General features: G+C 47.2%; 2 protein-coding genes and 1 long non-coding RNA gene across 3 annotated transcripts; 1 reads left to right on the top strand and 2 right to left on the bottom strand.

Moving 5' to 3' along the window:
* Positions 1–22842: 22842 nt before the first annotated feature.
* On the bottom strand, positions 22843–23730 carry LOC128778046 (proline-rich protein HaeIII subfamily 1-like). Its single transcript, XM_053906176.1, has 2 exons — positions 23502–23730; positions 22843–23375 (listed from the first exon to the last, which is right to left on the bottom strand). Exons 1-2 carry the CDS (start codon positions 23728–23730, stop codon positions 22843–22845), a joined length of 762 nt encoding a protein of 253 aa, XP_053762151.1.
* Positions 22994–33704, top strand: CCNE1 (cyclin E1). The gene is made up of 12 exons (XM_053906061.1): positions 22994–23230; positions 23700–23751; positions 23864–23951; positions 24179–24247; positions 27990–28135; positions 28255–28390; positions 30900–31046; positions 31830–31925; positions 32140–32274; positions 32382–32493; positions 32574–32731; positions 33024–33704. Exons 2-12 carry the CDS (start codon positions 23729–23731, stop codon positions 33144–33146), a joined length of 1233 nt encoding a protein of 410 aa, XP_053762036.1. The 5' UTR covers positions 22994–23230; positions 23700–23728; the 3' UTR covers positions 33147–33704.
* Positions 32548–40401, bottom strand: LOC128778039 (uncharacterized). The gene is made up of 2 exons (XR_008423364.1): positions 40042–40401; positions 32548–32845 (listed from the first exon to the last, which is right to left on the bottom strand). It is a non-coding gene; the product is annotated as an uncharacterized LOC128778039 (long non-coding RNA).
* Positions 40402–71076: the final 30675 nt, after the last annotated feature.

The following is a 71076-nucleotide window of genomic DNA, read 5'->3' as shown; positions in this document are numbered from 1 at the left end:
GGGAGTCTTTTTTTTTTTTTTTTTTTTTGGAAGAGAGAGGTTTTTTTTAAAAATTTATTTTGAAAGAGAGAGGGGGGAGGGGATGATAGAGAGGGGGGAGTGGCAGAGAGTGAGGGAGAAAGAGAATCTCAAGCAGGCTCTGCATCGTCAGCACAGAACCTGACATGGGGCTCGAACTCAAGAACCGGAAGATCATGACCTGAGCTGAGATCAAGAGTCAGACGTCTGATAGACTGAGCCACCCGGGTCCCAGGAGTCTTAACCAAGAGATACAATAAGGAGGGAGGTGTCCCTTCAGGAGGTCAGATGTCTCCAGGGGTGCCTTTTTGTTTGAGTTGTCTGGAATCAGTTTGTATCAGCTGCAACCAAACCTCAGACCAACATGACCCAAGATCACGATCGAGGCTAATGTGTATGGAGCACCTGCTATGTGCCAGACGCCTCTGAGTTACTGCAGTTACTCTTCACTGATGAGGATACTGAGGCACAGAAAGGTCAAGGAGTCCATCCAAGGCCACACAGCTACCAACTCAGGCCATCTGTCTCCAGAGCCTGCATTCTTGACGGGTAGACTGGTCTGACGCAAAAGAGCACCGTGGCTTCTTGGCATCTTGAGGGCAGAAGTAGGACAGGGGCTAGGATAGGTGGATAAAGTGAACGGCCCCCTGTTAAACCTCCTCTACCGTAGGAGTACGAGGGCCCTGACAGAATCTTGGTGCCCAATGGGGCAGGAGCATGTCATGTTTCCAGGGCCAGTCCCCCAGTCAGGGCGTATGTGCAATGCCCAGAAGCCACTCTGGCCAGGCCTTCGCTGCAGGGTCATCAGCAGAGAGAGCCAGAGTAGACAGGTGGAGGGCTGGGGGAGGCAGGGAGTGCAGGTGTGGTCTCCAGAGCTCTGTCAGAGGCCACTGCCAAGTCTGAAGGGAAGAGGACAGTGAGCAGAGGGACATCCCCAATTCCAGCCAAAGCACACTCCTCTGGTTTATCTCTGGGACTCCCACAAGGAATCGCATTTGAGCAAAGGCCTTTCCTCAGCTGACAGGAGGTTAAGTCTGAAAGTGCCAATAGCATCTCTGCCACCACTTGGGGACCTTCTGCCTGAGAACGGGCAGAGGAAAGCAGAAAGAAAGCAAGAAAGATTCCTATCAATATGGTTTAAGTTCCTGGATCCAGCTATGCCTGAAGTCCCTGAAGTTTTTGACAGCGAGGGCCAGTAACTGGTTGATGTTATTTCAAGTTTCACTTGAGCCTGTTGACTCAGGCTTCTGTCATTTTCATTCGAATGAATCTTGACAAATATGGGTCCACACTAGAATAAGGCCTGGCTTTCCCCTGCCTTGAGGAGTGTCCAGTCATCACACTGGAGCAAGCAGCTTTAACCACCCGGAGGGACTGTCCTACCTTGTGTTCCATCAGGAGAAGAAGTGGCAGCTGGCACGGAGCCACGCACACCCCCCCCCCCCAAGGGTGCCTTGGGAGCCAAGGTTAAGGCCCAGAGGTCCAGTGAGGGGCCTGTGGTTCTCCCAGCCAGAAGGTCCCTCTCCTACTATGACACCTCTACTGGCAGTTCTCAACCTGGCAGCCTGAGGCGGCTTCTAACAAAAACCAAGCACGTCTCTCCCTCGCTCAAAACTATCCGGTCCCCATGCGCTTAGATTGTCCTTAACCCCTGCCCAGCCTCTCCACTCTCCCCTCCTCCCTGGCCTCCAGTCTTGCTGGCCTGTTCTCTCCTCTGGAACAAGCCTGGTTTGCTCTAACTCCAGGCCTCACGCTCACAATGGCTTTCTCCCCACTGGAACAGAACATCTTAGTGATGCTGTGACCACAGGGCATGGAAGAGGGCCCTCTATACTGGGCACTCAGTACACCTTTGTTGAATGAATGAATGAATGAATGAATGGTGAACACAGCCTCCAATGCCTTGCCAACAACCTCCCCTTCTCCTGGTTACCCACACCCTGTCTTCACCGCACGCATCCAGAGCAGCCGGCCCTCATTCTCCACCCTCCTTCCAGAGAAGTCCCAGCGTCCATGAGCAGGGATCTTTCTTCTTTCCCCAAAGCCATTTCAGCAACCCATGGCAGCTCTGATAACCCCAGGAGTGAAATGCCTCCTGCAGTGCCTCTGGCCGCGGCCACTCTGGGAGACAGCTTCAGCCCATCCTGGGGGTCCCCAAGGGAGGTGAGGGCTGCAGCAGACCCTATTCCAAAGAGCAATGGCCCAGGATAGTGGTGGGTTTTTTTTTTTTTTTTCCATATGAGGAAAAAATTAGCTTTCCTTACCAGACAAGAATGACAATTTACAGAAAATTATGCCCTGAATTCATAATCTGGAATGAGCGGAAATGGTATTCTATAGTAATCCATCCCAACTGACTCGCTATTGTATACGCACCTGCTAACATTTTTTAAGCCGGGACTTTATGGAAAGGACATTTTGATCGCTTCTGAAGTTTGCTGAGCAATTCCCCTCGCTCTCAGGCATACGGTCTTTGTGCTGGAAATTTCCCTCGTGGCTTCCCGCAGGCACCAGCAGCCGGGCACGTGGGCTCGCACACGGGCACGCACACACACAGCCGCAGCCCCCTCTTGTTGGCATGACTCTGGTGGGGGGCTTTGCAGGTGCTGAGCTGCGGAAATGGAAGCTGGGAGAGTGAACTAACCGTTGGCACCTGTGCTGAGTTTGCCCGAGGAGCTGCAAACAGTGGTGCCCACCGGAATTAGAGATGCTTTCCAGCGCTGGATGAGAGGAGGGGCAGGGGACAGCGGAGGCGTGAAGGGCCAACCCGGGCTGCCTCTGGGCCCTGCAGGGGTGAGGTCATGAGAGCTGGCCATCAGGCTGCAGAGATGCTGTGCAGGAGGGGGCCAGGCGGTCATCGACACCCTCATGTCTCTGGTCTCTGTGCTCCTATAGAAGCCACTCATTTCAGCACCCTGTTGGCAGTCATGCCACCAAGTCCTTGCCTCAGGCCTCCAGCCCAGGACTGACACAAACACATGGTGGGCTGAGAGCCCCATGGGGCAGGAATGAGGCCACCAACATGCTCTGTTCCCCGCCCCGGGCACGGTGCATAGTGGGTACTGGGGAAGTACCTCCAGTCTAACTTAAGACCTGGTCATAGGACTCCTCCTCTGGGGAGTGGGCCTTCCTACTGACACTCAGCCCGCATAGCCTCCAGGACCTCTGGTGCCTGTTCTTTCGGGGCCTCAGTGACAGCGAGGCTCAGACAACAGGCAAGTTGTAGGCAGGGAGGGGGCCTTCTTTCCATTGGGATCCTCAGGAAAGTAGTCATGCCAATCTATGACCTGGCAATGACACAGAGACATGAGAGGCTGGATCTAAAAACATTCACTGAAACTCTCTGTGTGGGAACAAATATTTCAGAACATCCTAAACTGACAGCAGAAAGGGAGTAGTTAAATGAGCTGTGGAACCTCTGGCTACAACAACAAGAAAAAAGAATGAGATGTGCTCCTGTATAGAGGAAGCTCCAGGAAATGTTATTCTGGGAAAAGAAAGTAAGTTTAAAATAAAGTAAGATGGGAACAACATGAGCAATGTAATTCTGCTTTTTTTTTTAATGTTACAAAACAATGCCATATACTGCGATTGGGCACACCCACAAACACGCACACATGTGCACATATAAACACGTGAAATGTGCAGAAAGGGCTGTGGAAGGGAACACTCACACCATGAACCACATCCACCTCTGGGATGAGAGGGCGAGCTGGTGAGCAAGGGAGAGGTTAGCATTATCTTCAATGTTTGTATTACTCATTATGATGAGGATGTATTTATGCATGCTTCTATAATTAAAAGTTAATAATTATTTTAAAAGGAACGAAATGCAAAATAAGCTGATTTCTGCCCTCACTTTCCCGATCATGGTCTGAGCTGGGACAATCCATCCAACCTGGACCACTTTGAAACCCTGCTTATCTATTCCACCCATCCATCCCTCCATCCATCCATCCATCCATCCATCCATCCATCCATCCATCCATCCAATATGTACCATTCTCCTTTCATTTGTTCATCCAACAAGTGTTTACTGAGCACCTAGTCTAGGTTCTGGGCTGCAGCAGTGAACAAAAGAGATAAGATCCCTGTCCCAGGAGTTCACATCCATGTGCACACACATGTGCAAGTGTGTGTCTCCTTCATAGTCCCATGGGGCACCTGGAGGGAGGGGAGAGGAACGACAGGCAGTTGCTATCCCTCACCCCTGATTTGAAGGATGGGGGAAGAATAAGGGGACAGTTAACAGGCTGCTCCTGAGCACGTGAAAACCACACATTGGCCAGGAAATGGGATGACAGCAGGCCACTTCCTCTCCTTGCAAGGCCCCTTCCACAATTCCTGGGTTTATGGACTCTACTTAGCCTTCAGGCCAAGTTCAAATGTCCCCTCTTCTTGGAAGCCCTGCTTAGTGTTCTTATGCCTGCCCCCAACCACATGGGATCTCCCCCTCAGCTAACATTCCTGTTAGTAGCTCCAGATCAGATTCATAGACTGGAATCCAGCAGACCATTAGCAGGCAGAGGGGGATATATTTTGTGGTATCAGCCCAGTGGGTTGAGAGGTTCCATACCACTGCATGTACCTGACTGGTGTCTCTTCCTGCCAGCACCTGAGTTTGTAATCCCCACTTTACACTACATCTGTGGGTGCATTTATCTTATACCTCCACCCACCACCTAGCCTGTTGTGTCACACTCATCCAGGGCCAGTCCATGCCTAGTGGATGGATGGATGGATGGATGGATTTATGGATGGATGGATTGGTGGTGGACAGATGGATGAGAAGACAGATGGATGGACATATGGATGGATGGACAGATGGATGGATGGACAGATGGACAGATGGATGGACAGATGGATGGATGGATGGATGGACAGATGGATGGGTGGATGGATGGATAAATGAATGTGTGGGTAGACAGATGGATAGATGGATGGATGGATGGATCAGTGGATGGATTGATTAATGGATGGATAGATGAACCAAATGAAGTAGAAGGGGCACTTAGACACCTAGGTATCAAGCTACTCTGCATCAGAAATCTTGGGGGCTAGAAGAAAATGATGGGGAAGGGTTTGGGGGTACATATCCTTCTCTTTCCCAATAAAAGGAAAATTTTATAAGTGGAATCAGTCAGCAGATAGCTTGCTGTGCACGTTTCACATGCCACCTGCTATGCAGTGGATGGGGAAGATGATAGGAGAAAGGGGAGAAGATAAAGAAAGAGAGCAGAGCAGGGAGAGGGGATATAAAAGAGAAGATAAGGCCCCAGTCTGCACAGAGAGGATGGTGAGGTTGGGGTGCCTGTGAACTACCTAGAAGTTCAGCAAAAAGGATGGAAGGGACTGAGAAAGCTCACCCTCCCCATAGCCACCTGCAGATTCTTCTGCTTTGTCATTACTGGTGGTTTTGCTGAGAATTAGGTCTTGAGATGCCCAACCTGGAATGAGTCATTTCTTGTTTCTCTGGAACAGCCTCTTCCACCCAAAGGCTTGGAGTAGACAGGAGTCCCTAGGAAGAGAGGTTCACCAATCATATTGGAACTTCCCCAAGTCTGGTATCAGCCCCTTGAACCTGGGAACTATGGCAATTCTTCCCAAAGGGAGGTCAAATGCTCCACTCAGGGTGACCTAGAGTTCTTTCACTTAATGCATATTTATTGGGCCCCTTTGGTGTGGGGTGCTGTGCCCAGTACTAGGATATGGCCAGTACTGAAATTTGCTCTGGTAGAGCTGACAGGTCATAGGCATGGGGGTTGGGAGACAGATAATAAGTGAACACATAGGAGAATAACAACCAAGCTAAATGCTAGGAAGAAAATAAAAGCAGTACTATGATAAGGTGGCTGGAGGGCAGCACATCAGGAGGCTGGGGGCTGGGAGCATGTGGAGCAGGGGCATATAAGTCCAGGGCTGAACATGCCCAGGAAGGAAGCTTGCAAGTCTGTTTTGCCCAGGCAGGCAGGGCCCACCCAGGTTCCTCACTTCCTTGGGTCCTCAGATCGGTCAACAGTGACTGCCCAGAATGCATCACTGGACCTGGCACCAGACTAGGCACTGGGGAGGTAGATGGGAAGAGGCACCTGTAGGGCAAGCAGGGACCAGGAAGTGTGATCCCCAGACTCAGCCTAGCTCAGAGCGGTGAATACATATGGGCACCAAGAAGAAGGTGCTCTTAACTGTTCAGGGAAGTCCTGGAGGCCTTCCTGCAGAAGGAGATGCCTGAACTGGGTATTGAAAAGGAAGAGTCTGCCAGTCAGACAAGCAGGGAAAAGGCATCCCAGGCAGAAGCATAGGGCAACTTGAGGTGGTTTGAGGAGTCTGGAGCATAAATCCCAGAGGGAAGAAGAAACAGGGAGATAGGGCTGGAGGGCCAGATCACCACGGGCTGGACATGCTTTGCTAAGAAGAATGGACTTCATCCAAGGGGCAATGGGACACCACCAAGGACTTTAGGGCACAATGGAGGCACATTAGGATGTGATGTGCTTATGTTTTAGGAAGACCCCTCTTGGCTGCTGTAGGGAGAATGAACAATGGTGGGCCAGGGGAAGGGGTGGAACAGGGGTCAAGTTCCTGATGAGAACAAGGAACAAGTGTGAGAAATACCCAGAAGGGAGATAAATAAGTCGTACAGAACCCTGAATGGGGCACTGAGCAGGAGGAAGGATCATCTCCAGGGAGTTCCTGCTGTTTTTTTGCCTGCCCAGTGGCAACGATTTCCCTTGGGAAGTACCCCTCCCACAACAACTGGTCTATGACAACACCCCTAATCCTAAGGTGAGAATATAACACAAGCCTGACCAATCACAGCAAGCTTCTTCTTGGGCAACCACTGATGCAGGAGTGAGCACGTGACCTGAGCCAGACCAACGGACCTCAAGTCTGGGGCTTCTGCCAGGATAGCTGAGACTTCTGAGAGCAGGACCAAGAGATGGGCACAGCTGCAACAAATGAGACCCTGGACCCAGCTGTACCTGAAGCCCCCAGACTTTCGGTAACATGCACCCATGGATCCTTTTCCTTAGGCTGGTTTGAGCTAAGATTCTGTTACTGGCACCCAAAATAATTCTGACCAAATCAATAAAGAAGGCAGAGGTGAGCAGGACTCAGGTCCTTCTCTCGAGAAGAACCCTTGGTATCTGTGAGGACCGGAAGTCACAGCCCTGATCACCTAGAACACAGAGCACTAGGTCAGTGTCTAAGGGAGGTGCAAATGTACTGCTACACAGACATTCAGAGGAAGGCAGAGAAAGATGGCTCCCTGGAGGAGGTGGCATTTGACCAGGCCTTGAATCTGATGTTGACAGTTGAAGACAGACAGACATACAGGGCAGGAAAGAAAGCAGCAGGAGAAAAGAAGAAAAGGTTAGAATCCCAGAGGCCCCTGGCCTCCAAGAAACATAGGGTTGGTGCAGGGTGGGCTGGGAGACCTGGGCCTTAGGAGAAGCCATCCCTGCCTGGGTAAACATTTGCCTGCCCTCACCTCACCTGGTCAAGGGGAGCAACCGCCCAAACCCCGCAGCCCAAGAGAAGCAGTCACCCCAGGAAGGCAGCTTAACTCTGCCTGGGGCACTATCAGCAGAAGAGGGGCTGCCTACAGTTTAGACAAGTTAGCAGAGGCTGCCATGCTGGGCCCAACCTCCTCAAATCAGCCTTCCAGGCTGGGGCCGTGGGCTATTGCACCCTGGTGCCACTGCATCAGCACCTCCTTGGTAAACGGCAGTGGGGAACAAAAGCATCCATGGGAGGGGAGTCTAGGATGTAGTTTAGAACGGAAGCTTGCTTCTACGGGTCACTTGCTCTCTGGAAACCCCTCCTTCCTGCCACCTTCCCTAATGCCACACATTACAGCCTGCAGGATGGGAGCCCCTGCACTCAGTGGGCAGGCCCAGGAGCCCTGGCCCAGTGTCCAGCACTGGCTCACATGAGCAACCCTCACATCTCTGTCGCCTGAGTGTCTCCAACTTAACAACTCTGCCCTGGCTGCTTCCCGGGGGATCTTTTTAGGGCCCTGAGTGAAACTGTGGCAGGAAAGTGCAGAATCTGATTACCTACAAAATAAGAAAACAATGCCATCCAATCCTATGTGCTGTTTGCATCCTTCACGATCTGGGTCTGAGAGGCCTCGTCTGCTGGGGTGAGGCTGCAGGAGTGGGGGGCCAGCAGGACTTAGAGAGAAGCCTCCGCTGTGGAACCCTAGAAAGAACTGCATCAAAAAGTCAGATAATGACAAGCACTGGTCAGGCTGTAGAGAAGTCAGACGCCTCACATGCTGCAGATAGGAATAGAAAGTGAATCAGTTGCAGGGTGCCTGGGTGGCTTAGTCGGTTAAGCGTCCAATTTCAGCTCAGGTCGTGATTTCATGGTTCGTAAATTCAAGCCCTGAATTGGGCTCTGTGCTGACAGCTTGAAGCCCGGAGCCTGCTTTGAATTCTGTGTCTCCTTCTCTGCCCTTCCCTCGCTCATGAACGTGCTCTCTCTCTCTCAAAAGTAAACATTAAAAAAAATATTTTTTTAATAAAAGAAATGATTCAGCAGCTTTGAGAAGCAGTCTGGCCGTCTCTTAAATAATTAAACATAAAATTACCCAGCAATTCAATTCTCTTGGGTATATACCCAAGAGAAACCAAAATATATATCCCCACAAAAACTTGTGCTCGGATGTTTACACTGGCTTATTTGTACTAACCAAGAGGTGGAAAGAGCTCAAATTCCATCAATGGACAAATGGATAGACAAAAGGTGGTATATCCATATAGGGGAATACTATTCAGTCATAAAAAGAGACGTGACCACCTGAACACATGGAAAACATTATGTTAAGTGAGAGAAGCCAGTTACCAAAGATAGCACACTACATGATTCCATTCTATGAAAATGGAGAGATTAGGAAAATAGATTCGTGGTTGCTTAGGGCTGGGGAGAGAGGCTTAAGAGGGTGATAGCGAATGGGTTTCTTTTTGAAGTGATGAAATGTTACAGAAGCAACAATGATAATGGCCACACTCTCTGTGAACATATTAAAAGCCACTGAATGGTTCACTTTAAATGGGCAAACTGTGTTGTGTGCGTTATATCTCAATAAAGATTAAAGAAGAAGAAGCAAAAGAATTGCAACCATCAGGCAAATCTAGAGTGGACAACGTCCTACAAGACAACTGGCCTGGACTTGTCAAAGAGGCAAAGTCATGGGAAGAAGGGGTGGGGGTGGCGGCTGTCCTATACCGAAGGAGACCAAAGAGCAGACCCAACAACCGCAAGCAAGGCAGGGACTTTGACTGGATCCTGACCGAAAGCAAAAATCTGGGACAATGAGGAAATTTGACAAGGATTAGATATCAAATGGCATTATGGGATAATTGTTAATATTCTTGGATATGAAAATGCTATCTCGTTTATTGAGGAGAGTGTCTTTATCCTTAAGGGATACAAATAAAAGTGTTTAGGGGAGAAGTGTCATGATGTCTGTAATTGTACAGCAAAAAATGTGTGTTCACGCATGCGTGTGTCTGTGTGTGTCTGTGTGTGCATGTCCATATGTGTATGTCTGTATATGTGTGTGCATGTGTGTGTGTGCGTGTGCATGTGTGGAAAGGATAAGGAAAAGCAAGTATAGCAAAGAATTAACAACTGGTTATTCTAGATGGAAGTTAGCAGGTATTCATTATACTACTATTCCTTCAACGTTTGACATTGGACATACAAAAAAATGTTTAAATGTCACTTTTGCCTTTGTGTTACTGCCCAAGACCTCCACTCTAGTGAGGGGTCTCATTACTGCCCAGTTCTGCAGGCCAGAAAGTCTGGGTCTCTGGACTTTGGCTGGACCCTTGCTCCCCATCGCAAATCCACCCAAGCCAAGTTGATCTTATTCCAAACAGCACTGAATCCAGCCGCTTCCTGCCGGGCCCTGCCACACACCTCTCCCTGATGACCATGGCAGCCTCCAGCACCTGGCTCCCCAGAAGCCCATTCTTCACATGGCAGCTTGAGGAGTCTCTGTGATGCAGCTCTGATGGCCTCCGTGGCTCTCAGAATGAAGAAGGAAGTGCTCAGTGCAGACTGCACCCCCAGCCTGGGCATCCCTGTACCCTGCGACCTCCCAGTTCCTCAAATGAGCCCTGGTCTCAGCATTCCTGGGGCCTCTTCCATGCCCTTCTTTCCACTTGAATGTCTCATTTCTCTGTCACTCCTTCTCATCTCTTACCCATCAGCTCAAGCATCTACTCCTTAAGGGGAGCCATTCCTGACCTCCTCCCTCCTTCCTCCTCCCCAGTCCAGATCAGTTTCCAAAGATGTTCCTGCTTTCAGAGCACATATGTGCACTCCACTGTGTCCTTGCTGGTGACCTTGAGGGCTACTGTAACCTCTCTATGGCTGCATCCTGGTCTGAAGTGAGGCGAACACTAAACCAGCATCAGGTGGTTGAGGATGGCATGTGCATTAGACCCCATACTTGCTGAGACATGCATCTAATGCACAAAAACAGGAAATCTTCGCCATACCAGTCTTCATGATGTGGTCCTCAGTGCGGTCATTTGATTGGCGTCTCCCTGTCCCACAAGCCTATGGACTCCACAAGGGCAGGACTGCCAGGGATTCTCTGCTCATCGCAGCCTGAGCCCTGGAGAGACGCACAGTGCATGTTTCTAAAGAACACTAAAGAACTGAATTGGATCAACCCAGGGCTAATTAATAGTGACCTGTCTTGATGGAGGAAAAAGGGCATTATGTCTTTACCCCTTTAACTGGTGGCATGTAAATGGAGCTCCTACCAAGTCTCAGGCCTGTCAGCTCATGGTCTTGGACCTTTGGCTAGTCCTGCTTTATGAAAAGGAAGATGTCACTTTATCATGACCCCAACTGCTGGTTTATGAATCGGTCGTGTCTGAGTGAGTGTGATTGACTGTGACGGACGAGACGCGCCTCCCAACACCCCTGAAGAAGGTCCTATTGCCCGGGCTGCTGACAGTGCGGCTGCCAGTCTTCCAGGATTGCCTCAGCGACGGAGGGCGGCCTTGCCAGGGCCACATGCTGCCACACGATGGCTGACGGAGGCAGAGATATAAAGACCCTGCCACCTGGGCCTCAAGCAGGGCAGCTCTGTGGGCCACTTCAGCTCCGGGGCCCTCTGTCCATGCCTGCTTCTGCTCTGCCCTGTCCTCAGGGGCTGGTTTCTAGGGCCCTCCCTACATGCCTCCCACATACTAACCTCTGCTTCCAGAAAACCTGAACAGCAATGTGCAGTTTACCTCTATTCTAGGAGAAGGCAACAGGCACCACCACAACTAAGGTGGAAAGCCGACTGCTTTGGGCTGTGCATGAATGTGTGTCCTTGCTGGTAAGAGTAGGGCCACCCTTCCTCTGCCAGCTGGAATGTAGGATAGTCAGGTCGACTTTGGAAAGGGCTGGCTAACACCCCAAGGCTTCTTGGAGTCTATGGAGAAGGGTCCTGTCCTCTATAGGTTCCCCTTGTCATTGTGTGCTCTTAGGTAGTGACTTCCTCTCCCTCGACTTCCAGCTGGCAGAAGAATGATGGTGACATGTCACTATACTTATGACCATGGGAGTCAGGGAACAGGAAAGAAAACTAGGTCTTCCATGGGGAGTGACACAGATGGGGCATCTCACCTGCAGAGGACAAGGAAGCTGTGTTTTCACATCTCTGCCCAGCTACACTGCCCCAGTCCTTGTCAGCTACCATGGGCCCAAGGCCACGGACATGCATTCTCAGCAGGCAGTGGGAAGCCCTCCCTCTATTTGCAAACACATCTGACCCTGTGACCACCTTGCCCCAACTTTGGCCCAGCTGCCATCTTGCCTGGCTTGGGCCACTGGTCTCTAGGACCCCAGGATATACCTGCTCCCCCACCCACACTCCCCTCCACAGCAGAGTGATCTTTAAACATGCAAATCGGATGAGTCACTCTACTTCAAACCCTTCAATGGCTCCTAATAGCACTAGAGTAAAACTCACACTCCCTACAAGCCCATAAGATCCTACTGCTGCTCTCACCCAGCTGTCTTGTACTCACTGTATACCAGCCCTACTGCACTCCAGCCTGCTTGCAATTCCACTAAATCACTACATTTGTCCCCACCTCAGGGCCTTTGCACATGTTGTCCCCTCTGCCTGGGATACATTCCCCACAGCAATTCTTGCTGGATTTTCTCATGCTTCAGAGCTGAGCTCTCATGTCTACTGAGAAGCGCCTTCCTGAAGCCACCTTATCCTCAGGGATGTGCCTCTGCTCCATGTACTATTACATCACCCAGTTACCTCCTCAGGAGCTCTCGTAACTGGTGGCAACCATCTTATCTTTTTCGTGTGGTTTATGTACTTATGTCCTGACCGGCTCTCCTGCCCCGAGGACAGACTTCTGCCCATCTTGGTTCCCCTATCCCTCGTAAGGGAACAGTTCTTGGCACAGGACAGGAATTCAATGAATATTTGAGGAATGAACGAATGAATGGATGGAAGCTGGCTGGCCTCGGCTGGGACAGGCAGGGCGGGAAAAGCCGGTGGCCCTGGCTTGCTGGGGGGTGGGGGGTGGGGGGAGGTGCTCTTCAGACGAAGGCAGGGATGAGGCGCTTCTGTTGCCTTCCGTTCCATGTTTTCGCCATATGGCTTGCTGCACACTGGGCTGAATTGCAGATGCTCTAACTTGGAGCTTTCTTGCTTTTGTGTGTTAATAACATAAAGATGGAACATAGCTCACCACACATTTTGTGTTTGCTAACTATCTATATGTATATAAAACAGACTTTGGTGTTACTAGCCAACCCACTTGTGAAGTGGAAGGAAAACAGAGCAATTAGAGAGGGAGGGAGGAGGCGGGTGCTGCCTTAGACTGTGGCCAAGTCTCCAGTATTACGTGCGCCTCCCGTGGAGGAGTGGGCTCTATCCAGGAGGTCATGGGCAGGGCAGGGGTGGGCGCAGAGACCTTACGGCCCCACGGCTCCTAGGATAGAGTCCAGCCCCTTGGGAAGATGGCACAGACAGTGCTCCACTGGGCTCCTGCCCCTGAGTCTTCCTCAGCCTCGGTGCTTCCCTCTTCCCACCTCATGCTCAGTCCCAGACACCCCCGACAGCTGTCACTTCCAGGATGTGCCACTCTATCTCTAGCCTCTGAACCCTCTCCTTGCTCTCCCCCCTGCCTCCCGACACTGCCTGCTCGCCCCTCCTGGCCTCCATCCACAAAGCCTCCACTCAGATGTCTGAGGACCGAGTGCCTCCCGTGTGCCTTCAGCCAGCTGCCTTCTGAAGGAGGAAGGGCCCCAAACAAGTAAATGAACGTGCAATTACAAAATGTCTCATGCACGATGAAGAATAAAAATATGGGGCTTCATTAAAAAGAAAGAATTAGGCATTTATGCCACCACATGAGCTGCATTTCTGGGCAACCCAATAGCCCTAATTGATACGGAAAATTTCTTTACGGAAGACTCCGTGTGTAGACTCTGAACGGCGGTGCCTGGCGGCAGGGGTGAGGCAAGAGAGCCAGTATTCCTCACGGACATGGTCTAGAGTGGCAAGGCTGTGAGAGCGACACAGGCAGAGGACTTTCAGTCCAGTTCTCTGCAGACAACACACCCTCCCTACCGCCTGCAGCGGGATGGACTGCCCCCACATTCCATCCCTCTGGGTATGTATGCCTCTAATTTGGAAGAAATGAAGGAAATAGAAAACTACCATTTTGCAAACCCTAATCAAAGAGCTGATTCGGGAAACAATTATTACTGGATGAAACAGGTGAGGGTGGATGGGGAATGGCACTATGGAAGGAAGAGGCTGTCACCACCTGCCTCCATTGATCAATCTGGCATCACAGGAGTGGATGGCAGGCACCTTGGGCCTCTGGAGGGGACGGCCTAGGAAGCACCCAGCATCGCACACAGCACCACCCAGGGACATGAATTTAACGGGCTAGGAGAACTGGCTTCCATGTACAGGGAGTACAGGGGAGAGAGGAACGAGGCAATGACTCTAGGAGAAGCAAAAGGGACAAGTCCAGGAAGGGAAGTGGTTCTGCGGGAGACTGACTTGGCTTCCGCAGCAAACGTGGAAAAGAAGAGGCTACCCGAGTGAAAAGCAAAGGACACGGTAACCAGACGCTGTGTGTGCATCCTGTTTGGATCGTCATTAACACCAATGGTTAAAAGACACATTTGAGATAACTGGAAAATTTGAATGTAGATTATTAAATGGTACATGGGGGCGCCTGGGTGGCTCTCAGTTAAGCATCCAACTCTTGATTTGGGCTCAGGTCATCGAGCCCCATGTCAGACTCTGAGCTGACAGCACAGAGCCTGCTTGGGCTTCTCTCCCTTTCTCTCTCTGCCCTCCCTGGCTTGTGCATGTCTGTGCACGTCCACTCCCCAACTCTCCCCCCAACCCCTCTCTCTCTCTCAAAATAAACTTTTTAAAAAATGGTACCAAGAATTGTTCACTTTCTTATATGTCTTACTGGCATTGTGGTTATGTGAGAAAATGGCCATACATTTTAGACAAGTGTAAAAAGTGAAATGTTTGGAATTTGCCTTAAAATATTTCAGTGAAGAAAACAAAAAGCCGCAGGGTCGATGAAGCAAATATTAGAAAATCTTAGTCATTAAATCTGCAGGATCAGTATATGAGGGCTCATTGTACTATCCTCTCTCGACTTGTGTGTATGTTTGAAATTTTTATAATTAAAAACCAAAAGCAAAATGGGGTGCTGAGAGAAAACCAGCAAAAGGCAAGACCCGAGACAGAGAGAACCTGATGTAGACAGTGTGGCTGGCAAGGCCTCCTCCAGGAGGGGCTGGTGAAGCGAGAGCCCGCCACCGATAAAAGGGTGGGGGGCGGTGAAGAACGGGTACAAACACAACAAAGCCGAGCCCTTGGCGTGTCAGAGAAAGGCTGGAGCAGAGGGAGAGGAGGGTATGGGCCCAGGACCCCAGGACCAGAGGGCTGCAGCAGAAGCCAGGTCGGACAGGGGCTGGCACTTACGCAACCTGACTTATTTTGCAATCAGCGCCAAGCTTTCAAATGGATTCCAGAAGGGGCAGGTTTGATTGGATTCAGGGAAGTCATTTTCTTTTAGGAAAAAGAGACGACGACTCTGGCTGTTTGGTCACAAAGGCGTTCTGGTGGGGAAGAGGCAGCGACGGTGAGAAAGCAGTTCAGGACGTGGTACAGCTGTCCCGGCAGCAGACGGTGGCTCCCTGCAGGACAGGACAGAGAAGGGGACAAGAGAGAGTGGAAACATTTGGAGGCAGAGAGCCCCTGGGGCTTGCTGATGCATGCAGTGCAGAGGATGAGAGAGAGAGAGAGAAATCAACAATGAATACCAGGTCTGGGGCTTGAGCAACTGAGGGAATGGGGGCACCAGGTGGAGAAGCAGGTGGGACAGGGTGGGGAAACTCAGAGCCCGCTTCTGGGTGTCTTACACTGACAGGCTCAGAAGAGATGGGCAAGTGGAGATGGCAAGAGGGCAGAAGGTGGAAAGAAAAGACCACGAAGGGAGGGAGCATTTGGAAAAGAGCTCCATCACTTAAATAGGGAGGGGGTGACAAGAGCAAGGGCACTGAGGAGGAGCGCCAGGGAAGGAGGAGGGAAACCAGGAGACGGAAGTGGTGTTCTCCAACAGGGAGTGGGCCATCAAGCCCAAGACTCCCGAAAGCGCCGTGAAATGAACCCTGAAAGGTGCCTTTTGGAGTTGGTGAGGTGGGGGGCCCCGGTGACTTTGGCAAAGTCAGTGACTCTCCGCTTCCTGCCCCTCTCCTCACCCCGAGCTGGATGAGGACCTCTGCTGCCAGGTGCTTCCTTCCCCTGCATCTCTCCTGCTGTTTTGTGATGAAGGACGGGCTGCTCTTTTCCATAGGGTGTGGGCATCCCGAGGACAAGATGCTTGCTTCAACCTTCATACTCTTACGACAGAATTCATCCCTGTAACCATTTCATAGACACTTAATGAGCACCAACTGTATGCAAACACTCATGGGCCCAGTAAAATGGTACAATCACCAATTCCTCTTGTCTGGCATCTTTTGAAGGATGTGAAAGCAGGAAAGTTGGTCAAATGTCCCGCTGGATACCGAGTTCACTGATCCCCCTGCCAGTGATTGGAGTGAAACTAAGGGACTCCTTACAAGAGTCAGGAAACAGACCCTGAAAAGACAGCCATCCATGGCCCCTAGACCGTGTGCATGGAGCCCACCCTGGTACTCTGTTGTGCCAAACCTCAGTTCAGCCTCACGCACACACTCCTCATCACCCTCTGGACCCGAGGAAAAAGCTGAGGCGCCGCCAGGTGAAGTGCCTTCCCCAAGCTCACCCTGAGATGGAACCCGGCAGCTGGGACCTATGTCTGTCACATCAGTGTGGCCAGGGCACCTGCCACATCCGCTCCAGGGCCTGTTCCCACAGGATGTGGGCCAAATGCTCGCATGGCAGAGGGGCTGTCCCTCCTCCAGCCTGCCTACACCTCTGCCCATTCATTATTTGTCCCCTCTCTTACTCTGACCACAGTTCAACATATTAATTTTAAATGATAGCAGATCCACATCATACAGGGAGTGAGTCATTCCCTTCTCAATTCTCTTTCACGTGTTCTGCTTAATCAAGGAGAAAGTCTCATTTTGAAGCTGAGAGGGCTGACATCTCCCTAACAGTTATATTGTTTTCTAAAAAATGGTGGTAAAATACACATAACTTAAAACTTAGCATTTCAACACTTTTTAAGAGTACAATTCAGTGGCATTATGCACATTCATGTTGTTATATAACCTTTACCACTATCCATCCTCAGGACTTTTTCATCTTGCAAAAATGAAACTCTGTGACCATTAAAAACTCCCCATTCTCCTCTCCCCAGCCCTGGCAATCACCCTTCTACTTTCTGTCTGCCCTAGTACCTCATAAGTGGAATGATACCATCATCTCCTGTTTGTTTGTTTGTTTGAAGTTTATTTATCTTGAGAGAGAGAGAGAAAGAGACAGAGCATGCTAGCTTGGGAGGGGCAGAGAGAAAGGGGAGAGAGAGAATCCCAAGCAGGCTCTGTCAGCACAGAGCCTGACATGGGGCTCGAACTCACAAACAGTGATACCTGAGCTGAAACCAAGAGCGTGATGTTTAAGCTTAACCACTGAACCATCAGAGCCACCCAGGTGCCCCTCATCTCCTGTTTTAAACAGAAAGAAATCAGGCCTCAGGGCCATGGCCTGCCCCTTGCCTGTAGTTGTAAACACTTCCATGCTTCCCTTCATTTTGTGGCTGGTGATGTTGGTTTTCCACTTAGGGCCAGTAGGTTTTTCTTTTCAAACAAACAGATTTAAGGAAATATAACCTGCAGTGAAAAGTTGAAGGTAGAGAGGCTCTCAGATACAGTAGAAGAGAGGGTGGGAGGTGGGTAAGGCCCAGCCTTGAGCCTCGAGATTCCTTGTGGCGGGACCCTCTGTGACCTCCATACCAGCTGCACCTGGGCCTCAGCAGAAGAATGTGCCCCCACTCCATGTACCCAGCCTCCTCAGCTTCCTGCCACCATCTGGGAAACACTTTCTGCGCCTCTCACCTTTGCCCCTATCTGTCACCCGCTTATTTATTCTGCAAAACTTGCTGTCCAGACCCTATGCTGGCTCTGGGGAATGCTCAGGCCCGGGTTACTCCCAGTGTACCCCCTCCTTAGTGCCTTCTTCCTTCTCTCCTTCTTGTTTATTTAATTCTGACCCTCCTCCATCCAATACCCCACTAATCAGCTCTGAATTCCTGGGTGGGGCCTCAAGGTAAGACAACTACAGTGGCCAGGTTGATACCTCAAGGAGTAAAGACAGAGGGAGAAGCTGTCCCCACCCAGAGGTCAGCTGCATGCTGTACCCCGACTTTGCCAAACTCATCCTGTTGCTCAAAGCATCAGAAACCCTCATGTGTACCAGAATCCCATTTTTTGCTAATATCCTATGGGCCATCGCATTATGTGTGACCTCTGTTCAGTCATGTTTGGAGTGAGTCCTGTTCAGTTAACGTCTACTTGCCCCCAGGGCGTGCGAGGTGTTCTTGCGAGGGCAGGGTCAAGGCAGGGCACCAGGCCCACTAGCACTTGATGGGGGTCAGGCATGCAGGGGTTCCCGAGGCTGCCAGGCTGATTAAGAAGTGGATTCCTATGTGACTGATGTAAGCAAGTGATTGAGGGTGTTGCCAGGGAAGTCAGGATTCCTGGGGAACTGAGACTAAAAGCCAGGCCTGGCACCCCCAGGGCCATGCCAGGGTGGATGTACAGGCCTTACAGAGAAGGACCGGTGGGTCTAGGGGACCACTGAGAGGCTCTCTGGGGGGCACAAATGGATGAAACTTGACAGTCCACCGCCCTTTCACTCACTCAAGACACCCACGACTCTCATGGTTGCCAGTTACGCGAAACCCAACCTCAACTGGCTCAATAAACACATGAAATCATTGGCTCCAGCATCTGGAAAGTTCCTAGTAACCTGGTCTGGGGCTTGACTAGACCCAGAAGCTTGATGAATCAGAAGACTACCTCCCTTTACCTCAGGCTTTGCTCCCCTCTACCCCAGGACTTCCCTCTAAGGAAGGTCACCCTGAGTGGCAAGATGGCCTCCTGCTTCCAGACCCACTTTAGGTCCGCTTAGCAACTCCAGGGGATTTTCACTGGCCCAGCTCAGGTCATGTGCCCACCCCTGTAACCAACCGCATGGGCAGGAATGTGGTTCTCTGATTGGCCAAGCCTCCCTCCCCCATCAAAGTGCAGAGTATAGCGCTTGAAGGAAAATATTCCAGAAGGGAGACGCCAGTGCCTTATCTCTCCAAGGTCCTGCTCTATGTCTTGCAGCTGTGTCTGTCTTCAGAAACCCAAAATGAGGAGATTTAAGTGAAAGCTGGGAATATGGTGGTCAGATACAGAACAAAGAACTCTTGTGTCTCAGCCCATGCTGAAGGGGGGTTTATTGCTGCATAACTGATGCATTCCCCCCGCCACCCCCAACCTGATCACACACTCCTACCCCTTGAAGTGTCTTCAAATTAGTCTCTGTCCTTGGAAACCCTGAGCTTAGCACAGAATCCATAAATGTCAGCTGCCACCGTTGCTCTATCAGATACTAAGTTTAAAGGTCAGTTTTAATTTTCACTGGAATTTTTAAACGGGACACAGCCTTCTGCCTGAGGAAGTGTGACTGCACTTGCTCCCCAGTGTAGGAGAGGGTTAGGCCAGGGCTGGGACCACCCATTGGTTTGCCAGTCTCCCGCCTTGGAGTCCATAGCAGTGTGAGCTTGATGTGAACCACAACCTGGGGAGCACGCACTGGGGCCCTGGACTTGGGCTGACCCGGCAAGCCTGTGCAGACAGATTTCCACTGCTGAGAGAGGACAGGAGCCAAGCCCCCAGGGCCTTCCCACACTGGGTTCCCTGGCACTGGGTCCTGCTCCTCCTGCCTGGCCCCTACCTCACAGCTCACACTGGTGCAGCCAGTTTGATCCCTCTTCTGGGATTCCTGTGTGGAGCCTCACGAGATGTCCCTCCCCCACCTCCTTCAACTCAGCCAAGCAGCCCTATGTGCCCAGTTTTGCCTGATAGCAAGGCCAGGGCCAGCTCCACTTCCAGTCACAGCCCACACCTTTCCTGATCAACCCTCTTCCTGATCAACTCCTTAACTTTCTATAGGTGCCTTTAAGGAACTGGTAAAAGTTAAGTGCCCCCTGCCCAAGTGCACGCAATGGGCCAACACTGCCAGCAGGCAGTTTCCTGGGCCACTGAAGGCTATCTGGGAGCCCTAGGTTAAGGAATCCTATCTGGGAAGGATTTCCCCCCTGGCAACCCCCATTGACTTACTTCTTAATCCTTCTTCCTGGCTGCTGTTTTTACCATGTATGAAGCTATGCAAATGCCACAGATTTCTTTACAAATAATAATACATGTTGAACACTATGTCCTAGATACTATTGCAAATGCATCATAGGTATTAGTACATTTACTCCTCACAGAAACCATGGAAGTTAGGATAATTAGAATCACCCCACTTTACAGATGAGGAAATTGAGGTACCAAGAGGTTAAGGAACTTTCCCAAAGTCTTATTGTGGAGGGAAGGTGATACCCTCCCTACCCAGCAGCTGGTTTTCTAGTTCAATCCATATCTCCCTCAAGGCTGAGCCAATGCTTGGCCACTCTAACCCCAGGGCAGGCAGGCATATGATGAAGTGAAACCAAACAGCCAAAGGTGAACTACCCCTGGCAAGTGGCCCTCAGTAATTTGGTGCAGTCTGTTTCCACAGATTTATCTTTTCTGTTGCCTCTGCCAAACATCATCTCATTCTGGCCTAGATGATGCTTCCTCCATGCAGCCTTCTTGGCAAGAGTAGGCTGGATGCCCTCTCCTGTCACCACTCCATGTGAAGCTATAGCCCCCAGAAGTTTCCCATCCCAGCCCTTATCACTCTGTACTATGGCTACCAATCTACATAACTGCCTCCCTTCCATCTAGAAGTTCCCAACTGGGCAGGAATTATTAAAGTCTTACTTTATTTTGTTTCAAATTATTTTTTTGAAAAACAATTTTTTTGTTGAAATACACACTCCATAAAGTGTGTAAGTTATAAGTACACATCTCAAGGAATTTTTATGTACACAACCATGTATTCAGCTCAAGATATAAAACATGTGTGGAACCCAGAAGTTTCCCCTGGTCCCCTCCCAGTTACTAATACCACCCCAAATGTAACTGCTGTTCTGACCACCGTCCCTATAGTTCTGTCTTTTCTTAAACTTCAATTAAATGGAATCACATACTAATACTTTTTTGTGTCTGGCTTCTTGGGCTCACCATTATGTCTGAGATTTATTCATGTTGCTGCATGTTTTAGTGATTTGTCCTTTTTGTTGTTGTGCGGTATTCCATTGAATGAATATACCAAATTTATTTATCCATTGTACTGTTGGTGAACATGTCAGCTAGTACACAGAACATCTGGAAGTCTCATTTTTTGCTGGTGAGAGTGTAAGCTGCTACAACCACCAAGGAAAACTGTCTTGTCTATCATTGTGTTATATATATATATATATATACACATATTTATATATTTATATTTATTATATTATATAAAATTTATTGAGCATTTACTATGTGTCAAACACTGTACTAAGGCTGCATTATCTCACTTCATCCCTAAATAATGACCCTGAAAAGTAGATAGTTTCCATACCTGAAATAGGACTATCATAGTATCAACATGATAGGATTATTGCTAAATTGAACTGAGATAACACTCTGAAGGATTTAGCCCAAAGCTGCCATTTTGGAAATGCTGTTTTTGATACTTCTTATTGTTATTCCTAAAGGACACAGGGCTGGAAATTCAGGACCTTGGGTTCCATGCCTACCTAAGACAAGCTGAGTGAGTTATCTCAGCTGTGTTGACCTCAGAGCCCCTGGAAGGTCTGCTAGCAGGGACCTGTGGGGATGACACAAGGCGTACTCTTCAATAAGACCTAGGCTGTCACTTCAGAAAGACTGTTATGTTAGTGGGGCAGGGAACAAGGCTGAGACTATAAATCAGGAAGGGTCTTGGGAGTGTTTGGGAGCCCTCTGCTACATGCTGCTTTCTACAAATTTAGTATAGAAGGTAGTTTCTAGCGACCATCGTTCAGTACCTGTATCACTGGCCTGTTAACCTCCAATAGGGCTTGGTCGGTGTATGTTTTTCAAGAATTCATTCATAAATAGGATTTAAGTGTCTCCCTTCCCCCAGGCACTATGCGGAGAGCTGGGGGATAACAGCAGTGAGGAAGACAGACAAGATAGGGAGAGGGACACCAAACAAGGAAACGGAGGAGCAAGAGTCTTCTGGCCGCAAGTTCTGTCAAGGAAACACAGCCGGGCAAAAAGATGGAGAGGAAGTCCTGGGGAGAGGGGTGCACCAGGTTAAGTGGTCACTGAAGACCTTGAATTTCTTGGGAAGGAAGAACAGCCGGAGGTGCCCTCGCAGGGCACAAGCCCCAAGGCCCCTGAGGTGAGAAAGGACAAGGGCGGTGAGATGTGAGGGGAGGGGGTTGCAGGGAAGTCTGACAGGATGCAAAGGCCAGGTCAGGTGGAGCCCTGTTCGCCAGGGCAGGGAGTGCGGATTTCATCCCGGTCCGATACGAGCCCCTGGGAACGGCTTTCAGCTAGAGGGGCTGCCTGAAATTCCAACGTCGTGAAGAGTTTGTGGGGGAGGGAAATACAGCGAAGGTGCTGGGCTGTTAGTTGAATGAATGGCTTGGATGGATGCGTGGACGTACCTCCAGGAACAACTGTTCCACCGGTGCCCCAGATCCCGGCGACTGCCGGAGGCACACGTTGTAGGCCAACGACCAGGCGCTGTGACCTTGGGCACATCCCCGCCCCGACTCAGGGGCCGGAACCCTGCGTCTCGGGGGCGGGAAGGACGTGCTAGGAGGGACAGTACGCGCGCGCGGCAGGCCGACCGACGGCGGGTCCTCCCGCTCGCCCATGCCAGACCCCTGCCCCAGCCAGAACCCTCGCCGCCTGCCGTGTTTACATTCCCCCAGCGCCGGCCACGCGGCCTTTTGCCGCTCCAGCGCCGCTCGGCTCCGCCCCCGGAGCCCCGCGGCCCGCCCCTCCGCCGCGCGCGCGCGCGCGCGCGTCAGGCCTCCCCCGCGGCCCGCCCGCCCGAACGCGGCCCCGCCCTCTACCGCGCGCGCCAGCCGGCCTCCCGCGTCCCGCCCCGCGCGGCGCCGCAGCTTGCGCCGCGCAGGCCCCGCCACGGCCCCGGCCCCGCCCCTACGGCGCGCAGGCCCTGTCACTTAGCCCCGCCCCCGCTCAGGCCCCGCCCCCCCGTCGGTTCGGAGCGCCTCGGCTGGCTTGCGCCGCGGCTGGGCGGTCCTGAGGGCGGCTGCTGGGCGGGCCCGGGCCCTCGGGCGGCCGCTGAGGGGCTCTGAGCGGCCGGGGCGGGGCGGAGGGTGGCGGGAGGGCGCGAGGGCGGGCCGGGGGCCGGTTCCGCGCGCAGGGATTTTTAAATGTCCCGCTCTTAGCCGGGCGCAGGAGCAGCCGGCTCGGCCGCCAGCGCGGTGTAGGGGGCAGGCGCGGATCCCGCCACCGCCGCGCGCTCGGCCCGCCGCCGCCTCCCGCCTCCCGGCTTCCCGCTCGCCTCTGCCTCCTGCGTCGGGCCTCAGCTCGTGCCGCCTGCCTGCCGCGGAGACGGCTTTGGGTAAGGGCCCTGCCGTGGGGCTGCGGGACGGTGCGGCGGCGAGGACTCCCAGAGCGCCCGGGTCGGGCCGGGCCGGGGTGGGGGTGGGGCGAGGCCGGGTCGCCAGGTCCCCGAGTCGTCAGCGTGGGGTGCCCCTGTAGGGTGGCTCAGAGACGGACCATGGAAAGGTGTTGAGGGGGAGACTGAGGCAGCTTGAGCCCCAAGGAAGGCGATGGGCAGGAGGGGATTTCCGGGGGGCGTCCGGGCCCCCCCCCCAACCCCCGGTTCGGACCCGGCATCGCGGGTTGGTGGCGGCGCCGCGGGTGACAGGCCACCCCGGGCCCATCGGCCATTTTCCTGACCGGCCCGGGAGGCTCCCGCCGCCGCCGCCGCCCGCGCGGGAGGGGGAGGGGTGTCCGGGGCGGGCCGGCGGGCCCTGGCCCCCCACCTCTGGTCCTCCTCACCCCACTGCCCGGTTTGTGCCCCCAAGGCCTGAGATCTGATCCCACGCCCCAAGCCATGCCGAGGGAGAGAAGGGAGAGGTGAGTGGCCCGGTCGCTGGGGGGGACGGGAAGGGTGTTCAGCGGTGGGGGAGGGGTGGACCTAGATTTGGGGAGAATTCACCCTGACCTCTGTGCCACCCTGGCTTTGCAGGGATGCAAAGGAACGGGACACCATGAAAGAGGAAAGTGGCACCGATGTCTCTGTTCGCTCCAGGAAAAGAAAGGCAAATGTGGCTGTTGTGAGTACAAAGGAGACAGGTGGGGGAGGAGACCCCCCCCCACACACACAATCTTACCTGGGTACCAGACTGGGCTCCATACACCACATGTTTATTGTTAGGGGGTTAATGGGGTGTATTTGGCAGAAATGGTGCCTATAACCTAACCAACTTTTTCTCTCTTTTCTGTTTTTGTCTTTGGGTTGTTTGGTGTGTTTCCTTGTGGGGTGGGGGTTGTTTTATGTTAGTTTTTGCAGGATCCAGATGAAGAAATTGCAAAAATTGACAGGACTGTGAGAAGCCAGTGCAGCAGTCAGGTAGGTACAGTTGCTAATTGGGCCTAGGTGGAGGGCCTCCTGCTCTTTGTGGGTTAAATTGAGTCTCAGTCTCCAAAACCCTCCTGCTGAAGGGTTTTTCTCTACCTTTGGCTGCAGTACATATGGCTGAGCTCTGCCTGTCAGTGGCACTTGACCTCTGCCAGCTTTGGGATTCCAGTGAGGTCTTGTGTTCCTGACCAGCACCTTTGAGATTACAAATATGCGCTGATGTCTGGAAGAACCAGAATGGACATCAAATAACTCAGTCCTCTCCTTTTGCCCTTGAGGAAACTCAGACTCAGAGGAAGAAAGTAACCCAGAGTCCTGTGCAATCAGGGGCGGAGTTCATCCTAGAGCCTTGTCTCTGAGCTGGTGAACTGGGGGGAGGGCTCCTGACACAGAGCTCTTTGGGTGTGATGATGGGTGTTTGTGTGTGTTCATAAGCAACCATGAATTCTCCCCATCCATGCTACTGTTTTTCCATCATGGTGCTTAAGGACCTCCATTCCCCCTCCCACCCCCTTTAGGTCAGGTTTCTAACTTTATCCCCCTTCTGGAAGTTCTCAGCCCATCTAGCAGTTACCTACAATGATCACTGCTGTCTGGGGCTCCACCTGGCCTCAGCCAGAATGTTAGTGGAACATTCTGTGTAATGACAGATGTGTCTCAACACATTTTTTCAATTGACTAGTCCACTTCTCTTGCCTCTCCTTCATGGAGTTACCGCCAAATTTCCTGCGTGCTCATGATATCATTACAATATCAGAAGCTCCTACCAGAAAAAGCTTGTGTTATCTCTCTACCTCCAGAAATGGCTGGAGACCATAGTTAATGGTTCTAGCAGGGGAAGCAACCTATCTCCAAACTAGTGGATCAGGCCTTCTGACCCTGTCATGGATAAAAGCTGAGCAGGAGTATTATTTGAGCTGAGGGCAGTGGTTCCAACTAGGTTAGCACTGGGCTGCACATCACTTTGTTGGGCAGTAAGCAACAGCCATAGCTGGCTCTGGAAGAGTGAAGGGCTTTAAAGCAGTGGGTTTGAAGTAACAATTGTGACTGCACATAAGACCTTAGGAATTAGCATTTCTGGGGCGGTCCACCGAATATTGAACAAGGGGTTGATGATTTCCTTCTCTATTAGAAGAAGAAATACTTCATTCACTTTAGGGAAGGAAATGAGACCGCGCATCCCAGTTCTTTCCTTTTCTTTTTCTCTCCTTAAAAACAAAAACCCTTAAGCAATTTGATTTTTGTGGGTTATGATAAAATGGATCTCCACTTTGTGAAACTCAAGGTTGCTTGTTTTCCCAGCTGTTTGAATTGAAATTTCCAACTGAGAATGAAGTAAAGGCATCCATATTGACTTCTTAGAGTTTTAGAATAGTTTGTGTTCTCAAGGTGCTAGGGTGCCTAAGTGGGGCTGTCTGTGGTCCTATCCCTAAACTGTGGACAGTTGATAACTGTGGTACATGAATAGCCATATCGTTTCCCACTAACTAGAAGGAATTTTCATGGTTGTTCAGAGATTAGTGACAACAGGTTTCTGCACATTTTGTAGAGCAGATAGCTTGAAAACTGTCCATCTGTTTACAGAGGCATTTGTTGTCTTTTGGTATTTCTCTGTGTAGATTCATGAAGCTAGAGTTTTGGGGTAACACAACCTTTTTGCCTATTAATGACACACAATTTTTCTCGGGAGTTACAGTTCAACACAGTACAGTAGCCTTGAGTCACTTGTAGCCATTACGCTAACTTCCTTATAACTGCTTCATCAAGACCTCAGAGAACCTTTGATTCTTACCTTAGACCTTTCTTAACAAAAAGAATACCCTTTTATCTAAAATCCATTTAACACATCCATTTTGTTTAATTTTTTGCATAAGACCTGACCTTTTGTGTGAGTGAAATGCTGGACTTTCCATGAATGACTTCGCAGAACCTAATTTTACATAAGTAGTTCTATTCTTATTTAAAAGTGGCATAAGGAGTCTGAAGTGATTACAAATAGTGAAAATTGGTCTCTTGCTCTTATCCCATTCCTTCCTAAAGTCGGACCGATCTCGCCTCCTTTGAAACCCGGTATAGGCTCAAGTTAAGGGCCAACTTTCAGAACCATTTATCTGCTGTGGCTCACACAATCTGTCTATGAACCTGCAGGTTAGAAACTGCCACCATTTTATCCCCCAAAGTCTGCTCTCCGCTATTTCGGCCATCTGGCTGTAGAGGGTGGCACCCAGCTTCTGCCTTCAAAACTAGAATTTATTCTTGAATGAAGAGCAACTTGAGGCACTTGTAATGTGACCCTTTTTGAGTCAAGGAAATGCTACCAGCACGTGATACTAGAGCTGAAGAGGAGGCTGCCCTTCTGGAACAGCTGTTGGCAGGGGTTGTCATGGCTAATTTGCATGCCCAATTCTTTGCACCCTGGGTGGAGAAGAGCTTTATCCTGCTTTGCTCTCATAGTACATGGAAAGTGCTCTGGCTTCCTCTGAAAGTGGCTGGTGTGCTGTGATAGCCTCCCTCTACCATACTTTCCAGGCAGCACCTGGAGCCCAAGTCCCCCCATGCTTATTTCTAGTCATCCCATTGTCGCTTTTCTTTAGTCAACCTTCATGAGCTGTCTGTGTTAAAAAAAAAAAAAATGCCAAGACTTCTGTGCTGGTGGGATTGTTACCTGCCATATTGTCAACAAAATCACTCTTTATAATTCAAAAGAGTCAATCATAGGTTTCTTTTCAGAGTAGGATGATAAACAGAGTAGCTTTAAAGAGAAAATTTTCTAAATGGCAAAATGACCTTAGTATATTCCAAATATTGAAAATTGAATAACATTAAGGATCTGGAACCTTTACAAGAAAAGCAAATTGTTTGGGTTTTTAATGATGGTTTATTCACTTGTCAGTTATTTGAATCTTATTCTTTGCAAGACTTTGGGGGCAGGATTCAAAGGTCTTCAGGGGTATCTGGCTTCTGTCTCCACAGGCTTCTTAGTATATCCTGTGACCATTCCTGAATTTGGTTTTAACTAGGCAGATACTCTGTTTTGTTTTGAGTTAAGGAAAACAAAAGGTCCCCATTATGTAATACCGAAAGATGCACATTCGATGGGTTTTTGTTTTCAGATGGGGAGACTTTAAATATAGATGGTAATCAGTTTACAGTTTTGATCTTCACAAGCGTAACTGGTGAATATGCAGTGCTTATGTAACTAAATACTTTTATTGGAAATTCTTTCACTTTTAAGAAATTTTTGTAAATTAGTTGTACTTGTTAAGCAAATTTTTGAGTTGTGACCAGATAATCCCACGAGACACTTCAGAAATTATGCACAGTGTCTTACTGGCCTGCAAATGAATTTGTGGTTCGGTTTGGTTCATATTGTATTGTAAGAGGTGTTGGTGTTTTATCTTAACCCCCCTTGCATCCATCTTACTGCTCAGGTACTTCTTACGAGTGTGACAGTGTGGAGGATCCAAATGCTACTGACTTTGGAGTTTTCTTAGATATCTACTGTACAGACTCCTAAGTCAAAGACGAATGAAACGAAAGCCTGGGGTTATCACTGTGGCTTTTCCTTCGCCGTTCCATATTCATTTTACTTTAAGCCAGAATATATATTTAGGTCTGGAGATTGCTCTGCAGTGTTAAGGCATTTTCTGTTTTGCTAGCTGTTCTACAAATCAATGAATGCAAAAATAGCTGGCTCACGTCAAACATTTAAAAATACGTTTTTCTTCTATAGCCTTGGGATGGCAGTTCAGTGTGTGAAAACCCCTGCTCCTTGATTCCTACACCTGACAAAGAAGAGGATGAGCCAACATACCCTAGTTCCACCTGTGGGCCTCAGAGTTTCATGCCCTCCAGAGCCTCACCACTGCCTATACTGAAGTAAGTTGACCACCACGTGCTTTCCAGGTCTCTTCCTCCTTGTGCTCAAGCTCACCAAGTTAGAATGGATGCATATTGACACCTACCTGTTGTTTTTCACTTGGTTGTGTGTTTTGTAGCTGGGCAAATAGAGACGAGGTTTGGAAAATCATGTTAAACAAGGAGAAGACCTACTTAAGGGATAAGCACTTTATGCAGCGGCACCCTCTCCTGCAGCCTAAAATGCGAGCAATTCTTCTGGATTGGTTAATGGAGGTGAGCTTGAGTCTTCCTGCTGACTGGAAGCATTGACCACTTCTGGAATCTTCTGTGTTGTTATGATCTCTGTGCGTTTCATCCCATCGACACATTCTGTGTCTCTGAGGCTGTGGTATATATACTACAGCAGTTTAACGTTTTGCTTGCATTCTACCTTAGAATTTCTGAAGTCTCTTTACCTCTTAGATACCTGTTTTTAAGTTGGCATCGAATTTTTTTCTTCAAAGCTCAAATAATTCCAGAAGTTCTATTTTCCATTTAACTGTAAATATTGATATTTGGTCTTTGTTAATTAAATTACTTTTAAATATATCCAGCGGAATGCAGATAACAGCTATTTGATAGCCACTATCATAAGTTTTAAAAATATATGAACAGGCTTATCTTTAACAGAGAGCTTACATTGTTCCTTTTTAACTCTTTAGAATCCATTTCCCTTTCCCCACAGAATATCCTCTTAACAAAATATATCGTTTAATTCTTTTATTGGCCACACTATCGTACTTCTCTGCAACAATTGATCAAAAGAACAAGTATTGGGGTGTCTGGGTGGCTCAGTCAGTTAAGCACCCAACTTGGGCTCAGGTCATGCTCTCGCGGTTCATGGGTTTGAGACCCACATCAAGCTCTCTGCTGTCAGCGCAGAGCCCTCTTCAGATCCTCTGTCTCCCTCTTTCTCAGCCCCTCCCCCACACTGTCTGTCTTTCTCTCTCTTGCTCTCTCAAAAATAAACAGTAAAAAAATGAATTAAGAAAAAGAACAAGTATTACATATTTTGATGGGTAATTAAACATAAAAAGCAATATTGTATGGGCAGTGTACCTCTTTCTGAGAGGAAGTGTGGGTGACTCAGTAGTGCCTCAGGGTGCTTCCTGGACACCTCTGTGAGCCTTGGGTGATGAGAAATGGGATGTTCAACATCTTCTGTGATGTTGAAGGACATCTCAGGCAGATCCATTTTGTGGAAAAGGACATAAGGAAGTTGCATGCCTAAATATTCCCTAAAAACAAACTGCTCTGTACTGCTTGGAAAGTGTGTGTCCAGGGGTATTCGTACCCCAGTTATGCTCATCCTAGAATCAAATCCCCTGCTGCCACCATCTATGTGTCTTCATCAGGCAAGTCACTTAACTTAGAATCTTGGTTTTCTCATCTGTAATATTTGCTACCAGTATTTTCCTTGCAGAGTTTATATGGATTAGAAATAGTGTGTATGAAGTGCAGCTTACATAATAGGCAAGAAAAGATAGCTGTTTTTACCATTATCAATTCGCTTTTCTTTATTGGTCTCTGAAAATATTAACATTTTCTGTACTGAGTTCTTTGGCAGGACTGCTTGAAACTAGAGGCCTTGCAGGTGCCATCCACAGGCCCACTGTGGCACATAGACTTTGTGGGCCCTTTGGGTCAATTTATAATTCCTTGAAGCATTAGATGTGTAGTGTGCTGCATTCTCCCACGCTTCAACTCATTAGATGTTGTGACTGGGAAGTTCTATTTGTATTATGCAGTTGATGCCAAATACTTTAAGGAAAGGTTTTTCTCTGAAAGTCCGTCAAAAAAGTCATGTAATACCATTGAAAAGATAGAAAAGAATGGTAACCGTTTTGTCCTTGCTGAGACAATACTTGAGGCTTGTGTGCAGTGATGCTGTTTCTCAGCCTCTAGCCCTGCGAGGAAGTCAGCACGCGTGTGGGAAAGGTGGCGCTCATGCTGTGTGCCCAGTTGTGAGCCGGGTGACACAAGTTTGAGAGTTTGTTCCTGAGAGGACAGAAGCTCTAGTTTCACTTCTGATCAGATTGTAATTGTGTTACTTTATGAAAACTGACTTTAAATATGCCCTAGCCTGGACTTTAGAAACACTGTTTGGTGATTGATGGAATTTTCTATTAATGTTCTGTTGTTTCTCTGGTGCCTTAACCCCATGAGTTACACTTATACATGGGAAGGCCTGTTTAGGAATAGCAGTTTTATATGTATAAACAGACATTTGATGGTGGTGATGAGTTGAGGTCTAATATTTCCTTGGTCTTCTTCAGCTCCCTCATGCACACCATTTTCCCCTGTCTCTCAGCAATCCTATGAGGTGGGCAGGGCAGGCATGGTCCTGATATTACAGTTTGAGATAATTGTTCACACTTTTTCCATGAAAATGCTGCTGTACCAGGCAATGAACATACCTTCCTTCCCCTGCCTGTGAACATTTGCTCTTACTATTATTATTATTAATGTAGATCATAGAACACTTAATCCTTGTATGCGAGTTCTAGTTTTTCATTGTGTACGTGCTTGGGGACAAGCAAGGTAACAATCCTTTCAGAAAAGCAAAGTTCTGTCTCTCCTGATTTGGTTATATTGTCCTTCACCAAAACTCATGACAAATGTTTATGTTTTTGTTGTTTTTTGGTTTTTGGGTTTTGTGTGTGTTTTTTTTTGTTTTTGTTTTTTTGTTTTTTGTCTTTCTTTTTTCCTCAAGTAACTGTTCTAAAACTTACTGTTTTTTCAGGTGTGTGAAGTCTATAAACTTCACAGAGAGACATTTTACTTGGCACAGGATTTCTTTGATCGGTATATGGCAACGCAACAAAATATCGTAAAAACACTTTTACAGCTTATTGGGATTTCATCTTTATTTATTGCTGCCAAACTTGAGGTAAATCATTTTCAAATGTTATGTAGCATATGCCGTTTCTTGAGATCCTCTGAGATTACTGGAAGAGGCCAACTTTTTGTCTACATTTTTCTAATTTGAGGTCATCTAAAGTAAAGATACATGCAGAAAGGGCTAGAAATTAACCAAGAAGTGAGAGAAGTAGTGAGTCTATAAAATGTTTAAGTTAATGTAGTTACTTTAAGCCAAAAAATTGAACTTTGACCCAAGAGGATTAAAAATTTTGGAATGCTGGGGTGCCTGGGTGGCTCAGTTGGTTGGGCGGCCGACTTCGGCTCAGGTCATGATCTCGCGGTCAGTGAGTTCAAGCCCCGCGTCGGGCTCTGTGCTGACAACTCGGAGCCTGGAGCCTGTTTCGGATTCTGTGTCTCCCTCTCTCTGACCCTCCCCCGTTCATGCTCTGTCTCTCTCTCTGTCTCAAAAATAAATAAATGTTAAAAAAAAAAAAAAAAAATTTTTGGAATGCTTAGAAGGGTGGATGGGCCTAACTTGCAAACATGTTGCTAAAGGTATTAAAAAGGTGAAAATTTCAAAACTCTCCCCACTGAATAGAAGTTGTGTTTATGCATTTCTTTATTGGGGTGGGGGGAGTTGTTTCTTTCACAGTGAACACATTTTGACCAGCCGAGTAGCCCCTATATGTATTCCATGGTGCTCCCTCTCTCTTTTCCTGGTAGAATACTAAAAACAATATTTGGATGTACATTATAAGTTAAAACTATTAGAGATTTTTGCTAGTTGTTTCTCCCTTATATTTCCTTTTAGGAAATCTATCCTCCAAAGCTGCACCAGTTTGCGTATGTCACAGATGGGGCTTGTTCAGGAGAGGAAATTCTTAGCATGGAATTAATCATTATGAAGGTAGGTTACAAGTTAATTTTTCAGTCCTTTTTAAAAAATGCATACATAATAGCTTTTCCACATTCGTGTGAGTGCATCCGCCTAGGTGTTCTCCAGCTGGACACATTGTGGCGTGGAACATGGCTGCATTTTGAACTCCTTTAGAGGCCCAAGGGGAGCAGAAATATCTTTTTCTTTTCTCAATCATTGGTCTCTTTTGTCTGTTTTCCCTTAGGCCCTTAAGTGGCATTTAAGTCCCCTGACCATTGTGTCCTGGCTGAATGTATATATGCAGGTTGCATATCTAAATGATTTATATGAAGTGCTCCTACCACAGTATCCCCAGCAAATCTTCATACAGATTGCAGAGGTAAGTGGCTCTGTTACCTCTGTGGGGCTGCCTACCCCGTCATTAGATTAACTCTAGAAGGGATGTATGTTGGCCATCTGCCTCAGTGTTCTTTTTCTTCTCCATAGCTTTTAGATCTTTGTGTCCTGGATGTTGGCTGCTTAGAATTTCCCTATGGTGTACTTGCTGCTTCTGCCTTGTATCATTTCTCTTCCTCTGAATTGATGCAAAAGGTTTCAGGTACGTTGGCTTTTCCGGTCCATTCACAAGGTGTAGTAAACTTCCAAACCAATCGAGCCTAAAATTTATTTTCGTTGCAGGGTATCAGTGGTGTGATATAGAGAAGTGTGTCAAGTGGATGGTTCCATTTGCCATGGTCATAAGAGAGACAGGAAGTTCAAAACTTAAGCACTTCAGGGGAGTTCCTGCTGAAGATGCGCACAACATCCAGACCCATATAAACAGCTTGGATTTGCTGGTCAGTAGCCTTCCTCGTTTCCCAGATAAATTCCTTAAAACTGCTTAAATAGCCTCTTCACTTTTCTTCAGGCAGGCTCCAGATAGCCCAGAAAGAGTCCAATTCTTTTGGTTCCTTAAAAAAGAAAATTGCGGTCAGTAGATGCTGTGTCTGAATAGCATGTAGACCAGAGACTTTTAGATTGTTCTTTGCTATTTTTTTCCCCTCATTTCCTTAGAAAAGAGCACACAGAACGCGAAGCCCAAAGGATACACTCTTCCATTTTAACATTTGTCACTTTTGTTCTTAACAGGACAAAGCCCAAGCAAAGAAAGCCATATTGTCTGAACAAAACAGGATTTCTCCTCTCCCCACTGGGGTCCTCACTCCCCCACAGAGCAGCAAGAAGCAGAGCAGTGGGCAGGGGACAGCGTGACCACACCAGCGTTCTCCACCAAAGACAGTTGTGCAGAAGTGCCTGCTCCAAGTTCTCTTCTGTGCGCCGCGGCAGGGGCCCGCATTAGCTTTTACAGACATTTAAATGGAAGAGCACGTCTCTTCCGCAACCGAAGTGTTTCTGTGGATGGCATTGGACAGGGAGAAGTGTTTTTTATTGAACGCTTAGGTTTTTTTAAATAAGTGGGTCAAGTACACCAGCCACCTCCAGAACACCAATGAGTGCTCCAGATGCTGCTAAGGAGGGTGATACTTGACTTGATTGACTATTCACACAGATAACAAAGGCTTGAAGTCGAGGAGTGCCACGTTGCCGTTGGTCTCCCCTTGGGTGTTCTGGGTTGTGTCGTATTGAGTGGAACAGGTGGTTGTGAGCATTGTGATGTGGAGCCCACAACCAGCTGTGCTGGGGGCCTGCCCTTTTCACACTATCAGTTGACAATATACAATGCCTTTTATGAACTGTTATTTTGTAAGTGCTGCTATGTCTATCCGTTTTTTAATAAAGATAACACTGTCTTTGAGACAGCTGGTTTTATGAGCTATGTCTGATCATTTAAGTTAGAAGTCACCTTTGAATGTGGCTATACCAGGTTCTCTTTTTTAACTTCGTACTTCTTGAAGCTCACACCTTTCAAGCAAATATATTTAAAAGAAAACTTTTGACATGAGCTCTAGGTGCAGCCTCGAAGGCCTCCCACGGGTCCCCTGAAGTGGGAATGAGGCTTCCATTTGGTATTTCTCCCACAATGCCCTGCTCAGGGGCGGCTCACTGGAGGGCTGTGGCAGTAGTGGGGGAGTCATGTCTGCATCCGAGAGTATTCCTAGGTATAATTTCTGCCCCAGGACGGGCCAAAGGACATAAAGAATCTGTAATTAGTGTTACTTAATGCTCTTCGTCCTTACTCAATCTTAACCTGAAGAACTTTTGTTTGGAGAACTTGTTAACATGATGTAGCCTAAAACTATAGTTCGAAGAAAATGTAAAGTAACATTGTATGTAGCTCAAGGCCAGATGTCAGTGTACCGTCTTGTTCTGTGACCATCGATGCAGTCACCATGGGCCTTGCTAATGGAGGAAGCCACTGTCCACTTTAAGGCCTAATGTGTACAGTTCACATTGCATTTTGTTGAACATTCTCATAGTGGTGGTCATGTCAGGTTTTGTGTTCCACTTCCTTGCAGTGCTTTGGTGTATGGGTTCATAAAAGGGAGGGTGAATGAGCAAATAAATCCCACTTATTTTTGACTCGGTATTTTATCTCATTTTGCAAAATCGTGCCTGAAGTAGAAAAACAGCCATTTTAAAACTGTACCATATTATAGACAAAGTTGGAGAGAGACCCTACTCTTTTCACCTTGTGATGTTCTAGTTTTCTAAGCTTTAATACAGTTTTCCTAATAAATGCATTATAAATCTACATGTAATGGTATTTAGTCAAATGGTACTCCTAGCTAGTTATTTCTTCATCTTAGGCAGAGATGTTCCCACCTTAAAAAGCAGTGAATTCTAAATGGTGATCATTTGGAAGTAACTTGTTGGAAAAATCCTGAAAGTGGTTAATTTATACTTGGCATTTTCTATGCAAAATTGTGGCACTGAAAAACATTTCTATTTCTCAAAGCTTCAGGTAAGTGTGAGGACTTGACATGTGAGGTAACTGGTTTGAAAGCACGTTTGAAGTAAACACTACATAGGCTGTTTGGCCCTTGTATCGCAGAGCATTACCGGATCCACTGAGATGAGAATGCCTTACATGTAAACTTAAGAGTGTTGCGTTTCTGGACATCGGTGTTTTGTTTTTGTTTTTATTAAATGACACTGTTGCCATGGGATCACCTGGGCTCATGAAGGATGAGTCCTGGATGGATAAGTGAAATTCATAGTAATCAATATTTTCTGCGGCCCTGCCAGGAGCCCTAAGAGCCACTAGTAAGGAAACTCAAGTTTCCCTGATTTAAGGAGCTTCTTTTGCTAGTAGTTAGTACACACTTCACTGGTTGGCTCTGCATACCCAACTGCCAAGTCAGTCTTGTTCTGCAATTCGGCTAAAACCAGGTGAGGCCCGCTAATGCCCGACAGACATCAGGGGTGGAAATGGCAGCTCTGGTCAACCTGGGTGGACAGACACTCTGAGGCAGAGATGGTGAGCAGGAAGGACCCGGAGAAGGAGGTGACGTGGCCCCTAGTCTAACTTCCTTGTCTTACAGGAGAAACTAAGAGTAACTTATTGACCAACCATGAGGGCTGATTGGATTGTGGTAGAGCAAACCACATCCTCACATCCTGCCCCAGCTCGCAGTTCGCTGGCTAGACCTCACCAGAGCTGCTCTGGCGTCTGCCTGCCCACCCCCCCCCCCCCGCCCCCCCACCCCCCGTGCCGAAGAAAGAAAACACTGGTCTTCGGGTAGTGCGTGTCGAAGGCTTTCCAATGCCATCTTCCCTGGGTGGAACTTGGACAGCTCATTGTTTCATGGGTTTCATACCAAGGGGATACATGGACTTTAAGTTCCTAAAGGCAGATAAGTAAAGCTTTTGAGCCCTTTAAGGTTTGGAGCACAGTGCGAGATCCACTTCTAGCCTCTAACTCAGACACAAACGGGATTGGAGTTTATTCGGGCAAAATTAGGCTGTAGCTCAGAGCAGAGTTGGAAAGAGAAATCAAATCTGATAATGTCTAGTCATATTTACCCAACCGTGCATTTTCCTACCACATGTTCAACATTTTGAAATTCAAATCACATTTATACCTTGGACATTGTTAGAAGACTATTTTTATCCCTGCTGTAATCATCTAATTTGCTGATTACAGGTCTCAAATTGCCACAGAGAACTCAATTTTTGAAAGAATTGTCCTGTTTGATCAAATATGTTATTCAAGCAATGCAGTCATTTGTTCCACAAGGTTACCTGCCAGGCAGAGCTAACCAGGAGTAATAGCATTAGAAACCTATACTTAAAATCAAGCATTAGCTAATCTGCCTGTGACAATAGAGTCTTAAATATAATTTGCTGCAGATACTTCAGTCCCTGCACTGACAGACAATTGCATTTTGTATTCAATGAGCATAGATTTTTCCTAACTCATCCCAATTCCAAATTTAACTCCAGAAGACTCTAATGTGCTCAGTTTCACAGGCTTACCAGGTACTATTCCCCAGGAGCCTCAGACAGGAGGGCAACAGTGTCCTGAGTTAAATAAATACTCCTTCTGCCACCCCCACCCCCAGCTGTCTTTTAAATCGCTTCTCCTGATCAATGCCAATTCCAAAAACTGTACCACCTGACTGTGCAGTGAGTTCTATTCTGATGGGGGCTTGCCTAGGATGATATGAGGCGCCCTCACTTGCAAGCTCCTGCTGCGTGCTGGGCATGCCCAGTGCTAGAGACCAAAGCAATGGGGTGCAGGTGTACAGCTCAGGTGAGCCAGGGAGACCAGGAAACAGCTAGAATCCCGGAGTCTGGGGGCACGGAACGGGTCTGTTGCAGGGGCAGTACTCTGTTCGACAGGGGGTTGTTTTGTCCTCCCCCGCAGCCAGTGAAGAGCCGTCACGAGTCGGTGGAGGAAGTGGGAGATGAGGCAGAGGAGGTGACAGAGGCCACATCACAATGAGCTTTTATGTGTCAAGCTGGACACAGGCCTGATGTCCCTATATGTATGGACAGCAGGGAGCTGGTGTTTGTGAAAAGGATGGTGATGTGCTCAGAGCAACGTCAGGAGGCAGGAGTTGAAGAAACAAGCCCAGAGTTCTGCCTCCACGTGCCCTGGGAAAATGACTGTAGTACATGCATCAGGAATTTCTGAACGGCCCTGCATGAAGGACTTCCCAACATCCCTTTTCAGGCCACAGTGACTTCTGCCTCTGCACCTCTGCCTGTCAACCCATCCAGTCAGCTAGATCCTCACCTCCTGCAGGAGACCACTCTTGTCTGGCCCACACTGATGTCATTTCTTTGCTGGGCTCTGGTGTCACATATACCTTCTGTCTCCCGAGCTTTGGGCTTCTGTCCCCACGCACCACACACCGCCCTCACCAAGGCCACCCAAGACCCCCACGAGGCAAACCTAATAGCACCCTTCAGGGCATCTTTGCCACACTTAGTGAACCCTGCCCGCCCCCCCCCCCCACCTGTTCCCTTAGGAACTTCTCACTTCTCTGATTTCTCTCTCCCAGGCCCCCAGCTACACACCAGGTATCATTCCTTCCAGGCACAAGGTGGAGGAGCCTCAGGTCCACTGCCCTCGGCATTCCAGCCCTGGGCAAGCTCACCACTCATTTGGCGCCTCCCCCTGTGCCTTCCTGTCTCCCACTTTGCATCTCCAGTCTGCCAGGCTCACCCTGCTCCCCACCTGCAGAGCCACCCGCCTGAAGGGTGCCTCCACCTGTGCATCATCGCAACGTGCATCTTCTAGGGGAACTGCTTACTTCACTTTCCATTGTTCATACACTCAGGAAAGATGGGAACTAGGATACACAATACACATAGGAAAACCACTCAGTTCACAAGTCATCAGGGGAAGGCAAAACAAAACAGCTCACATGCATCAGACAGGCAAAAATGTTTAAGCTCAGAAAATACTACAATGACTTACCAGATTCGCCAAATTGGCTTCACATCTTTTTTTTTTTTTTAAGGACTATACCAGTGAAGACTCCATTGAAGGGCCCCCTTGTCTCCCTCCCCAGCCCCGTCAGCTTTCTGTCTCTCTTTCCTTCTCAGAGGAAACAATCACTCTGAGGTCAGTGTGGATGATTCCCACACATATTTTTAGACTTTTATCATTTGTATTTGGCTCCATAAGCAATGGCCTTACAGAATCACTGCCCTGAGTGTCTTAAAAATTCACACAAGTGGAATCAGACCTTACATATAATAACACCACTTCCTATTTTCTTTCAACATTATTTTCAAGTTATACCCATGCGGACGCACGTAGGGTTGGATTCATTTATTTTGAACTGTGATAGAGTTTTCTTGTGTGAATATCTCACAGTGTATATATTCCCTCCCGGGCCGGTCCACACATAGGTCACCAATTCCTTCACCGTCACAGACAATGCTGCAATGAACATCTTGTGCACACGTGTGCCATGGGTGTGGATTCCTCCGGGCACATTACCAGACCTGGAATCGCCGTGTCAAAGGCCATGTGCTCCTACAACTTGACTAGATGCCGTCAGCTAATTCCCCAAATTACGCCAATTTATCCTCCCAGCCAGGGAGTGTGAGAGTTCCTGCCTTCCCACATCTGCTCCAGCACTTGGTACCGCCATCTTTTCTTCCCATTCAAATTGCTTTTTTTTTTTTTAATGTTTTTATTTATTTTTGAGACAGAGAGAGACAGAGCATGAGCAGGGGAGTGGCAGAGAGAGAGGGAGACACAGAATCTGAAGCAGGCTCCAGGCTCTGAGCTGTCAGCACAGAGCCCGACGCGGGGCTCAAACTCACGGACTGTGAGATCATGACCTGAGCTGAAGTCGGTCAGCTGACTGAGCCACCCAAGCGCGCCTCAAATTGCGATTATTTAACTTTCTTGTTTTTTCTCCGATTATGGAAGCGGAGCATGTTTGTTATAATAAATTAGAGTACCACAAACATGTACAACCTCAAAAGTGAACCACCCCCCCCAGAGATACCATTCTTAATAGTTTTCATGTTAAAAGAGCATACCTTGCTCCGGAATTTTTTCTATGCATTCAGTAACATATGAATAGACAAAATGTTTGCTGGTTTTTGTACAGGGCTACTTCGTCTGATTGTATCTCTTAAGTAGTTTAAAAGGCACATGCCCATACAAACTCACCCCCATCTTTTTATTTTTCAGTGATTGCTTGCCTATTGATTTCATTGCTTAGCACCTGATTGCAGGGCCTGGCACATGATAGGTACTTATTAAAAATATGTTCTCCCTGAATGAATGGGGAGATGGATGGATTCTTACATGTGCAGTCACTTTCATTAAATTTCTCACTTTTCCATGTTCAGGAGAATACCTGCTATCTTCCATATGCAAAAGACCAACATTAAGATCGAAAAGCAAGACCTTAACAGAAATGAATGAGACTGGTGTTACTGTTCTAGTGTTTTTTCTGGGCAAAGGAGCCCCACACCAATGAATTCTAATTCCTGGAGGGGTCGCAAGGGTGGGACGACATACAAAAGCTCAGGCTCCAATGCATCATCGGAAAGACAGCTAGACAGACAAATCCATTCCTCCAGTTGTCCAGAAAGTTCTCTATGCCCCTCTTGCTAAGCACCTAACCAAATTATACCTTGTTGTAGGCAAGGAAGGAGCACTCAGTCCATGTGAGATGATGCCTTGGTCTGAAGCACTCCCTCTGAAGTTCTGTGTCCTCCACCCACCCCAGCCCCCTCCAGCTCTGTGCAGGAGTCTGGGTCTGTGGGTCTTGCACTGCCAAGTGGGGTTCTGTTGTGTTTGGGCCGCAAGGAGGTTTTGAAGCATTTGAGCTGACCTACAACTTGGGAGAGCTCACACAGAGCTGCGGCTGCCCAGCACCCGGCAGGGCACCAGAGTTCCCACCACCCCTGCCACTGGCTTGGGGCTCCCTGCTGCTGATCCTTACCTACACACTGCCAATCTTCTGCAGAAGACAAATAGCTTGCACCCCTACCTCCAGCAAAAGTGAGAAAACGGTATGGATGAAGAAAATAGAAAGGTTCAAGAAAAGTGACAGAGCATCTCTCTCCCTGGAAGCGTCAGATATTTGAATATGCCTAACACCAGGACAAAGTATCTTGGTGTCCAAGGACATGTTCTTTACCTGCCTGCCTCCCACGGGCACTGTGTTTGATTCCTGGATTTTCAGTAGAGTCCTCCCAAGGGCCATGGGGCTTTCAGCTCGTCACTTACCTACTTCGGGCTTGGGTTTCCTCATCTGCCCAGCGAGCGGGAGGCCACGGCATGTTCTCTCAGTGCGAGCCCAGCCTCTCAGGGGTTAAGAGTTGTTTTCTGTTTCTCTTCAAACAGTCATCCAGGTGGTGATGAAAGACGGGTTTGCGGTGTTTTTAGGTTTGCAGTACACTTCAGGGAACTTCCCTGCTTCCTGTCATGCAAAGGAGGTTTCTTTCTTTAAGGCAGCAAGGCTGGGTAAGGGGCAAGGGCGACAGTGCACAGGGCAGAAGTCAAACTGGCAAGCAGGTGGGCTGAAAGCCTGCCCTACCTCCCCCTGGTCCTCTAGGCTGCCTGGTGACCTCAGGGTGACCTTTGACACTCAGCCTATGTACCGCATGCCAAGGCCAGAGGTGGGGCAGGTGTGATTCCAGGGCTACTTTCAGAAAAAGCCCCCCTGCCCCACAAAGGCTGGTGCCTGAAAGGGAACTGGCCCTGCAGGGTGGCCCTCGACATGGTCCTCGGTGGGAGGGACCTTGGGCCAGGCTTTGTTCTTCCTTGAATGGAACCTTGTGCTGCACTGCTAATTCTGCCCTGGGAGGGAGAAAATGGAGGCATCAAAAGACAAATTGCAGCAGAAAAAGATGAGTTTCCAGATCCTGGGAGTGATTTTCTGCACGGTTCATTTTAGTGATGTCCAGGGCAATGAAGAGAGAGGGCTCGTCTGTGGATGAGATAGATGCAGATGCCAATAAAGAATTCATGGAAGCACAAAAGGCGGGCTGGGCGGGTTTTATTAATTATATTTCTTTTATCCTCATAACAATGGCATGTCAGTAATCTACACTGAATGTGCCCAATTGATGCTAATGATTTCATCCTTTTGTTTCTGTGTTAAAAAAAAAAAAAAAAAAAAAAAAAAGGTCTGTCTGCCCAAGCTAGTCAGCCCCAGCGTGAGCCTGGAGCCCAGCAAGGCCCTGGAAGAGCCTACTCTGGGCCCCTCTCCCCATCACTTTTGTACCCTGGCAATGCCAGCAGCAGTCTTGCCTGGCAGTGGCCACTTGCTGTGTCCCCAGGCCCTGCCCCCACCCCCATTCTGCTTTGCCATAATTCCCTGTACAGGTACTCTCTCTGACAGGGGTGAGGAGTCCTCTGGGGGGAGGGACGGGCAGGGTGTGTGTGCGAGTGTGTGTTTGAAGCAGTATTTCAGAGCCAAAGGACCCCTCTTGGTGCACCTCAAATCACATTCCTCACCCCAAGCATTCGTTTTGGAGAAAGAAACAAAAGTAGGTTATGGATTGCTTTCTTCCCACAATCCCTGTCTATTGGCATTAGATTTCATTATCTGGCATAAGTTAAGAAAGGGTGTGTGTGTTGGAGCACAGTGGTGACAGAAAGAGCCACCAAGCATTTGCCCGCGTCTGTCATCGCCCTCCCACCCTGGAGCCTGGGAGGAGTGGTCAGGAATGGCATTGAAGAGTTTCCGAACGGAGATGTGCTAAACCTCTGTGTCCTGCTCTCTGTCTCCCCAGGACCATTGCATCACGGGCTGCTGCACACATCTGGCCCAGGACAGGCCCAAGGAAAGCATCTGGGCCAGAAACAATGTTTCCTATTACAAATTAACCAGGCAAATGTGCACACCTGATGCCTGTGTTGTTGTTTGGAGACTAGCTTCACTAGCACAGGATGCGTGGGGTGGTGCACAGGCTGTGAGCAGCCGATAGTTAAAATGAGAGCCCCATGCCAGGATGCTTACCTGGAATACCCCAGAAAGGGCTTTTAGAATGGGGATCGGATGACCCTCCTGTCCCCACTTCACAATGACACCTCCTCACTCCCAGACAGCCTTGGTTTGTGGGAAACTAGAGGCGGGGTGGGGGGTGGCCAATTCCTCCTGCACCTTGGACAAGGCAGTTCTGGAATTTCCATGCAGGGGGAATCATGGCGTCCTGCAGCTGGCACTGGGGGCCGTGGGCATACCCTAAGGATGGATGTGCTGCTGCATGTCCTTGGAGGTCGTTTGGGAGAAACGAGCGACAAGGGAGGGGGTCAGAGATCCTCCTCGTCCCACTCTGGCATTGCCCACCTCCGCCCCCCTGACCTTCTACCCTCCAGATGTCCTCCTGGAGGGCAGTGGGAGCCAGTTTGCCCAGCTGGTGATCCAGGTGCCTCCTGGCACCCTTGGTGACACCAGTGCTGAGAAGACCAACCGGTGCTGCACGGGCCTGACGATGCTCCCGTGGAAGGGCCCCACGTGCTCACTCACCTCGAGCAGCTGCTGGACTCTCCACCGCTACAAAAATATCAGCACTGCCGCCCCAGCTCTGGGCGAACGTCTCAGCGTGACAGCCTGCAAAGCAATCCTGCATTTGAATTTCATCTACAAATCCTGGTTCCTCCAGATGAGCTCAAACCTGCACAGATGGCCCCTCAACACCAAAAAGTAAAAATAACGAAGCTTGCAATTCCACCTCCCTTTTTCTCCAGGCAGATGTGCCGCTGCACATTTCAGGAGGTGCACAGCCCGTGGCCCAGCAGCAAGCCCTCTCCTCCCGTATCTTTTCACTCACCACTTCTGGCGTGCTGGTGGGCAGCAGCCATGGCCCTTCAGGGTGTGTTTCTGAAAGGAGTTCCGGGGTGCCTGAGCCTTTGGAATGGAGCAACGGGGGCAGGGTAGGGGAGTTAAAGTGGAAGCTCATCCCTCACTCAGCTACCCAAGACGGGCCAATACCGCCATTCATGAATGAGATGGTCCAGGGAAGGGCCAAGGGGTTGGAGCAAAATTTTGGGTAAGGTGAGGGGGAAGAGGCTGTCGTGCATGCCAAGTTCAGGGGCAGGATGGAAGAGGGGAAGCTCTGTGAGTTCCTGATTTTCTGAACCCCTCCAAACCCCAATCAGCCACAGGGGGTTTGATGACTCATTCATTCTTTCCACCAGCATTCACCAAGAGCTTCTATGGCAGGCCCTGAGGTACAATTACAGACAAGACAGACCCAGAGAACATACAGTCAAGGGCATCTCTGGGCTGGGAGGCTCCAGAGTCCCTGGTGAGGAAGGCCAGAACAGGAGACCAGGAGAGAGACCAGAGGATACAGGAACCCCCTGGCAGAGACTCTCTCGCGATAACCGTAGGTCAGATCCACCTCTGATGAGCCAGGTGTCCCAGACCCCCAAGTCTCCGCCTTCTCATCCAGAAATGGTGGCTATGGTCTTTGCTCAACCAGATGGTCAGATGACTTCAAGATGTTCAACTGCAAGTGAAACACAAGTCAAACAGGAAAATTCATGGAGACTTCTGTCTGGATAGCCCAGGGGCATACCTAACCTGTGGGCATGGCTGGATCTGGGTTTTGTATGGTCTTCAGGGATCTGTCTTCTCTCTTGCTCAGCTCTGCTTTGTCCTATGTTTACCTCATCCTCCGTGTGGTACCTGCCAGTATCTCTAGGCTAATATTCCTACCAGCAAGCACGTCCTTCTCAGAAGCTCTAGCCAAAGTCCTGAGGATGACTCTCATTGGTCCAGTGTGGGGCATGTGACCATTCCTTCTCTAATCAGGATGTGGTCAGGGGGACAGAGTGCTCTGCCTGGCCAAGCACAGGCTGTGTGCCTGGCCCTGGCACAGGGCTGGAGTCAGCCCCACCTGATCCACCTGGCTCCATAGAAAAAGCCAAGGGATGCTGTTCTGAGAAAGTAGCAAATATGGTAACAAACAACAGAAACCCTCCAAAACAATGGTTGACAGCTCTGAAGCTGCTGCAAAAATCCTGCTTCCAACAAGAGGATTCTTCTTGCTGCGGGTGTGTGGCCACTGTCTGTGCCAAGCCCAGGATGCAGAGAAGGTTCTGGACATCCCCTGTGAGGAAGTCTGCCCCAACACCTGGCCTCAAGGGTGGAACTACACACCACTGAGGTCTGCCTAACCCCCAAGTCCCCCAATTTTCCCTTCTGGTTTCTCCTAGGTCTCCCTGTGTTTCAATTTCCCCTCCCTTAAACTAGCACCTGTGATCCCCCAGTCTGGCCAGGAGGAAAAAGACAGAGATCAGCAGGGTACTCACTAGCCAAAGCCCCAGGCCTGGGCCTGTCCTGCACAAAGCCTCTGTTTGCGACCCAAATCACTGTGGTTAGACTTTCTCTCTTTAGGAGAATAAGGGTGTCCCATCCAAAATCACACTGCAGTTCAGGGCCGCTCAGAACAGGTGTGGCCAAACACTATGGTTGCTGGTCCTTCAATGGGGGTGGGGCAAAGGAAGCAGCATTATCAGAGGGAGACATGCTGAGGCTGGCCAGTAGGTAAGTGAGCAGGAAGGAGGAAACTAGAAGAGTTCAGCTTCTGTGGGCCTGTGTCACTGTCTTGACCTGTCTCAGTGAATGCATCACAGCAAATCACTATTCAAAGGTGCCTGCGTGGAACCTTCGTAAAATAGATCTTAAGGCAAGAACTGGGGTACCAACAGCATGCACAGCACTGTTACCAAGGCATTATTTATTTACCCCATTTTAAAAAAGAGGAAACTGAGACTGGTGGTTCAGCCTCTTGCCCAAGGTCACACGGAAGGGGGTAAGGGGCGGTTTCAAGCGTCTACACTGTATGAGAAGCCCGGACCTGTTTAATCTCATTAACCAGTTTATATGAACCCCAAAACCCAACCCAGGGTCAGGGCCAAGTATCCTTTCCGGGACTGCGGACCCGAGGGAGCCAGGGATGCATGCGCTCCCTCTTTCCAGAGTGCTGGTTACCGCCCACGGAGCCGAGCAGATTCGCTCTTGGGCCAGGACAGGAATCCTGAACGCTCTGTCCACCCCTCCCAGGCCTCTGCCAGTCCCGACCCCAGGCCGTGGTCCAGTGCTGTTGTGGCGCCCCCTGGTCGCGTGGCGCAGAAGGAGGAGGAGGAGGAGGAGGAGGAGGAGGAGGAGGGGGAGGAGGAGGAAGGGGAAGAGGAAGAGGGGAGGAGGAAGGAGAGGAGGAAGAGGAGGAGAGACCAGAGAGGAAGGAGAGAGGCCAGGGTAGTAGGCGGCTCGGAGGAGGAGCCCAAGAGTGCCCTGGGCGCTGCCTCATGCAGGAGGCGCCGAGAACTCCCAGCTCCCGGAGGAGACAGGTGGGTCCCAAAGAGAGACCTTTCCTTGTGCGGCTACGCGGGGCCAGAAGCCCCGTCAGCTCCATACCAGCCACGCCCGGGCGGACGCTGTCGCGACGATTTGGCGAGGGCCGCCTTCGAGTCTCCCGTGGAGGCGGGCACCACTTCTACCCTGCCACACAAACGGGGAATCTAAGGCCCGTCCCCAAGGGTCTCAGCCAGCCCCAACCCTAAGGGGTGGCAGAGAACTTCAGGAACTTGACCCCGACCCATGCACGAAGGAGCCAGGCGGTCCGAGTTCGGTCCTGGGGTGCACCACTTTCTGGCCACATGGCTTTGGAAAAGTTGCTTAATTGCTCAGGTTTTCCCATCTGTGAGATGGGACTGTGCCCACCATACCGGGCTATCACAGGTTTATTACGTCCCTCAGGGCAGGGCACCGCTAAGCCTGACCTCAGCGCCACCGTTTGCCGGCAACAGAATGGGGAATCTGAGCCTCAGCGGGGAGCGCGCTGGCGGCCGCTATCCGGCCGCGGCCTCCCAGCGCTTTCTCCTCTGGCCTCCAGGGAGGGCGCAGGCCGCGCGAAGCAGCAGGCCAGCCTCTCTCCGTCAGCCTCGGCTCCGCCCTCTGCGCTCAGGCTCGGCTCCACGTGCGGCGTGTTTACCCACGTGACACTGTCCCGCCCGCGGTCGCTGGGCCCCGCCCCCGCCCCGCCCCGCCCCGCCGCGGCCGCGGGAGCGCGGCTGGAACCTGGCGGCGGCCAGGCGCTGGGGACTCCGAGCTCGGCCTGGAGCCGCTCCGACGCCCGACCTGGAGACTGAGAGAACCGCTCCCTGTCCAGGCCAACCGGGCGCGGGCGAAGCAAGGGGGCGAGCCTGGGTTAGGGTCGGGAGCTGCGGTTCCGTGCGGGCCTCCCGGCGGGTGGGGCGGGACCGGATCGGTGGTGGGCGGGGCTGTGGGCGGACCCGCTCCCGCCCTGGCCCTATGCCGGGCCGGGGGCGGGGTGGGGCGGACCCGGGGCGTGGCCGGCGTCGCCTGAGGCGGGGCCGCCGCGCCAGGAGCTGGAGGAGGGAGGTGCGTCCGTCGCGGTATGCAGACTGCTTCAGAAAGAAACCTGGGTAAAGCTTGGATATTCGCGGAAGGGCACGTTCGCTCCCAGATTCCTCTGCAGTCTTGGCAGGGCCACTCCCTCCACCTTGATCCTCTTGCCCTAGACTCTCTCGGTCCGCCCTTCCTGCCGTCTCTTCTGGGCGTCCTCTGCCCTTCCAGTGTCGATGTCGCCCAGGGCTCGGGCTTCAGCCCCCTTGGCTTCTGGGACGTCAGTCCATTCCCTGGTTTCAATTCCCATCTCTGTGCGGATAATGTTGACAGTTCTACTTGCAGCTAACCCATATGTGCCAGGCACTTTTTAAAGTACTTTGTGAACATTCACTAATACCTCTTGGAGTTTTTAGGCCTAACACCTACATCTTTTTTCTTGTCAAGTTGAGTAACATATAGTGTATACAGTGTGCTCTTGGTTTTGGGGTAGATTCCCGCAACACCTGAATCTATCCTCACCCAGACTATTGACCTCAATTTATTTCCTTCTATCCAAATGCCTGGTAGACCCCTCACTGGATGTTCTACAGCCCACTCTGGGCAAACATGTCTAAAGTAGAACCCACCTTCCATCCCTAAATCTGCTTTTCCCACAATCTCCCCCTCACTGAATAGCATCACCATATCCCCAGCCAGGCAGCCAGCCCCCAAACAGGACTTCAGGCTTGGTTCCTCACTCCGGAATGTAATCTGTCCCCAAATCCCATCAGTTCTGCACTCGGATCCCTCTGCCACACTCATGGGCACAGCCCCTATTTGGACCACATTGTTCTTCTTTTGGACTACTGCAACAGTTCCTAGGGAATCCATCGTTCTGCCTTTTGTCTTGCTCGCCTCAACCCAGCCTTCTTGCAGAAGTCGTTCTCAAGAGATTTCTCAGATTTCTAACGACTGCTTTCACCTTCTTTAAATACTACGCTAAAATCCGAATCTCATCAGCCTTTTAAAAGTCAGAAAGAGAGGTGCCTGGCTGGCTCAGTCAGTGGAGCATGCGACTCTCGATTGGGGTTATGAATTCAAGCCCCATGTTGGGTGTAGAGATTTCTTTTTTTTTTTAATTTCTTTTAACGTTTATTTATTTTTGAGACAGAGAGAGACAGAGCATGAACAGGGGAGGGGCAGAGAGAGAGGGAGACACAGAATCTGAAACAGGCTCCAGGCTCTGAGCTGTCAGCACAGAGCCCGACGCGGGGCTCGAACTCACGGACCGCGAGATCATGACCTGAGCTGAAGTCAGACGCTTAACCCACCGAGCCACCCAGGCGCCCCTGTAGAGATTTCTTAAAATGAATGAATGAATTTCAGAAAGAAGACAAGGATATTTTCTGGCCCTGCCACTATTCAGCACAGTACTTGAAGGTCCTGGCCAGTGCAATAAAGTGAGAACACTGAGATAAAGGACTGGAAGCAAAAAGGCAGCTGCTTCTCCTTCCCCTTCTTCTCCTCCTCCTCCTTCTTCTTCTTCTTCTTAGTTTGGTCATTTAGCAAGTTTAGTGTTTATAATACAGTGTTGTTGCCTAATTCCTACACTGTGTATTAGATCCCCAGGACTTATTTATCTACTAGTTGTGTACTCTTAAACAACATCTCTCTCATTCCCTTACCTCCATCCTTTGGTAACCACCATTCCACTCTGTTTTTCCAAGTTTTTTTTTTTTTGTTTGTTTGTTTCTTTTGTTTTGTTTTTTAGATTCCACATATACGGGATATCATACGCTATTTGTCTTTCTCTGTCTGACTTATCTCAACATAATGTCCTCAAGGTACACCCGTGTTATGGAACGTTGTTATTATTGTCAAATGATCATCAATGTAGAAAACAAGAGAATCAACGGACAAATCCAATTAGCCTAATAAAAGCATTGAATGAGAGTAGTTTACATAAGATCAGAATATAAAGTCACTAATGGGTACCTCAGCAATAATAATACATTTCTTGAAAATGTGATAAAAATAAGATGCCTTGCACAATAGTGGAGCATTTAGAAATTTGTTAAGAACCCAGCAAAATGCATAAGACCTTTAAGGAGCTAAATCTAAAACTCAAATAGAGGGATGTTTTTTAAAGACACAAATGCACAGCTAAATGATGGGGTAATGCCTCAACCTTGAAAGAATGTAGGTGATCTATCTGTATATTCAATGAAATTCCAGTAAAAATTCTAGGCTGATTGTGTTGGAACTTCAGAAACTGACTCTGTGATATATATGGAAGAATAAAGGTCCATGATCTGCTAAGACAATTTTGAAAAAGCAAAGCAAAGGGAAGGTCTTGCTATACAGGCATTAAAACAAATTACAAAACTGTAGTAATTAAAATAATGTGATATTGGTGCAGAAACAAATAAATAAATGGAATAGTTTGGCGAGTCCAGAATAAATTCATTTAAATATGGTAACTTGGTATGTGATAGATAAAATCACAAGTTATTAGAGAAAGGCTAGATTATTTAGTAAATGGTGTGGGAAATACTGACTTTACATAATGGAAAAAAATTAAATTGAATTCCTCCCTCATACCATATACATAAACTCCAAATAGATTAAGTATCTATTAAAGGTAAAAAATGAAGCTAATAAATTAGAATGTAAGAAATATCTATGTGATAGGAAAGGATTTATCATTACCTCCAAAGCTTAATCCATGAGCAGAAACATGATGGATTTGACTACAGCAAAATGTGTTGCTTTACTATAGATAAAATGAACATATGGGTGATAAGCTAGAAGATATCTCCATGCCTTAAATCAACAAAAGCTATAACTAGAATAATCAAGGACCTTCTGAAAATCAACCCCAATTCAAAAGAAACCTAAAAAAAGGCAAAGGATATGTATAGGTCATTCCCAGGGGGAGAGTCAGAATGGCTAAGGTGTACAAACAAGGCTCATCCTCACTGGTGGTCAGAGGAGGGCAGAGTAAAGGAGTGAGAATCACCTTACCCCCTCGAACTGACACAGTTCAGCAGGTCAGGGGATATTAAGTGCAGGCATGTGACAGGTGCAGAGAAATGAAATATGTATGTACCTTCGCAGGGCTCTGGCTAGGGTGAAGCAAGTGAGGCTCTCAGGTGCAAATGTAGGGAAGCCCTCACTCTCAGGGCTGACCCTCCATTCGAATAACCCTAAGCTGCCTTAATTTGCACTCTGGGAGCCGCACTGTCTTCCCTCAGTCCTGGCCCTGTGGACCTAGCGGTACTGCCCTGGGGTGTGTATCTAGGGAAACTTCCACAGAGGCCCCACAAGACATGCATTCCGGTGTTGGCTAATGACAGTGAAGTTGTAGGTATCTCCCATGAGGGAACTGGAAAAGTAGTGCTTGGAAAATGAAGATAATGACAAGGACTTTCATGGAGGCCAAGGATTGCCCAGCATTTGGCCTTCCCTCTGGAAAAAGGGGTGGAAACCTGGTGAAGAAAGCTCTGAGCAACACAGAAGGACTTCCATCCCCCTTCCTAGGAGTAGAGCAGGGATGCCATGTGTCTGGGAGGGCTTTGCTTTTTGTTTTTGTTTTATGTTTACTTATTTTTGAAGGAGAGAGAGACAGAGTGTGAGTGGGGGAGGGGCAGAGAGAGAGGGAGACACAGAATCCGAAGCAGGCTCCAGGTTCCGAGCTGTCAGCACAGAGCCCGACGCGGGGCTTGAACTCACAAACCGCGAGATCATGACCTGAGCCAAAGTCAGACTCTCAACCGACTGAGCCACCCAGGTGCCCCTGTCTGGGAGGGCTTTGTAGGTTTGTGAGCCTTTGTCATTGATCATCCCAGGCCTTCCCCCAGGAGGTGAATTTGGATTTGGCAGGGGAGAAAGCTGGAAGATGCCAAGGTCACTCGTGAAGGATTGGGTGTATTTTCACTTTCATATAAGGAAGCAGTGACCAGAGGGTTCAAGGTCTTGCTCCAGTGTCAAGGCAGAAAGGATTTAGAGGGCAGAGCTTGGACTTTGGAGTTCACCCAGGTAGATTCTAATCTTGTTTCTACCTTCTAGAGATGTGAACTTGGATGAGAAACCCAGCCAGAGGGAAGCCTGGTTTTCTTCCCAGTGAGGTGGGATAAAAATAAGGCCCAACTCGGAGAGTTGGCATCAGGAGTTAAAGGAGAGATGATATCTGAAACCATCATCATCCCCTCCCCGCCCACCCCCCACCAGCTTCCAGGGAATGTACCTTGTGAGTTACAAACAAAGTGGTCCATCAGATGTAGATAATTCAAGTCTCAGCCCCTCCTGGCTTCAGACGGGAGGTGGTGCTTTGCGCCTGTACTGTTTTGGGCGTTGCCCAGCTCTGGAAGCAGTGGAGCAGCTCTTTGAGCAGGTGAGCAGGGATGGTGACCCCTGACCCCAGGCCAGGATTCTGACAGCTCTCACTTCAGTCCCGGGAGACAGAACTGCATTTCCCTTATTTAGAGTTATTTTGTATTTAAATGAGAATTAGAACCACAATGCAAAATAATAATAATGTTGGTAATAACAGTAGTAGTCATCTCTGTAAATGCCACTACCTTAGCCCAACTGCCGTTAGCTCCATGGTGGGTTTCTGCTGTCTCGCCATCACTTCCTCCTGGTAACAGTTTCCTATTTTCCACCGTGGACTGATCTTCCTATTCTCAGCCTGTGGGTTTCCATGGGGTTGAGTCCAGGACCAGCTGTGTAATTGGCAAGGCCCAGTGCAAAATGGAAATGCAAGGCCCCTTGTTCAAAAATGATTAAGAATTTCAAGAGGGGGACAGCAGAGCATTAGACCTAATTCAGGGTGCGGGACCCAGGCCTCTCCCATGAGATTCAAAACTTTTGCCAGATAGAGGCTCTCAATTTTTGCCGAGATTGCTAGATCAGTGAAAATATGATACATAAATAATTTTATATCCTACTTTTTTTTTTCTTTTGGCTGTTAAAGAAATGTTCTTTTTTAAAAAAAGTTTTCCTTTTGTTTTAATTCCACTTAGTTAACATACAGTGCAGTATTAGTCTCAGGAGTAGAATTTAGTGATTCAATGCTTTGATACATCACCCTGTGCTCATCACGACAAGTGCCCTCCTTAATCCCCGTCACCCACTTCCCATCCCCCCAGCCACCCTGCCTATGGTAACCCTAAGTTTGTTCTTTATAGTTAAGAGTCTGTTTGCCTCTCTTCCCCCCACCCCATGTTCATTTGTTTTGTGTCTTAAATTCCACATATGAGGAAATCATATGGTATTTGTCTCTCTGACTGACTGATTTCACTTAGCATAATACCCTCCAGCTCCATCCACCTCATTGCAAATGGCAAGATTTCATTCTTTTTTACGGCTGAGTAATATTCCATTGTGTGTATATATACCATTTCTTTATCCATTCATCAGTCAATGGACATCTGGGCTCTTTCCATAATTTGGCTATTGTTATCCTGGTTTTTTTAAAGTGACATTATCCCATGAGATGATATAGTCTTCAGAGGCTATATATGCCACCCCCAGTTGATGATCATTAGATTATTTACAAGTTTGTGCTTTTAAAAATACTTCTGTGATAAACATCACAGAACATTTTGTATATGAAGTGTGCCCTTTTTGTTTGGACCCTATCTAATTATGAGGTTTTATTAGGACGTGGGACTTTCCTGACAGTCCAGGGCAGGTGGTGGTGGTACAGGACAGGGACAAACTTGCCATTTACCTAGCTCAGGCACAAACTCCTGGCAGGGCTCCAGCTGGGGAGTGATGGTGTGTCAGTGACTACAGCCCTGGACCTTCGAGTGAAGGAGCAGACATCCCCTGGAATGTTCAGTGTTGCCTCTGTAAGGAGACTTCCACTCATGTCATAAGTGGGGAAACTGGGGCCCAGAGAAGGGAAATCAGCAAGTTAATGCAGAGTGGGGGCCTGGAACTCTGTCTTCAATATTTGGATGCTCATTTAAGGCAGCCTTTGACAAGTACTTCCGAGCCTTCTTGACACCAAATGAATTATAATCCTGACTTCTGATGGGATTGCAAAGTCACACTGTCTCTCTGCGTGATACCTGAGTTGAGAAGCCTTTAAATGTACCTTGAGCTCAACCTGTGAGCCCGCCCCAAGACCCCCTCGAGCTTTAGTGCCCCTATTCTTCCCCCTTGGCAGCCAGTCCTGAAGAAGAACCCTTGGGACAAGGGTCTCTCCTTCCTTACTGCCCAGCCACACTTTAAGTTTACTTTCAGCACCTCTGCATAGAGCTCGCTGGTACACATGTGCAGAAAATGTATTTCATTTACCCAATAATGGGTTCTTGCATTGTTGTTTAATTTTTCTTTCTTAATTTTCAAGTCTGTTTATTTTAAAAATTAAAATAACAGGTATATTTAAAAATCAAATAGAGGTATAATTTACAATAAGATGCACCCATTTCAAGCAAGTTTCTTAAGGGTCACACCAGTGTAACCACTACCCAAATCAGGGTACAGAACCTCTGCTTGCCTCAACAATTTTCTTCAGGCTACTTTGCAGTCAGGGTCACCCTCTCCCCACCCCCATCAGCCATCAGCCCCAGGCAACCACAGATTTCTTTTTGTCTTACCATATATTAGCTTTGTCTTTCCTGGTTTTATATAAGCCACCTAGACTACCCTGCCACTTTGTGTCTGGCTTCTTTCACTGAGCACAAAGTCTGTGAGGTTCATCCACGCTGTTGCATGTAGCAATGGTGCTTTGCTGTGTCTTGTGAGTGTTACGTCATTGTACGGTTATATTACAATTTGTTTATCTGGTCACCTGTTGATGGACATTTGGGTTTTTTCCAGTTTGGGGCTAGTGTGACTAAAGCTGGTATGTACTTTCACGCAGGAGTCTTTGTATTGACACGTGTTTTCATTCCTCTTAGAAATTTCTTGAATGTGACTGCTGGGTTGTATGGGGAGTGTATGTTTAATCCTATTTAATTTTCTGTTTAACTAACACCCTCTTTTCCAGAGCAGGTGTACCACTTTTCACTGTCACCAGCAGGGCATAAGAGCTCTAGTTACTCCATATCCTCATCAACCTTTGGTATTGGCAGTCTTTTTAGGTCTAGCCATTCTAGCCATTGTGGGGCTGTAGCAGTATACCGTGATGGATTTCATTTGCATTTCCTGGATGAGGAGAGAAGTTCCCAGCATGATTTGTTGTACAGATAATCCTTTCCCCAGCGAATTACCTTAGCAAATTTATCAAAAATCAATTCACCATAGATTTGTGGGTTTATTTTTGGACACTGTTCTGTTCCATTACTTTTTTAAGTTTACCCATACACCAATACCATACTATTTTGACTACTGTATAATACATCTTTCTTTTTTTTTTTTTTCCAAATTTTTATTTAAACTCAAGTTAGTTAACGTATAGTGTACTATCAGTTTCAGGAGTAGGATTTAGTGATTCATCACTTACGTATATCACCCAGTGCTCATCGCAACATGTGCCCTCCTTAATGCCCATCACCCATTTAGCCCATCCCCCTACTCATTTCCCCTCCAGCAACCCTCAGTTTGTTTTCTACAGTTAAGAGTCTCTTATGGTATTGAAGAGGGCAGTTGTTGGGATGAGCAGTAGGTGTTTATTTAAGTGATGAGTCACTGAATTCTACTCCTGAAACCGATACTACACTGTATGTTAACTAACTTGAATCTAAACTAAAAAAAAAAAAAAAGTCTCATATGGTAATACATCTTTTTAGTAAGTCTTGAAATCAGGTACTGAAACTCCAAATTTGCTTGTCTTTTTTAACTTCCTTTAACCATTTTAAATCTCTTGAATTTCTATATAAAATTTAAAATGTTTGTCATTTGCTAGCAAAAAAGCCTGTTGGGATACAAGTTGGGATTGCATTGAGTCTAGAGATCAATTTGGAAAGAACTGATATCTTGACAGTATTGAATCTTGTAATCCATGACCATGGTGTGTATCTTAATTTACTTAGATCTTCTTTCATTTCTTTCAATAAGGTTTTAATATTTAAGCATACAAACCTTAAACATATTTTGCTAGATTCATCCCTAAATAGTTAACTTTTTTAATGCCACTTTCAGTGGCATTGGTTATAAAATTACAGTTTCTAATGTAATTTTTTTGATATATGTTTAGGGACTTTTTACATAGATGAGCATGTCTGCTGTGAATAAAGTTACTGTAGGTCTTCTTTTTCAAATTGTATGACTTTTATTTCTTTCCTTGTTTTATTTCATTGGCCAGGACTTCCAGTACAATGATAAATATGGGAACTTCTCCTTTTTACTGATCTTAGGAGGAAAGCATTCACTCTTTTTCCATTAAGGACAATGTTAGTCTTTTCATAGATGCTTTTATCAGATTGAGGAACTTGCCTTTTATTCCTTGGTTGTTGAGATTGTGTGTTTTCTTTTTTTTTTTTTTTTAATTTTTTTTTTTAACGTTTATTTATTTTTGAGACAGAGAGAGACAAAGCATGAACGGGGGAGGGTCAGAGAGAGGGAGACACAGAATCTGAAACAGGCTCCAGGCTCTGAGCTGTCAGCACAGAGCCCGACGCGGGGCTCGAACTCACGGACTGCGAGATCATGACCTGGGCCGAAGTCAGCTGCTTAACCGACTGAGCCACCCAGGCGCCCCAAGATTGTGTGTTTTCTTTTAAAATTGTTAATGGGTACTGATTTTGCAAGTATGTTTTCTGTATCCATTGACATGATCATGTGGTATTTATCTTTTTTATTTCGTTATAATGATGAATCCATTGATTTTTAAAACTTTAATTCCAGGGTTAACATACAGTGTTATATGAGTTCCAGATGTAGAATATAGTAATACAACAATTCCATATTGTACTCAATGCCCATCACTTAATCCCCTTCACCTATTTCACCCATCCCCCACCCACCTCCCTTCTGGTAACGGTTTGTTCTCTATAGTTAAGCATCAGTTTTTTGGTTTGTCTGTCTTCTTTTTCACCTTCATTTGTGTGTGTTGTTTCTTAAATTCCACATCTGTGTGAAATCATATGGTTTTTCTTTTTCTCTGACTTATTTTGTTTAGCTTTATACTCTCTAGATTCATTCATGTGCTTGCAAATGGCAAGACTTCATTCTTTTTTATGGTTGAATAATATTCCATATATATATATTCCATATGTATGTATGTATATATATATAAATATAATAATAATATATTATTATATATAATATATATATAACATTATATATATAATATTATAACACATTATATATATATATATATATATATATATATATATATATATATATAACATCTTCTTTATCCATTTATCTGTTGGTGGAAATTTGGGCTGCTTTCATATCTTGGCTATTGCAAGTAATGCTACAATAAATATAACGGTGCATATATCCCTTCAAATTAGTGTTTTTGTATTCTTTGGCTAAATTCTCAAAATTTAATCCAGTTACTGGATCATATGGTAGTTAGTTCTATTTTTAATTTTTTTAGGAACCTCTGTACTGTCTTCCACAGTGACTGCATGAGGTTCCTTTACTCCACATCTCCACCAACATTTGTTGTTCCTTGAATTTTTAGCCATTTTGACAGGTGTGAGGTGACAACTCATTGTAGTTTTGATTTGCATTTCCCTGTTGATGAGTGATGTTGAACACCTTTTCATGTGTCTGTTGGCCATCTGTATATCTTCTTTGGAGAAATGTCTGTTCATATCTTTTGCCCATGTTTTAATTGGATTTTTTTTTTTTTTGGTGTTGAGTTGTATAAGTTCTTTATGTATTTTGGATACTAACCCTTTATTGGATATGTCATTTGCAACTTAACAGAAGGTCATGGGAGGAGGGAAGGAGAAAAAATAGTTTCAAACAGAGAAGGAGGCAAACCATAAGAGATTCTCTTAAAGGCAGAGAACAAACTGAGGATTGATGGTGGGTGGGAGCTGGAGGGAGGGGAAAATAGGTGATGGGCATTGAGGAGGGCACTTGCTGGGATGAGCACTGGGTGTTGTATGTAAGCGATGAGTCATTGGAATCTACTTCCAGAAACAAGAGCACACCGTATACTCTGTATGTTAGCTAACTTGACAATAAATTATATATTTAAAAAAAGGTTTTTTTTTACATTTATTTATTTTTGGTAGACAGAGAGAGACAGAGCAAAAATCAGGGAGGGGCAGAGAGAGAAGGAGACAGAATCTGAAACAGGCTCCAGGCTCCAAACTGTCAGCACAGAGCCCGACGCGGGGCTCAAACTCACAAACTGCTAGATCATGACCGGAGCCAAAGTTGGATGCTTAACTGACTGAGCCACCCAGGCGCCCCAATAAATTATATTTTTAAAAAAGTTCTCATATATTTTAAATAATGTAAATAATTCAGTTAATCTAAAATAAAATTAAAAAAAAAATTTTAAATGAATATGTCACTTGCAAATATCTTCTCCCATTCTGTAGGTTGTCTTTTTAGTGTTGTTGGTTATTTCCTTTGCTGTGCAGAAGATTTTTATTTTGATGTAGTCCAAATAGTTTATATTTGCTTTTGTTTCCCTTGCCTCAGAAGACATAGTATCTAGAAAAATGTTGCTATGACTGATATCAGATAAATTACTTCCTGTGCTCTCTTGTAGGATTTTTATGGTTTCAGGCCTCACATTTAGGTCTTTAATCCATTAGAGTTTGTTTTTGTGTTTAGTGTAAGAAAGTGGTCCAGTTTCATTCTTTTGCATGTAGCTGTCCAGTTTTCTCAACACCATTTGTTGAAGAGACTGTCTATCCATTGCATATTCTTGCCTGCTTTGTCCAAGCTTAATTGCCCATATAATCATAGGTTTTTTTCTGGGCTTTCTATTCTGTTCCATTCATCTGTGTGTCTATTTTTGTGTCAGTACCATATTGTTTTGATTACTACAGCTTTGTAGTAACCTATACAGCTTGAAGTCTGAAATTGTGATACCTCCAGTTGTTTTCTTTACCAGGATTGCTTTGATCATTTGGGATCTTTGTGGTTCCACAGAAATTATAGGATTGTTTGTTCTAGTTCTGTGAAAAATGTTATTGGTATTTGGTAGGTATTGAATTAAATCTGTAGATTGTTTTGGGCAATATAGACACTTTAATAATGTTTGTTCTTTGAATTCATGAGCATGGGTTGTCTTTCCATTTCTTTGTGTCACCTTCGATTTCTTTCATCAGTGTTTTATTGTTTTCAGAGTACAAGTCTGTTATCTCCCTGGTTAAGTTTATTCCTAGGTATTTTATTACTTTTGGTGTAATTGTAAATGGGGTTATTTTCTTAATTTCTCTTTCTGCTGCTTCTTTATTAGTGTATAGAGAATCCATTGATTATTTACTTTTAAACAAACCTAGAATTCCTGAGATAAAGCCCACTTTTATATATTTCTAGATTTGATTTACTAAAATGTTGTTAATGGATTTTGTGTCTTTGTTCATGAGGGATATTTTTGGGGGTATGTGTGTGTCCTTTGGCCCCAGATTTCGTGGGCCATGTTCCTGTACCCGAATGAGGTGGGGGATGTTTCTCAAAAAGAGGACATGTAGACTTGATAGGGCCTTTTATTCTAGAAGAAGAGGATAAAGAGGGTCTAATATGGTCTGGTAACTGTGGATCAGATGGAGAAATGGCCTTCTCAGCTGATGCCAGCAAGGGTAGAGTCTTGACTATAACCAGTAGGTTTTCTTCCACCACATAGGAAGGTGACATTTCTTTGTTTCTTATAGTTTCTATTTTTTTCCCTGAGACTATTTATCTTTTTATTCATTATTCATTATTTTATTCATTATTATCATATTTTACTTTATGTTCATATACATGCTTATAATAACTGACTGAAAATGATTGCAAATTCCAACAGCTAAGGTCACTTTAAGATTGGTATCCATTGATTGTCTTTTCTCCAGAGTTTGGGTTGTGTTTTCCTGTGTTTACATATATCATATAATTTTGGATTTTATCCTGGACATTGTGATGGTATGTTATAGACTCTGGATTCTTTACAGTCCTCTGAAGAATGTTTGTTTGTTTGTTTGTTTATTTTTAATTTTTTTTTACTGTTTATTCATTTTTTCATAGAGAGAGACAGAGTGTGAGTGGGTGAGGGGCAGAGAGAAAGGGAAACACAGAATCCAAAGCAAGCTCCAGGCTCTGAACTGACAGCACAGAGCCCGACGCGGGGCTCAAACTCACAGACCATGAGATCGTGACCTGAGCTGAAGTCGGACGCTTAAACGACTGAGCCGCCCAGGTGCCCCTGAGGAATGTTTATTTTTATTTAAGCAGGCAATTAACTTGATTGAATGGAAACTGTAAACTCTCTTCCCTGCATGTGATGGTAGCTGAAATATTAGTTAAGTTCTTTTAGCTTTCTCTGAAATTGGCCAGAGATTTGGGCATTTTATACACAAATTTTGGGACTCTCCTTCTGTGGCTCCCTCTGTGTTTTTTTTTTTTTTTTTTTTTTTTTTCCTCAGTTACTTTTTAGTTTCTGTAATTGCCCTAACTCGTGGTTCTTAGTCAGTACATTTCTATCTGAAGTTTTCTATCCAAGTTTCAGGTTCCCTGTGTGGAGCAGACTGGAGCCTGCCACCAGGATAAACCCATAACGGGACACTTACCCAGTGCTGTTTATTTCCTCCAAGTATTGATTCTCTCTCAGTGTCTGCCATTTTGTCCCTCTCCAGTGCCTTCCATGAGTGAAGAATTTGTGAGTGTCACCTTCAGAAGGGTTGGTCAGATAGGAGTATTTTTTCCCTTGGCAGAGCAGAACCTCTGAGGAATGACACCAGCTAACCAAGAAGAACTAGCTCCCTGCCAATGTCCCCAATGCCATGACCCTCTTAGTCACCAAAACTCAGATGGAGAAGAGAATGGAGAGGAAAATCTAAATTGGCTGAATTTAAATCTGAAATGACTGAACAAAATACCCAGTGTCTGAGCAAACCTGGAGCTGGATTAGGCTAACTTTTCTGCCAACATGTAAAAAGGAGGTTCAATTTTAAATTATAGAAGATTGAGAAATTTTCATTTATATCTTAACAGCTAGAAAATATCTTCCAGGGAGATAGGAAGGGAAAGACTTGAAAATGGATGACATGGGGTGAGGGAGAAACTGGGTGTAAAGTAGTTATTATCTTACTGGTAGTCAGATTTTTCATCAGTAGAATGGTGGGGGGGGGGTCTAGTGTGTGTTTTATTAGTTTCTGAGTCCATAAACTATTTTCTTGACAGAGTCTCTTCTTGTGTGTCAGGGAGTGGAGGGCCAAAGCTGTAAGCCTCTCCTCACTGCTCTTGAGGCCCCACCTTGCACAGGTCACAAGTTCCATTGACTCGCTGTCGCCCCCTTTAGGGGAGACTAGGGACTACAGGCATAGCCTGAGGTATTGAAGCATGGCATTCTGGAGGGCTCTTTCCTCTCTAAATAGATCAAACCTGTGGCTTTGTCAAGAGAGGACGGTCAGATCTTTGGGCAGCTGAACCTGACCAACTTGCCATCTCTACCTTATTTTTCCCTTTAAACTTTTTATTTACTTATTTTTAGAATTTCAATTTCTGCTTCTTTCCAGGAAAGAGGAGTTGTCCTTAGGACAGAGTCTACATCTGCCCCAGACTCTCCTATCAATAAGTTTTTGACCAAGCTCCAAGCTCTCAGCCTAGCAGGTCTGTTGGCAAAAGAGAGCCACTTTCCTAGTAATTCCCCAGGAGTCTCGGGACTGTGCCACCTTGGTCTGTCTTGGGTCATATGACCATCTGGCACTGAAGCCAGGGTGATGCAGGGCTCTGGTTGGCCAGCCTTGAGCACTGGCCACCCCTTTGGTCATGAGTGGAATTAACTCCAACCCAAACACCTGGACTGAGAGATGGAAAGAGGGCTTCCTCAGGGAAAAAGGTGGGGATGTTCCCAAGGGAAGAGAGATGGGCTGCTAGGTGGGAAATAACCAGAAACTTCTACAATAAGTCTTCCTCAAAATTCCAGATTGAGGGCTGTCGGTGCCACTTGTGCTGTATATATATTTCTCATTTGATTCTCACACCAGCCCTGTGAGATCAGTATTGTCTGAGATGAGGAGAGTGAGGTTCAGAGAGAAGTACCTCCCCACCAGCCGGGTGGCCTTGTGTTTGAATTTCCTGCCTCCTGAAAGCAGAGCCTGGGGCTGCCCAGGTGACCTGGCTCCCTTTATTGTCTCAGACCCCCGGCCCCCACTCCTGCCCCTCTGCCTGCAGCCCTGACACCAAGGAGACTGTTCTCGCTTCAAAACAGAGGAGAATTTGGCAATAGCCATGAGTTGAGATGATTTGATAAAATATTTCTTGTTTTCTCAAGTTTACATAGACCAAGTTTTCACTGTTGCTATGGGGTGGGTTGGCTGAGAGATGAAAATAAATCTGTGTAATTTATTTTTTCTGTGCAGCAAGTATATTTCCGCTTACTTCACATACACACACACACACACACACACACACATGCACACACACACACACACGCACACACACATGCCCACACATATAGGCTTTAATAAAATACTTAAACCCCTTTAATGCTCTCTGTGGAAGGAATAAATATGTACTGTACTTTCAACTTCTGTTCTTTGAAATACCATATGGTCTGCACTGTGAGCTTAAAATACTCTGGTGAGCGGATGCTTTCATGCAGTAGATAGCCAGGTGGAGCTTTCCCCGCCAATCTCACAAGGTTAATTAATCCTTTAAAATACAGTGTGGAGGGGTCCCTGCGTCAGGAACAGGCGCTGTCAGAGGGAGGTGGCCCATTGGCCTGCACCGGGGCTGAGAAAAGAGTACAAAGACGGCCGCAAGGTGGGCTGGGCCGCTGCCCGATGGCGCCTTTGATGAGAGTGCTCAGTCACTCAGATACTCACAGTTTGCGTCCTGCATAATCAGGGATAACAGGCTGATGGTTTGCATGAATAACTAAGTTTGTCGTTGTGGTTAATTTTCCCTCAAAAAGAGGCCCCCCATCTCTCTGGCCCAATGCATATTTATAAAGGGCAGGGAAATAAGGCAGAAGAGGCTGGATGGCACAGCGTCCCAGGGAGCTGGGAGGGCTGGCTGGACCCTGAAGCCTGGGGGGCCGGGCTTATGCCAGGGCCAGCAGCTTGGAAGAGGGTGAAGGGCTTTGTGGGGCCAGGAGAGAAAGAATTGCTGGGGGCAGGGGTGGGGGGTGCTGCCTGGTTTGCCAGGCTGATATGGCCTAGCCTCATCCCTGCTCTGGGCCTCAGTTTGCCACCAATACAAGGCCAATGTGGGCCACTTGCCCAGGCCTCAGGGTCCCAAAAGGACTGCCATCTCCAAATGGGGTTGCACTTAGAGTCAGAGAGGAGGGAGAGAAGCTAACACCTCTTCAACACCTGTTGTGTTCCGTGAGCAAATGTTTTGGGGATAAATTCTTCAATCATCTTTTTAAAAAATTCTTCAATTATCTCATGAAAAGCATAATAGCATTGCATTGTATGTGTCTTGGTGTTAAAAACTGTTAGATTGTTCATTATAAACATTTTATATAGGCTATGGCTCTTGTAACCTCACCGTGGCCATTTCTTTCTCACTCTTTTAAAAAAATGTTCCAGCAGCCATTGAGTAGTCTGGACTCCTCCTTCCTGTGCCTTTCAGGGGAGCCCTGGCAGGAGTGAGGAGGGGTTCAGGGATCCTGCAAGCCTACTGCTCCCCGGCAACACCCCAGGCTTTCTCTACTCAGTGGCCAGTAGGTGGCACCTCTGAGCCTTCCTCCTGGCCACCTCCTTCCCTCCAGGCCCCCAGGCCTTTTTCAGTGCACCTGCTGCAGGCTTCTTAGTGCCTGGAGAAAGGAGGTCCTGGCATCCAGGCCCTGCCTGGGATGTACTGGGAAGCTAGACAGAGTGGCTGTCTAGTAGCCCCTGCCTGGATCTGCCTACCCACCTCTTCCATCCTGGGTCCACATTCAAGGCAAGTGGGCTTCCTTGAGGAGTTGACAGAGACCTGAAGAACAATACAGGATTTCAGGCAGAGAGAACGGAATATGGCAAGATCCGGAGAACACAGACCCTGGTGACTTCAGAACCAGATAGGAAGCTGGTGGGGCTGGAATGTAGAATATTGGCATGGGGGCTGGAGAGTCAGGATGATGCTAGACACAGGGTAGGTGCAGCAGGGCCGGGGCAGCCTGAGTGAAGAGTCTGGACTTTATCTTGAGAGCAGTGGGGGATCCACCAGCCCACCCAAACCATCAGATTTGTCCTTTAGAAAGATCACTGTGGCTGCAGCTGCCTGACATGTCATTAGACCCCACCCCTCCCCACAGGGCACTCACATCTGTGCCTGCCCCTCTGCCTGGGCAGGAAAGAGCTGCACACATCCAACCCTAAGGATAATTGGGAACTGACCTGCCTTGCAGTCCCCGTAGGAGGGGCCAGAGGAAGCTGCCCTAGCTGGCAGGGGGGCTGGTGTAAGGGGGGCACAAAACAAAGGGAAATTGAAAGTCACCACACTTGGTGCTGGGCCATTTGGAAGGAGCACTTTCCCCCCTTTGACGCTGTCCAGGAGTTCCCAACACCTGGGGTAATGGCAGGTCAAGGGAAGGAGACCTGGCCTGACACCAAGGCACCAGTCTCTAACGGTGAATTTGGGGCATCAGGACTATTTTTGGGTAGAGGAGGTGGCAGGCATGTGGAAGTGTGTGTGTGCAGGTGGGGGGTAGATTTTGCTACCCAGGAACCAGGCTACTGTCTATTCCACTTCCCTGGGACCCAACAGGAGAGACCCCTGCCCGAGTGACACATAACATTCTGAAACCGCAAAGCCCAGGGCGGCCTCAGTCACTAATTAATTAATGATGCTCCCTGAGTGTCTCCTGGAGTTCTTCCTCACACAGGGGCGGGGAGGCTGAGGCTGCCGAGGCTCCATTCAGAGGTTTGTTGAATGGCTAATGGCTACTGAGACAGAGTGTCCACTAAGGCACATCTGATTTCGTATTTAACATTTAAATATTTCATTAATTAAATGTGGCAAATATTTAATTAAACACCATCGAAGCCACCATGACACTCCACGCTGCATAATTCAAAGGTGAGCCAGCCTTCTCTCCGGGCTCCCCACCCTCCTCCTAACAGTGCTGTCAGTCCTCCTGCCTGGTGGGAAAGAAACCCACTCTGGAACCCAGTTCTGAGACCCAGGGCATCCCATTCCCTGGACACTTGTTTGATTGGACATCGGGCTAGCTGTGCTATAAACATTCTCCCCACCAGCACCCAAAGAGTCCTGTCCTACCGCTTCCCCTCTCCTCTCCAAGCAGACACAGTTAGGATGTTCTCCTGGCTTCCAATCTTCCTGCCTGGGATAACAGATTCTGACCTTGGCCACGTGGCTGGATGAGGGATCCATGCTGGGCCAATCTGAATCCTTCACCAGGATTTATCTAACTGGAGTCAGAAGGGAGAGACTTGTTCTTTCTGGCTACAGGTTCTGAGAAAGTAAGCTGGGGACTGGCTGAGGCCATGTTCCCTGACACCCAGAGAAAGCCAAACCGTAGAAGAAGAAACCTGACATGCACAGAGAAAAGAGAAAGCCCAAGATAGTTCCTAAGCATTCTAGTGTCTGGATCCAGCTCTTCCTGAAGAGAGAACTACACCTGTTCTTTTTGTAGTAGAATAGACAAATCAGTAAATGCCCTGTTTGTTTAAGACGGTTAAAATCAGTTTTCTGTCATCCATAAACAAAACAGGCTTGACCAACACCCCCAGCCATTAACATCAAGTCATTTGTATGCAGATAAAAATGACTTTGGGTCATTTAATTGTAAATGATACTTGTTAGTAGCTCTTATACCTGCCAGCAAAGGATGTTGTATTTCCTTAAATATGGCCTCTGCTCTTCAGAATGAAGGGAGGCATATAACCCTGAAATGAAAGGATGAGTTCCTCTGGCAACTGTTACTTCTGCCAGTAAGGTCAGCATGCTTCAGGAACTGCTGGATCCAGGGGCTCTAGTGCTGTCATCAGAGCTCTCTTTTCTCTCTCTCAGTCAATATCTCTCCTCCTCCTTCCCCGCCTCTATCTTTTTCCTCTGTATTCCACAGTGCTGGTTTCCTACTCCAGCAAGCCTTCTTCCTGTTATAACCCTGCAGCTCCAGGCTCCCATTATCCTTACAAAGAGAAAGCCCTGTAGGAAAGGGAATCTTTTTCTTCCCAGAAACACAAAAGTTCTGGGATTAGCTCTGAATGGATGAGCTGTGGTTATGTGCCCATTCCTGAATCAATTACGGTGATCACCGTGAGAATATACTCCTTGGTTCAGCGGAGTACTGTGCCTGCCCCAGAGGACGAATGGAGTCAGGTGGACCCTGAGAGGGAGCATGGGTCCCCAAGAAAAGTTGCAGTGCTGTTACCACAAGAAGAGTGAGTGGATGTGGGTAGAAGGGAGGAGCACCCTAGACTAGAGTGACACATTGCCTTGGGGGCCTTTTCTGCCCCGGAGACCTTTCCTTGTAGAGTACCCTCGGGGCATGCAGAGTGGAGGTGAGGCTGGTGCAGGAGAGAGGCTGCAGGAGCAAATTGTGCGCTCCACAGCCTGGAGATTGGGGTTATTACCACATCTTCCTTCCCCTGAGGGGGCAGAGCAGGGGAAGATGGTTACAGCAGGGGCTGAAGCTGGTGGAGGAGGGTTGCTGACAAAGCCAGCCTAATGCACTGAGAAAGCACCTACTGTGTGCAGGTACTCAGCTTTGGGGCATGTCTTGGGGCTACATGCTGGGATCTGATTGTGCACAAAAGAGCGAACGCTGGTTGGGACCTGAATGTGGGGCTGTTTAACCTGAAGAAAAAGGATAGAGGTATTCCTGGACATAAAGCCAAAGCCATGGATAACTGATAGTAAATAACATGATTGATAATAAATAATGCTTCTTTGTTATGCTTATTGTTTATTGTCTGTCTCCCCTCATATGTCAATTATCTATTGGTATAGCCACCCCATAAATTAGTGGCTTAAAGCAACGGCAATTTATTATTTCTAATGACTAAGTGGATGGCTGGGCTCAGTGGCAGTTCTATTCCGTGTGATGTTGTCTGGGGTCATTCAGATGGCTGCTTTTAGCTTGGAGCTTGGCTGGAGCTGGAACATGAAGATGGCATTGCTTATGTTTCTAGTGGCTAGAGCGACTAAGGGCAGACTGGGCTCCCTTCTGGACAGTGTGGTTGGACTTCTTATATTGGACGCTGGGCTTCCAAGAGACCAAAATCAAACCTGCCAGTTTTCTTAATGGTTAGTCTCAGAGCTGGCACAACCTCGCTTCTGCTATATGCTATTGGTCAAAGCAAATCACAAGGCTAGCCCAGATTCAAGGAGAGGGTGATTAGACCCGTCTTGATGGAAGGAGGCAGGTATAGTGGAGTTGTTGGCTGCCATCTTGGGAGACTATCTACCTCACCCCACTAAAATGTAACCCCACAGAGACAGAGATTTTTTTCTCTTTTGTCTACTGATGTACCCCCAAAGTGGCCACTGAAACAGTTCCTGGTACATAGTACATGCTCAAGAGATACTTGTTGAATGAGTTGAACTCAGTTTGCCAGTATTGGGTTTATACCCAGACCTGTTCCTGGAACACAGGCCCAGCATAAAGCAGAGCTTGCCTGTGGTGTGATGACCATGCTTCTCGACCTCTGTCACGACAGTCTGCGTGCCTCTCCTCACATATACACAGGTGTGTAAAGAACGTGAAAGAGACCAGAAATAAGGCAATAGAGTAGCAGCGAGATCAGCATCACAACCATGGCAGCCTTCTGGCCTGGGCCCTAGGCCACTGAAACTTCAGGGAGCCCCTGCTCTGCTTGGGGCCTTGGCTTCTCCATCTACAAAGTGTGTGCATGGGGCCCTTGACTAAATGGGACTGAGGAGCCTTTTGGTCCTGTAGTTCTGTGATCACCCTAAAACACAGATTTACTCATTCAGTTACTGCTGGTGCTGAGAGCCAAGCACTGTGCTGGGTGCTGGGACACAGAAAAGATAAGACACAGTTAGGGACTTCACAGATGTGTCCATAGACCCATAAGACAGGGAAATGTGACCAGTATATTAGGAGGGGTGGACACACTGCCCTCAAGATCTAGGTCAGATTGGTTCAAGTAACGTTCTTAGGCCAGTTCTTCCATTTCTGGCTGCCCAGCAGAATCCACCTGTGCAGAGTATTTTTAAAATGCTGATGCTGAAGCCCCAACCCCTAAATATTTGATTTAATTGGTCTCAAGTGCCCCCTGAGGTTTAATCTATGTTAAAAGCTTCCCCAGATTATTCTAATATGCCCCAGGGCCTCTGGTTCCGATTTCCAGCCTGGGTTCCCAGTCTCCTCTTGGCTCCCCAGCTCATGCTCAAAGGTAGGTGGGTCCAGCCTTTTCTCCTTGATTTTCCTTCCAAAATACCCCCCCTCCCTGGAAGCACTGGGAGAAGCCAGCCTGCAGTGGAGTTCTGGGGAGTGAGGAGGCTGGCACCCCTCAGCTTCTCACCACTGCAGAAGGCTCTCTGCCCTCCTCTGGCCTGAGTCCCTTCTACCCCCATAATTGGGAACTTGGCCTCCAGAAACCTGGTAGACTATGTTTCCTTGAGGCTTGGGAGGACACCACCAGCACTCAGTGGAAGGGTAACAACATACTAGTTCGCTCACTGCCGTCTACAAGCACTAAAACTACAGGGCTGTTTTGCCACTGCCCAGAAGGTGCCAGCAGCCTGGCCCCATGTGCATGGTGTTAAAGAAAAAATTATTCATGATACTTGTTAGAAATGGTAAGGCAGATTTTATTCAAGGTGGGGGCATAGATGTAGGAACCACTGCAATGGGGTCTTGACTTGGAGGAGAGAGATTGGCCTCAACTCCAAATACAATAACAAAAGTAGAATTTATAACCAAGGAGCAGGTGCAGGGGTCAGTGATGGAAAATTACTAAACATCGGGGGTTAGTAAGGATTCTGGCTAAACCAATCTAACAGGATTCTTGTTGAAGACAGGCCAGGCTGATCAGATATCACCTGGAGGATAGTGGAGGACAAAGAACCAGATTTCAAGGGGGATCAGATATTGAGGGGCAAGGGGGGGTTGGTTCTGGTTAAACTGACTTAGCAAGATTCTTGCTAAAATCAGACAATGCAGAGACAAACAGAAGTCCAAAAGTCAAAACCTCTTTGAAAACAAAAAAAAAAGTTGAGGGGAGCCTGAGTCAAGTTTGGTGAAGAAGAAAATTCTTCTCAGTGTCCAGGGAACACCCTGCCAAGCAGAACCAGGACCACTGGCACTCCATCCAAGGAAATTCGGGAACCTGAGGGAAGCATTCCAAACTGAAAAGAACAGTGGGCTCTACTGAGGAAGGAAGAGGGTGTTAACAAAAAAGTAAATATTCTTAAGGAGATGAACTGGGGGTGGCATGGGGTGGGGGAGGACTATCAGGGACTAAAAAAAAAAAAAAGATTTCTCAATTTAAAAATCCAACCAATGAGTTCAGAAAAAGAGTGATCACTGCTGAGAAATAAGTCAGTGTTCTGGGAGTTCAAGTGGAAGAAAAATCTCATTGCAGTACCAAACCAAAGAGAGATTTGGAAGACAAATCTGGGGGCAATCTAATCTAATCTTCAAAGGAGAGGATTTTCAGAAAAATAAAAAATTTAAAAAAAGGAAGAAGAAGAACATATAAAGGGAAAACAATAATTGAACAATTAATTAAAGAACATTTTCTGAGCTGAAGAAAGGCTTGATTAAAGGGGCTGATAGAGTTCTAGGAAGGATTAATTAAAAAGACATATACTTAGACCCTAGTGTAATTCCTGAATTATAAACTTGCAGACAAAAAGGAGGGTTACTTACAAAGGAAAGAAAAATCAGGCTCGTATTGGCTCTCTTATCTGCCTCCTTGCCATACAATCACAACTGTGATTTCAGAGTTTTGAGGGACAAAGACGATGACCCAAGAATCCTATACCTATACAAGGTTATCATTCACATATCAGGGTGATAGCAAGAGCTTTTAGAGCATGTAAGATCTTGCACCCCATCTGAAGAGAATGCTGGAGATATGCCTCAGCCCAAACCAGATGGATAAGGGAAACAAATAATGACCTGGAAATTGAATTCAGAACGATCTCAGCAAAATCCAGACATTGGAGGTAGGGAAGAAGGTGGAGAATGGCAAGAAGAAAGCACGTAAGAAAGTGACTTGAGGGCTTCATCTAAATAGGCAAGAAAACATCTTGATGGTAGAGCAGTTACTTGAAACTGATATGGCTAGGTGGTGGTTTAAAAAATATATCCACAGATTCTTCAGCAATCTTCCCTTTAAGAGACATGGTTAATTCCCCTTCCAAGAAATGTGGGATGGACTTAGATGACTCACTTCTAATCAACAAACAACACAGTGATGGGGTGTGACTCTGAGGCTAAGCCATTAAAGGCACAGGACTTCTGCCCTGACTCTATTGGGAGCAGCCCTATGGACATCAGCCCGTGTAACAAAGAACTGAAGCTTCCTGCCAATAGCCACACAAGTGAGCTGGGAAGAGGATTCTCTAGACCCAGTCAACCTTCAGATGACCATAGTGTTGGCTGACACTTGATTACAGCTTGGTGAGAGACTCTGAGGGACACCACCCAACTAAGTCACTCCTAGACTCCTGACTATATCACATAGAAACTGTGATATAATGAATGTCTTTTGCTATAAGCTGCTGAGTTTGTGGATAATTTGTTACACATTAATAGTTAACTAATTCGGGGCGCCTGGGTGGCTCAGTCGGTTAAGCGTCCGACTTCGGCTCAGGTCATGTTCTCACGGTCCGTGAGTTCGAGCCCCGCGTCGGGCTCTGTGCTGACAGCTCAGAGCCTGGAGCCTGTTTCAGATTCTGTGTCTCCCTCTCTCTGACCCTCCCCTGTTCATGCTCTGTCTCTCTCTGTCTCAAAAATAAATAAACGTTAAAAAAATTAAAAAAAAAAATAGTTAACTAATTCAATCTGTTAAGAAAGACAGCTTTCTATGTTTGTTAGGGATGGAAGGTAACCATTAGTGGGAGTGAAAAATATTACAGAATTTCTAAATTAAAAGGGGAAAAGAATGACTAGACACCTGAGCAAATCTGCAGAGGCAACTAAATGGGAAAGGGAAAATAACAACAGGATAAACAGAAACTAGAAAAACATTTAGTAAAATTAGTTAACATACAATAAGACTGAAGATGTCAAAGCCAATATATATATATATATATAATTTCATAATAAATTATGAATTGTCCTAACAAATTTGGAGAAAAGAAATAAAATCCAAGTAGATATTGTTTATAAGAGACACATCTGAAACAAAGATACAAAATAAGGTTGAAAATTAATTGTTGAGCAAAGAGATATGAGACAAATGCATGCAAAAGAAAGCATGGTGGTGATATGAACATTAGTCAGCATGGAGTCCAAGGTGAAAAATACCGAAGAACAAAGAGGGAAATTATGAAATGTGAAGGTACAATTCACAGAGAAAAAATAACCTTTATAAAACATATGTGCCAAACAATGTAGTAGTCAAACACATAAAGCAAAACTCCTAGGAATATACAGAGAGCATAATAAAAATACAACTACAATAGGAGGTTATAATACAAAAGATTAATTATCTGAGATTCATTATTCAAGTCCCTGCAGTTAAGTGGTTTCTTTGGGAAACAAAAGTAGACCTAATGCAACAACAACAACAATAATAATGATTTAAAAAACAGCAGACTTTGGGCACCTACAATGTGACAGCTAATGTTCTAAGCACTTTGTATATATTAACCCTTGAGGTCCTTACCACAAACTATGTGACATAGTTATTACTATCTGTTTGCCAAGATGGCTATAATAATTCCTTCCATCCTGGTACACATAACCCTTGCAATATGACTTTACCACTCCCCCTTTTAAGAGGTAGATTCTGTTTTTTTATCCATTCAATCTCGTCTGGCTTTGTAACTTGCTTTGACAATAAAATGTGGCTGAAGTACTTTTCATGACATCCAAGCTAGGCCTTAAGAGGGATTGCAGCTTCACTCTTGGTCTTTTAGAACATTTCCACCATCATGTGAAGAAACCTGAACTAACTTTCTGGAGATATGTGGCCAAGCACTAATCACCATACACATGAGTGAGCCCATATTCAAACATCCAGCCTCAGACGAGTTACCAGATGACTGTAGCTGTATGAGTAACCTCAGGCAAGAGCAGCAGAAGAATCACCCAGCTGAGCATAACCTAAATTGCTGAGTCACAGAATCATGAGAAAATAAAATAGTTGCTTCACGTTTTTTGGAATGGTTTATCTTATGGAAAGAGATAACTGATAACTGATACAAATAAGGAAACAAGCACAGAAAGGTTGAACAATTTGCCCGAATATTCACAGTTAATGTGAGGTTAAGCCATGTTTTGAATCTAGGTACCAACGAACTGCACTTTTATAAAAATTAGTCCCCACACAAACATTCCTCTCAGTTTTCAGGTGATAGAAATGTTCTTGATAGTGATAGAAATATTCCGTAATAGAACACAATTGCAACATGAAACTACAAATCTTAAAAAATGTAAGGTTCTATGTAGTAGGATAAATAAATATATAGGATTTTAATTTTTTAAAAAACATATTTGAATTTTATTTTAAAAAGTGATATTGGATAATTACTAAAATCACATGCAGAACCAGTAAGAGTAGTAAACAATAGGAGAAATTTTACCAAAAATAAAAAAAGAGTATTTCAAAAGAAAATGGTTTGATTATTATGACAGAAGCTGTTATTGCCACCCAATATTCATTCTCTTCTTACTGACATCAATCTAGTTTTGTTCAACATGGTGATGTGGGCTCAGTTAAAAATTCCGTGTCCCAGATTTCTTTGAAACTAGGAGTAGCCATGTGACATCTTGGCCAATGAGATATGGAAGT

The sequence above is a fragment of the Panthera pardus genome, unplaced genomic scaffold (assembly GCF_024362965.1).
Source record: "Panthera pardus isolate Hobbes unplaced genomic scaffold, ASM2436296v1 HiC_scaffold_18, whole genome shotgun sequence".
In the NCBI taxonomy this organism is placed as follows: Eukaryota; Metazoa; Chordata; class Mammalia; order Carnivora; family Felidae; genus Panthera; species Panthera pardus.
This window is presented reverse-complemented; position numbering and strand designations above follow the sequence as displayed.

Bases quoted from the DNA above. Each gene is read 5' to 3' on its own strand.
- LOC128778046 (XM_053906176.1), bottom strand. From the start codon at position 23,730: ATGGCTTGGGGCGTGGGATCAGATCTCAGGCCTTGGGGGCACAAACCG. The intron at 23,376-23,501 runs GTCCGAACCGGG...TCCGTCTCTGAG, and splicing joins CCACCAACCCGCGATGCCGG to CCACCCTACAGGGGCACCCC.
- CCNE1 (XM_053906061.1), top strand. From the start codon at position 23,729: ATGCCGAGGGAGAGAAGGGAGAG. The intron at 23,752-23,863 runs GTGAGTGGCCCG...CTGGCTTTGCAG, and splicing joins CCGAGGGAGAGAAGGGAGAG to GGATGCAAAGGAACGGGACA. The intron at 32,275-32,381 runs GTAAGTGGCTCT...TCTTCTCCATAG, and splicing joins TCTTCATACAGATTGCAGAG to CTTTTAGATCTTTGTGTCCT.